This window comes from Cygnus atratus, chromosome 3 (genome assembly GCF_013377495.2).
Source record: "Cygnus atratus isolate AKBS03 ecotype Queensland, Australia chromosome 3, CAtr_DNAZoo_HiC_assembly, whole genome shotgun sequence".
Lineage (NCBI taxonomy): Eukaryota > Metazoa > Chordata > Aves > Anseriformes > Anatidae > Cygnus > Cygnus atratus.
The window spans coordinates 95741226-95813314 of NC_066364.1; the positions used below are offsets into that span (position 1 = coordinate 95741226).

General features: G+C 43.7%; 1 protein-coding gene across 1 annotated transcript; it reads right to left on the reverse strand.

Moving 5' to 3' along the window:
- Positions 1–1054: 1054 nt before the first annotated feature.
- On the reverse strand, positions 1055–34753 carry PKDCC (protein kinase domain containing, cytoplasmic). The gene is made up of 7 exons (XM_035560124.2): positions 34061–34753; positions 21533–21655; positions 18546–18817; positions 15137–15216; positions 14100–14207; positions 4979–5152; positions 1055–2255 (listed from the first exon to the last, which is right to left on the reverse strand). The coding sequence occupies exons 1-7, from the start codon at positions 34751–34753 to the stop codon at positions 2170–2172; spliced, it is 1536 nt and encodes a 511-aa protein (XP_035416017.1). The 3' UTR covers positions 1055–2169.
- Positions 34754–72089: the final 37336 nt, after the last annotated feature.

The following is a 72089-nucleotide window of genomic DNA, read 5'->3' on the forward strand; positions in this document are numbered from 1 at the left end:
ATAAAAAAAAAATCTGACTTCAGAGGTGTTTTTTTCAGGTGTGCAGAAAACAATGAAACTATCCTAAGTTACCTGCCTACAATATTAAGGAATTGCCCCAGATATCTTTTTTCTTTTAACTGTTGATAAATTTTATCTAGGAACATAGCTAAAGGATTTAAGCCATCCACATTGTTTTTAAATGCTGAGTATTTTTGGAATGGTGTACAGCACTTAATGGGAAGGCAATCACAGGAGGTTAAAGACTTTCAAAATACATACCAACACCTCAGTGCCAACAACCCAGATCACTTCAATGAACTGTGCAGTATGTGTTGGCATGATTTATGTAGCAATTTTAGAAGAATCTGTAGTGTTTGTTTATTACCACAGTGTGATTGATGGGTTCCTAAGTGCACTGCGACGCAATCAGCTGAGCTATTAGGGGGGGCAGTTTGATAATTTGTGAGTTACGGCCATTACAGCATGTCACTTCAGTGAATTGCCAGAAGTCATTAGGGTATCAGTGACCTCGGAGAAACCGTGGTGAGACAAGACCTGCTGCCAACCGTGTCACTATCAGACCATCCCTCGTGCGTAATCACTCAGGCTATGAACACTTCTTCCCAGCTTCCCTGCTCTCCTGCCATCCATCCTTCCCTCTCTCTTCTTGGTAAAGCGCAGCAAGAAAAACACCATTTAGCACCACTGCTAATTACTTCAGGTTCTGTTCTCATCCTCTCCCCTTCCCAATGTTAGAAGGCTGGTGCTGACATGACTCAAACCACAAAGAAGAAAGGTTGCTGAGGCGTTGTTTTATAACGGCCACCTGCTTTGTGACAGGCAAGCCCATAGATAAAGCCACTCCAAAACCCATCCTTCATGGAAGACACTGATGCAACCTCAATTTGTTCCTGGAAATAGTATCCCATGCGTAATGTGACTTACAATGCATTATGGCTAAGTCTTCACTGGATTTTGGCATTTATTTGCAACACAAGAAAACTGAGTATGAAAGCGATCATATTTATCTTTTATTTATTTATTTATTTATTTATTTTTTTTACAAAAATAAACAATTTAAGAAACAAAAGCACATTTTTTCCTGGCTGTACAAACTACAAAACAGTATGACATTGGTCACTTTAGCATTTACTTTATTGCTTTCACTGAAAGCAAATTTTCTAGACACACCATGCCTATAAAAAGCATTTTATATAGAATTAAGGCTAGAATTCAATTACCATTATTGAGGTCATTTACTTCATTCACTCTAAGAATTAGCAAGCGGTGCCTTAGAAAACCAAGGATTTGATGATAAAAAAATATGAATAACTGCAAGATATTCAACAAAATAGTCCTGTTCAACCAGATGGATTGCTTTACCAATCTGTCAAAGATGTTGCTTCATGAACAATTCAGACTCGATTCAACAAAAGTCTTAAGCACAGGCTTAATTGTAAGCATATGCTTAGGCCTATCCCTATTCAGCAAAGCACTCAGCACTTGGGTAAGTCCCTAGCCTTTCAGTGGGACCATTCATATGCTTATGTGATTTGCTAGACCTACAAAATGGCTCTTTTAAATTAAAAAAATACGAACCTTTGTGATAACATTGGAAGCAAAAAAGAAAATTAGCTACAGTCTTGCAATTCTAAACATAACCAATTCCTTCATTTTGACAAACATGTTGCTATTGCATATTTGATAACGTTAACACGAATGCTGATTGTCTTCAGTAATGTTTGATACTTAGCTTACAAACTGATATGCTTCAGTTACTCAGTTGTACGTGCCCAAATAAATATCAATGCAGAGGATACAGACTTCTCGTAGAAATGATCAGTTTCCATCCCTGTACACACATGCACAGGTCAGAAAGGTCATGCTAACCTTGGTTAGAAAAGCTAGAGCTGCCAGCTGATTTGTAAGCAAAATTACATCCCAACAGTGTATCGTATTTTGTACTTTGCTTTGTTTTAAAATCACATTTTCAAAGTGTTGTTTTATTGCACATTCATCCTGGTCATGCAGGTTATTTCTTTAAAGTTTTGTTTAGCACTCTATAGATTAGAATGAGTAATAGTGCAATTATCTCCCCGTCCACAGCCATCCTATACATAACAGCTGCCTATATTTATACACAAACAGCTCTTGTCACTCACGCATCAGACCGAGCCACTTTAGCTGTCAGTCTGTCACTTTCACATACGTTATCTTGTCAGGATCAGGCATGATATGATTTGAGGCCGTCTTGAAGAAGACAAGCTGCCGACCTGCACGGAGTAGGAGAGGGGAGGGAGGAAAAAAAGGTAACTAGAAGTGATGAGCAAAAGGTTGCCTGCTTTACAGTACTGACATTTCATATTCACGATCAACCTGTATACCATTTAGGCACCCCAACATTGAACTTCTTAACTTCAACTATTATAAAACTGAAATGATTTCACTTCAAGGTACACTGATCTCTCCTGGGCTCTGTATTTTTATTCTTATGTGATTATGGTCAAGATATGGCTGCATATAGCTAACAAGGTAAAGGAAAGAGAGGTCTGAAGATTTTAATACAAATTTAACATAATCTTTAAAGAAAAAATGTCTTTAAAGACTCTCCCACTGATATAAATGGGCCTGGGTTCAGGGCTTAAATAAAGGGCAGACATTTGGTTGTACAGGAGCGGAATCATCTTTGCATGTTTGAATCTTTGCTGTACTGATCAGCACAAGATACATTAAGCTTTACTTGCTCTGAAATAGCTCTTGTTGATCACTTTGTAGCTCTGGGTTTTTACACATTCTGGAGCAAGGCATTTACTCCTCATACAAAAAATAAAGAAATAAATCCGCATCCATTGAGAACCCCCTGGCAGTGCAAGACACCCTGCCAAGTCCAGCGTGACTGATTTTAGTGAGGTTTCACTCACTGCTGTCCATGGGAGCTGCAGTACAGGTCTTGTACTTGCTTGCTGAACCAGCATCTTATTCACATCCCTATCTACCTGCTCTCCTTCAGACACAGCAGTTCCTTGGAGCAGAGGCCACAGAGGTATTCTCCACAGCTATTCAACCTCTGCCTTCACACTCTAATATTCAGAGGAAACAATTGCTCTTTACTCCCAGCCTGCCTCTCTAGGGGGCTCCCATAACACTATTTTCTTAGAAGTATCACATGGCAAACAGGATGTCTCAATTACTAACCAAATTTCCATGCTGCACATTGCAGGGACTTGTGTGCTTATATGTCAGGGATGGCACAGAAAAGGGAATGAAAAAATAACACTTGAAATATGGCTGCTATGTCTCATTTGCTTTTAATATCAAAATCTGAGACAGGAGCTGCTCTAAACTTCCTAGGAATTTCCATGTGACATAAGAATTATTTTTTAGTATGTGAGTTAACTTCAAAAGTCTGACTACAGATAGTCTGACATGATGACCTAGCAGTCACTGGTTAGCCACAGGCAAGGTTAATATAAACTAAGTTACTCTTGGATCCATGTAAGTCTCTGTTCAAATCTCTCAGAAGCACAAGAAATACAGAAAGCTGTAGCAGTACTGCCTAAAACGCCCTGGTATGTGTAGTTTCTCTTTAATCGTGTTACTTTTGGAGCTGGAGACCTGCACTGAGAAATAGGCACATATACAACCCTGACTTTGGTGTGTATTTATGTTGCTCAGCTAAGTACAACCAAAGCACCCAACTGCACACAGAGTAAATTTTGAGTATGAAGTTAAGACCTGCTGTGATCACAGCTGTACAGACAGAGAGCTGAGTCTTAGAGCCTAAATAACTTGCCGTGCTGAAATCTGTGGAACAGCAAGGCCTTAAATCAGCTTTCCCAAGCCTTGGCTCACATCATCCACCCTTCCTCTCAAACACAGGAGTAGGGTAACCAGCCTGGCTCTAGCCAAAATTGCTTGAGATTGCTCAAGCAGAAGAATAGCACTGTGTGCATGGAGAAGATGCAGAGCAGTCACAGGATGAGAGTCCACAGGACATACGTGCACAACCAGTCATCATGGGAGAAAAACCTCACACTGGCTTCAGTGGGGGCTTTATCTCATGAGATGACGACAGAAGAGCATGGATTTAGTCCAGTCCACCTTATACACACAATCATGTCTCTTTCTAGAAGGCACTTGTAACATTTTCGCTTCTTGGAGTGCTGTGGAGCTCCCTGAAACAAGCCTCGGTCTGGTTCAGCAGCCACGAGCCAGGATCGATGCTCCACTGATGTTAATCAGCACAGACTGGCTGCCTTCAGGGGAACCACACTGAGACTGCCAGGCCCACAAACCTTTTGGAAAGTGTATTTATCTTTTCAAGAAGCATATTCTGGTAGACAAGAAAATGAGTTGTGGTAGCAAATGGGATTTTCCCCTCAAAGTTCCTGTAGTTTCCCAGCTGAAATGCGCTGCGCATTTCCACCTCTAACTGGTGTAAACCCTCCCTCCTCACTGTCCTTCAGCCAAAGCCCTATGGGCAGTATGCTGCTCCCACCAGCACGAGAACATCTCTTACACCAGCTGGGAAGTCCCAGCTAGATGCGTGGGAGAACCTGTTTGGTTTTGTGTCAAAATGCAACAACGATATGGATTGGAAAGGTTTATATAAACCCAGATGTTGCACCACGGCCTGCACATTTAACTGCAGAAACAGGTCACAGATTTCTGTTGTTACCTCTGTCGCTGTACTTCAAAATAAAATTTTGGACTCTACGGTTTGGAAACCTATGGTGCATATCCTAAAGCCCTCTGGTGCCTGCTCCTTTGGGTCTACCAGCAGACTCCTGCTCCCCTGAAGGGAGGCAAGAAAATGTCCCACCAAAGCCCAAAAGACCTCCATTGAACCATCAGAAACTCTTCTCTCTTGTTGCTGTCAGTGGTGGCTCCCACAGTCCAGCACAGCATGCTCCCCAAGTGGTACTGAAACGCTTGAAGCAACCGGCATACATGACTCAGCTCCTGCTGCTCCTCTTCAGCAGCACCCGTGACCTACCTGTCCAAGTCGTCTGGTTAGTCAAGACGAAAGCTTTGCACTGGGAGTAGCTGTCACAGATCTCGATGGCTTCATTGACGTCAAACACGGAGAGGAGGCAGCCTTTGTGATGGTAAGATGGCCAGCATCTGTAGTTCTCATCAGGAATAAAGGCTTCAGGCACCCGCCTGTACTCTGCAAATAACCAGAGTAAAGCAATCGGTCTGAAAGCTCTAGCAAAGTGCTTGTTCTTAGCAGGCAAGGTTATTTTAACAGCTTAGGAGAGGGGTATTTATGATGGAAAAGGTGACTGTACCAGCCTCATTTCACTCCCAAGCGTGTTTATAGCTCTGCACCTTACTTTCCTTTTCCTTTCTTCTCACTTTTTTTTCCCCTTTCCAGAAAGGGTCTGTAAATAAACAGTCTGTGCACAAAATGCTTTCCCCTTCTCCACCGTACCAGCGAGGCTCTGGTCTTACCAGGAGTTTTAGGGGAAGAATGTCCCATTGAACCAAGAGCATCCACTCGAATGAACCGACTGGCTGTCCTACTTCTGCTCAGAGAGCGGGACTGCCGTGGGGAGCCCCACCATGCATCCCCAGCCCTCCCTTGCGCTCACAGCAGCATGCTAGTTTCCTCCAGCCCCTTTAGAGGGGGAAAAAAAAGACAGCCTTTTAATTAAGCAAACTTTTTTGTTTTGCTTGCTCAGATGAGCACAAAAGGGGAGTTGCTTGATGGGCCTCCGGGAGGAGAAGGGAAAAAAAGCTCAGGAAGCATGTCGGCATGGTGGCTGCCCTGGCCTCCGCGCTGCCCGGTGCTTTGCTCGTCCCCTTGGCTGCCGTTCAGTCTCCCCTGCCTTTATGAGCTCCCCTTGTTCTCTGTTCACAGCTCCTCTAGGTTTCCCAGCCACTTATGGGGGTTTCTCTAATGAATGCACCAGCAAATTAAACTAATCATTTAGACACATCTCTATTTAGCTTCCGGACACACAAACGGATGGTTCCCTCCTGTCTCTCTCCCCCACCCATCCTATTCAAAAAATAAATACATTCTATATTTCTTCTCATTGTATCTATTATAGAAACCAGAGATGGCTGCCCTGACTCACAGCCTATTCTTAAGTCACTTTCATTCAGGCATTTTCTTCCTGACATTGCAGATACAGCCTGCAAATATTTCAGACAGCACATTTTACAAACACCACCAAGTCAGAGGCAAGTGTGCCAGTGAGTCTAAACTGCTGGTATTTCAATTGGGAAAAGAATTGCACACCCACAAGTGCTCATTAATACCGCAGTCTGACACAGTGTGAAACAAATGCAGTCAGTACATTCTTTTTTAGGCCTGACTCATTAAAATTATCATAAGACACACACACAAACAGGAAGCAAAATCAGAGCTGATCATGTCCAACTTACACCAAAGGCAAAAATCCCTTTCATTAATTCAGGAAATACAGACACACTCATGAAGAAAAGAAAAAGACTAATTAGTTTCACATTAGAAACATTCATTTCACCATCAAAAATATATATGCAGTCCTTTTGAAGAAAAGTCGCTGCATGCATCAAGCTGCTACTGACTGGCTAGGTAAAGATCCCTTTTTCTTTCTAATTGTTTTTATCAGCCGTAGAGCAATAACCATAACTGAATGTAAGTGAATAATGTTCTCTTATCTCTGTACGGTTACTGCTGAATATTGATCGGTGCCTTACAACCAAGGTCAGTAAAATGATGCGTGCAAATGAGATGCCAAAAAATTGAGCCTGGTGAATCATTTGGGCAGCTTGTAAATGTTAAATGACAGAGGAGGGCCAGCAATGACCGTAATGGTGAAAGCAGGGTCCTGGCTCACATGGCAGGAGGGGATGCAAACCTCCCAGCTGGTACGTAGGGGCCCAAGCAGCCAAGGTGGATGCAGCAGGACCCTCTGGGGAGCATTCTGCTGCAGAGGAGCAGGGGGCAGGACAGGTGAGGGCGTGCAGCCATTCCAACCCAGCCAGGTGCTCCTGCTGCCCCAGGAAGCCAGCATGGGATTCTTTCTGAGATGATCACGGTCAGAAATTACCCAAAACTCAACACAATGCCAGCTGAGTGCAGGTCTGTGGAAACTGCATTTTTCTCCAAAACTCACTTTATCTCGAGTAGGGCAACGTAGCTGCCTTCACCCCCTGCACACCAAAGGCAAACATCCCTGGAATCTCTTGTTTACACAGCCACAAATTAGGAAGCTGACCCCTGAACCCTTACTTGCATGAGTTGAGAAGAAATACACTCTTCTCACATAAGTGCAAGGAGAGAGAGGAAGGGCCCTCCTGAAGCACGTCCCTTGGTGGAGATGTGTCCTGGCAATCACCAGAGCCTCCTGCTGCTCCTTGCCCCCCACCAGCCCCAGCCAGCTGAGAGAACCCACACTGTAACAGGCCTGCATCAGCTCCTCGCATTCAAGTCCAATTTATACCAGAGGGAAATACACTTGTGTATGAGAGACCTAAATGCATAAGGAACCCAAACATCAGTACTCATTGCATCAGTTTAAAGAGCTGTTCCCCTCTTACACAAAACCTGCTCGATAAATCACAAACAGGAACAAAGCTCTCCTGTGCAATCGCTATGCACTACCTTTTGCACCCAAACCCTTTCAGCCCTTTGTTTCTTGTTTTTGAAAGTCAGTAAAGCCTTTGTGGTATGCCATGCGATATATACCAAAACAAAAACATCATGGCACAGAATTGTCTGGTGTTACAAACGCAGGGCAAGTCAGACATCAAGGCCAACCATGCCAGATCCCAGTGATGGAGCTGGGCTTGCCCCACACCTTTAAATGATCACCCTCGTTGCCCCAGTCCAGTTACTCGCTCGATTTAGCGGTTCCCCACTGGGTTAGAGACAGCTCTAGCTCAGGTTTTTGTCCTGCCAAGACCTGAAACTTGCTTAAATGGAGTCCATGGAATTTGAAGGCTCACGGCAGTAAATCACATCATAAAAAGGTCAAAGTTCTGGTCGATTTCCAGACTAATGGTGTTTAAAACCAATAAATACTTGCCTAATACCATAAATGCAGCCATAAATTTACACTTTTGCATACGTATACATAGTTTGACACAGAGTATATAAAGTCTATCAAGGCAAGGAATAGATCAGAGAAATGCATGACACTCCTAATGCTATCACGATAGATGAACAAAAAGCCTTTTTTCCATCTAGTTATTTTGTGAGGGCTGAAGCAAATAAATGTAATGCAGTAAGCCCAATCTCGATGTCACTTATGACAGATTTACTCCAGCTTAACATACGGGAGCTGATTCGCTGCTCTCAGCTAGACAAATAAATCCTACTGGGAAACATTTTTCCTGCCACGTAAACATTTTGATAGTTCAGAATATCTTGCTATGCTGCATCTGGGCAACTCTCAGAAGTTTTGTCTTGCAATATTTTTAATAGTTTTCAAATATTTTTAAAAGCTTGCTCCGGACAATCAAAACATGCTGTTTCAATTGGTCCAAAATCTTCTTAAAATTTTCTTACAGGAATAGCCATCCCCACAACAGCCACAGCAATTTTCAAAACGTGTGCCTTCTCATGACAGGTAAGACAGGCAACTTAAAACACGATCTGTAGCCTCACTGACCAGTGGAAGAGCTCTGAGAGAAAGCCAGCCCTTGAAAATCTCATTCTAACCTCTTTCCATCAAAAATCACCTGTGTTGTCCCAAAGCTGACTATAATCTATAAACATACTCATTTTCACTCTACTAGACTGAGTCATATAAATAACTCCACAAGTATATTATAAACTATGTGAAACCGCCTGTGGTTTCCCCCTTTTAGGTTGTTTGAGTCACCCTAAATCTGACTTTAATCAGTCCTAATGACCGTTTATTTCAGCCACAGCAGCCAGATTGCACTTTTACTACCAACTACAGCTACTCGTTGGAAATTTGCCCAGTTTTCTTTTCTAGTTATCACCTGCCAATACAGCATGGGTCAGTGACATTTATGCAGTAACGTTCATCCTTGAAAAGAAATCAGAAATCATGTTACTCCTTTTCCTCCTTCCTCTGTTCCTCAACAATGGGAAAAAAAAAAAAAACACTGGCAGTCAAATCTGGATTTTCTTTTAATTGCTTTGCTTACAAGTAAGCAGAAAAGAGCCTCATCTTGCCAATCATCTCAGTGATAACAGCACTGAGCAGTATTTTGCTACACAAACTGTCCCACAGATTCCCAGGGAAATTAAGGAATGCAGAATCAGATCCTAAATAGATAATAATGCACTTATGTTTTTAGCATGTTTCGTTTTCTGCTTAAAACTTCCTCATGCCTCAGTACCTCACATTTAAACATTGTTCTGACGAAAAGCTTCACGCAGCCTTACGTACAGTTGTGCTACAGAAAACTAGTTTTTGTGTACCAGAGAAAACAGCCCGCTAGGTGTATCCTGCGTCTCTGTTTTTAATCATTTCTGACAAACCCCAACTGTTTGGAAGGACAGGAAGGCCTGCCAGGACACGGATTTGCTGTAAGACCGGGAGGTAGCACCGCTGCTCTGGCGTGCGTTTTCGTCCTTTGGCTGTTTCATGCATGCAGCCTGCAAACTAATGCTGCCTCTTCACATGCACCTATTGTGCTCACAGGAGCGCCATATTTAAATCGGTACGCGTGGTGTCACCGCAGCACAAGTAAATAAGAATGGCATGTTCTGTGACATTTTATTCCCATTAACGTTACACGGTGGGAGTCATCCCTGCTACAGTGAGGAGCCCTGCTGCCCCCACCGGCCCCTGCAGCGTGCACCGCTCATCCCGGGCAGCTCCTGCAAGCCACATCTGCCCAACCACCTATACATGCAATGAGATTGGTGAATGAGCCTAAAGGTGCATGGGGTCACATACGTAGGGTATCTGAGCTCAAAGCCAGGTGCCAGGCTGCCCACGTGACAGCCCTCTACAAGAGGGAGGCATCCTGCCTGTGCACCGTTCCCCCTCAGCCCACCACAAAGCAGCCTTGACATCCCTGGGGATGAAACGCCAAATGCACAAGTGCAAGATAAAGCAGGAATCCGGGCTGCAAGGACTGCCGTATGTTCCCAGCTGAGCCTGCAAGCACCGTCACCAGAATACTTTTGGTCTCTGCATTTTGGCCTGCCGTAGGATATACGAACGGCCTCCAACAATATTCCAGTGACCTTGCAAAATTTCCCTCTCACACATACACATGTGCACAAACATACACGCCCTGCTTGACTCCAATAATTCTTGGGTAGATTTACAATTTCCTAAGCACGTTGCTATAGTGACCCTGCAGAATATTTTCTCAAAACACTGTTGTACTGTAAATGTTTACATACAGCGTAATCCTGCCAAATTGTCTTAAGACAAAGGAAAACACCAAGTGTCTTTGCTTTATGTCCAGCCTTCCAGCTTTTTTAGCATTGTGAACGTACTTTCAACTAACAACAGAAGCTAATTATGCCTTTCTGTGGACTCGCACACCCTTAGGCCTAATAATGGGTCATCTATTAGCTTTAATGAATAACAAAGCTATTGGATTTACTAGTGTTAGCTGATTTCACGCATTTCTGAGTAAATTCTGAGCTAACTGAAAGGCCAGGGCTTAGCTATAGAGCCAGACACCCAGTTGGTACAAATCAGTGTCACTCGACTGCAGAAATACAAATTTTGATATTGAGACAGGGCTTTGCTGATAAGCATCAGTAGATTTCTTATAGTTTTCTTAATCTTGATAATTAAAGGAACAACTTAATCATTTTAGATAACACGTCAGAGAAAACACATGGTTTCTGTTTTAATTCACGTTCTTCTGGATTCTAGCAGAAGAGACCAAGAGTCGACAGAATATTAAAAAAAGTATTTGCTCACGGCGTTGTTTTAAACACTGTAATGTTCCTGTATCAACATTAACAGTAGTGTGATTTATGATTACAGAACACATACGTAGCTATCGAATGTCTCCCGTGCCTCTACTCTGTTTCTTAGATACTAAAGCAAAGTCCAGAGCATAATATAATTTACAGCACTATAAAATGTTTTACAACTGGAGCACAGTGAAAGCCTAATATCCAAGACCTTCTGTAATATGACTATGTCATCTTGTTAAACTTTCTTTATGGAAGCACTAGAGTTGAGAACTTTCTTCATGTCACTTCCCCACCAATTATCAGTATCACCTTTCTCACTTCATGTTGTTCACTTGGAAGGAAGAGGTCTTCCTTTCAAAAACATAGGTTCAGATAGATAAACTGTTTCCTAAAAGTTTATGTTTTAGTTACAGCCTTAGATCATCTGCCCAAGATCATGAACTCTTCTTTCCTAGTAAGAATTTATAATGACTCATCCAAGACAATGCGTAATTCAAAACATTTAGACCTAAGACAAATTCTGAAGCACCATTACTTGAATCGTCTATGGTTTCTTTTTTAAACAAACAAACAAGTTGTAATTCTTCGATTTGAATTCTCCTCTAAGATTTCAAACTAGATCTTACACCCGGAAGGCCTTCTTTTGTCACAACCCTTCAGATGCCAGTGGAGACTAGCATAGTTAATTTTTATCATGTTTATTACTTGAGAGAGTAAAATCCTCAGGAGACAGTTGCCCTGTGAGATTTTCATCATGTGAAGCAAAATTGATGTGAACTTGTGCCTGCCAGTCTTGGCATACTGGCATACAGATGCAAGGCTCTGACTAACTCCGATTTGGCCTCAGAACCAAACCATAATCTCTAGGTTTTATCTTAACCTGGCACTGGATTGAAAAACACTCTCCTTGAACATTCATTATGTTCCAAAACAAGATGGAAAAGGTTTAAAAAAATCCCGTAACCTCAAAAATATTTTGCTTTGCTTTCAGACAATTATACAGGGTCCTCCTAGACCCCAAACAGGGCCAAAGCACTACCTCAGCTGACAACGTGGGAGATTATCGTGGTTGTCCCTTTTCACCCATCTTCCCCTCCCCTACCCATCAAGAGTTATACAAAATATTCGACCTGTTCCACCGTTCAGCCCTGGTTTTGCTGGTCAGGAAGCCAGCTCAGCTGGGAATGCCTGCCAGTGGGAAGAGGACAACCACTTGGACAGCAGTCCTTTCCAGCACCCCTATCATCCTTTTCTGTAATTCCACTGTACCACAGAAGAATTCCTCATTTACTGAATAATCCCTGGACTGAGGATATTAAAATGAATTCTAGCATGGTATTACAAGTCAAATATTAGTTGAGGGAGGAATGTGCTCGGGATAAAAGGGATACGAACGAGGAGGTAGAGAGGGGTATTTTCACCCTCACAGTATAACTTCTTCATACTTTTCTGGCAAGGAAAAGGAACCTTAAAATAGAAATAAATTACAACTCCTTTTCTGTTTGGTTAAAGTAGCTTTAGAACAAACAAGAAACAGGCCTGCACATCTTAAAGACATGTCAGCTAAGGCTGAAAACATCTCATCTAAATGTAATTTCCACCAAGATATCTGATTTCTCAGGTTTGTCATTGGTTGAGATCTTTTTCGTCTCAAGGAATTCAATATTACACTCATGGTCTTTAATTTAGTGCCCTTTTAGACTGGCCAAATACGATACACAAAGTATCTACGGATTTTCAACATCCTTGCTTATGCTGCAGAGTGCTAAAGGCCATGAGCAGTGTCCTAAAAATAAAAAGGGCTACTTGCACAGAAGGGCATTACTAGCCATGAACAAGGATAGTGGATTCTGCATCATATTATCCAGGACTCTATGGAATTAAACTAACACAAAATATAGTAGCCAAATACACATGGAGTGCTGCTTCATACGAGTAGAAACTTACATTTACTAGTGCTGTCCTAACTTCTCCTCCCTCCTCCCTAAGACACTTTTATAAACATGACAGACCTCTAAAATTCAAAACTTCATATTGTCCTGATATGGCAGTTAAATCTGGAATCAACCAGCATCACAGAAAAACTTCAGCCCTCCTCGCACTTCTTCAACAAAGGACGTGTTTGTACTATCGATTGTACTGCTGAAAATAATTTTGCTGTGTTGACAGGCATCACTCAGCACAGACCATGATGAAAAGCTGAAAATTAGAAAGTTAAATGAACACCTGCAACAATTTTCCTGCCAATTTTACAACAAAATAAATATTGAATTATTCTGATAAGTGGGTCAAATTCATCCCTGGTGTCATGGCCCTTTGAGGTTAACAGCACTAAGACAGGAATGAATTTGGCTCCCGTGTCTCTTTCACAGAGAAAATGCTTCACTGAACTTCTGAAACCCTCTGTGCCAACATTCATCTTCATTTAGAACCCATCTTTCCTTCTTTACTGTGCTTTTGCAGCAAAACAGCAATTTTCCTATCAACTTGCTGTCAATTATGCTGACAGTTTGACATGAATATTGTACATACACAAAAATAATTTGCAAAACAGATTTTTCAATTGTTATATTTAACAGGAATTTCCTTCACACATAATCCTCTTTGACACGTTCAATTCCACAACCTACTCTTCCGGGAAGAACATGCATCCCTACATATCCCAGCTGTTTAAATTGCATCTTATATACCTGTGGTGCTGCAGAGATTTTATTAGGGAAAAAAAAATGCTATATGCAACTTCATTTTGATCCTGTCCTTTTTTTATCTTTTTTTAATTATTATTTTTATTGCAAACAGTGCTTTTCTCTTGTGCAGCAAGCAAGAACTTTACTCTTCCAATCTACAAGTGCTTAAGTCGCAAGAAACTCCCGTAAGTCTCAGGAAATCCACAAAGGGTTAGGGTATCTTTATGGGATTCCTATTTCAGTCTTGGTGTTTGGGTGGGTTCAAATGCTCCAACAGCAGAGAATTGTGTGGGTGTGATGAAACACAATTTCTGCAGACCCACTATGGAGAGCCATGATCTGCTGGGTTTCCTTTTCCCCATATAGCCTGCTTATTCCTATGGATGCCCAACCACCTCATTCAGTGAGAAGGGCTTCAGATGGCACCAAGGAAGCATAAAGTAGACAACTGATTATCATGTGCATGATTTTAAGGGCCTGTAAGCTCCCTGTTTTCTGCACATTTTCCCTTTCCAACCTCAAATACAAGACAAAGCAGAGTCTCTGTTTTCAAGTTTCAAGAAAGAATACTTTACCAGCTTTCGGTATCCGGGTGGTGTTCTGTAGGTACTCTCCACTCTTATACAGATTCAAAACTCTTTCTAACTGAGCAGCTGTTTCATCTATTCCCCAGTGAAGTTCTCCTTTAAAAGCACAGAAAAAGCATGATTCAGATGAGAAGCAGCCTTCACAAGGCTAAAGAGAGGCTGCATTCAAAGAAAGCCCTAAGCATCAGAGCCCAGCAGTGCCCTACTCCGTGACGATGTTGTGATGTGGACACGAAGTCTATTAGCTACTACAAAGTGACCACCAAATTGGATTTCATACCTGACATGAGCTAGGCATGTCAAAGGCTGGCTTGTCCAGATGGGAAGCCCAGGCCTGCGGGCGAAAAAACGCTGTGGTGAGCTCCCAGCATGGGATGAACCTCAGCCAATACAGGGAACTCCAAAGGATTTGCTTGCTAATTAGTTATAGCCTGGTATCATACAATTCCCCGTGGAATACACACAGTGCAAGACACAAAGCCCCTAGAACAATGCACCAAAAGCCCTCACATCAGAGCTGCAGGCGCATGTGGCTACTCTTGTCCCACAGACACTACCTTGGCTATTAGTCAAGGTCTATGGTAATTTCACTTGCCTCTGGCCTCTGAGGTATAAAAGCACCAACAGTACCATTGGCAACCGGGAAGTATCGTGTCTTTATAATTACAATTCCTCTTGCTAGAGGTAGGGACTCCTCCAGATGCCACAAGGAGCTCCTCACTAAGGACCGAGCTCTCCCTGTGGGATGGAAGAAACACAGAAATTGTGTTCTAATGCAATTCACTCCTGTGCAGAGGTGTCAGGAAGAAACACAGACATCTGTGAAGCATAGTTAAAACCTCAAAATTTAGAGTTCTCTGGTATATACAGCCCTTCTTGCCTTCTCTTATGGGGGGAAAGTTACCCTGGATATAAAAAATCTCATTCCCTTACAGGGAACACAAAAACAGCATCTTCTACATCCCCTGTGTGACGCTCACACTGAAAAGAGAAATATTTGGCATTACCCCATTCAGTGTGATTACCTGTGGCATTGACTATCTTATCCAGCAATGGTCTCAGAGAGGATGGCGCACTGTGTGGCAGAAGATATGTGAAAAAAAACCTGCAAAGGAGAAGTAATACATATTGAGAAATAAAGAGATTACAAACATGCAATAACTACCAAACAACATCAGGAATAAAATTATTATTGCTTGTAAGCTGTTGACCTATACAGGAAACATAATCATATTCTATTGTGAAATAAATACATAGCTGAGAGTATTCACACAGCTGTCTGGCATACCTAGACCATGCTGTTATATACAAGGCTGCCTTGTAACTATGTGTAAATTTTCCGTTAATGCAAAAATTTGCTACGAAGGCCCATGGATTGTGATTCTTTGCAAAGCTGTCTGTACCTTGACATGCTACAAGGATGCCATGAATCTCACAAGTCTCGGGGTTTTTTCAAGGCTTAAAAGTGCATAAATCAGATTTCTGCTCATTTCAAATAACTGACTTATTTCCTTTTCTAGTGTTTTTAGACTGTAAAAATTAACAGTCAGGAGAAAACCTGTTGTTTCTGTGCCACTGCAGTTCAGAACGTCTTCTCTGTCCTCACCATTTATCTAAATTCAAGACACATTCATGTGGATAGCCATATCTGGATGTATACTCTCCGTTTTAATATTTTTAATTACAAACGGAAAAACAATATGCCTTTATTTCACATCACTGAAGTATACTTAACTACACATTGTTCCTTTAAATTTCTCTTACTCTTCCAGTATTACTAACCATTGCAAACTCAGTGTCATAGCAACGTAAGATAGAGATGGACAGTTCAGGATCTGACAATATAAACAGAACTATCAGACATAAATATTAGGTAATGAGCAGAACAGTAACACAATTGGGAAATTGCCCTGCTTTACATCTAACCTGTGAAGCAAAGTAAACGTTTTTTCATATACAGAGACCACATTGTCAAACAGAAACCTACAGTGACTCATACTCAGGAGCAAGACTAGCAGATGCCTTACACAAGCACAAATTAAAAAATCGAGTTACTGATAGCAAAAATTGATCGCAGACAGGGGTATTATTGAGCTGACATAGTTCACTTACACAATGAATATTTCCTTGAGATTTTAAATCCCTTTTAATCCCTTACAAAAATAATACTTATGATTTTCACAAGCGGGATTATCCCCAGGTAGGTTTTCCTAGCCATGAGTATGAAACAGCCAATATAAATAGACATGGAACTCTAAAGAGCAACATCACATTTGTAGCGAACAATTTATCTAGCAAATTTAACCTCATTCTTCTGCTTAGAGAGTACTCATAAGCAGAGTCCAATTGATTGTGAACAGCTCTATGCAAAAACTTGGTAGCTGCCATTTATTTTCCTAAATGCCAGATAGATGCAAGTTGTGGAGCTCGTTGTTTTTCTGTGGCTATACATACACCTTGTCCTAATGCAAACACCCACATGTGAAATTCTGAAATGTACAGGCACTGGCACCTGCACAACTTAATTACATGAACATTTGTTATTCATAGATTGTAGGGTCAGTGGCATCACTTGTGATCTGCCTAACAGACCGTCAGATTCCTTTCAATCTGCTCCTACAGCCTTTTCCTCATTTCTTTTTTCTTTGGAGAACTATCTGATCCTAATTTAAGAATTGTCAGTGATGGAGAATTCATCTCAGCTGTTGGTCAATAGTTCAAAATATTAATTATCCTTACTTTTAAAACTATTCAGTGCTTTTAGGATTTTTCCCCTGGACATTTGGAGGAAAACCCATAGAGACATGTTTATGACAGAAGGTAACCATCTGAAAATTAAGATGGGCCAAGGCTTGTAGAGTTTTTTCTTCCCAAAATATTTCCTCTCTTTTAATTATTTATTTAAAGAAATTGAGTAGGTAGCCTAATTACCTTTTCAAGGCTAAGGCCTACTATATTTTAAAATTACAAGGTTTTTATGCATTATTTGACGGACTTCTACTTTTGACTTCTGCCTAACAACAGCTCAAGGAACCCTTTTGCTGAGCATAGGCAAAGAGTACTCTTAATTTCCACCCATACAGCCACAGAGTGCATGAAAATATGGAATCTAGTAGCCTACACCTAATCAATTAAAGATTTTGTCTTCTAATACAAGTGCATAGGGTCTGTAGCCAATGTTTCATCATTGACAGTCACAGCCTCCTATAGCCTGAATCTGCTGTTGAACAAAAAACGATTGTCTCCATCACATGAAGTAAAACGAGGGGCTGAAACCACTGGGATACTTTGTGCTGCATGCTGATGTGCGGTTCAAAGGAAATGTGAAGAGCTGTAATAGGAAAAGACTGCTTCCTTCAGTGAGACCGGCAACCTGCCTCAAGCCCACCACACCGCAGACGTATCTCCATTTAAGTCTGCGATGGATGGATGCCTATTTAAGGTTTCTTAGCCAGACCAGTAAAATGGTCTTAACCAAAAGTTAGCTAGCTAAGCAGGATCTTTAAACCAAGCAAATGGAAACGGAAAATTTTGCAGGACACACTAAAATCCGCGCTGCACAACTGCAGATGGCTGTCATGTGGTGCAGCCCATTTCAGTGTGGTCAGCTAATGCAACACACATGCTGGTAAGCACCCTGGGACCAAAGCAGAAGACTCTCTTTGGAGAAGAGTCTCCTCGCTGTGGTCTGGCAAGGAGTGAATGGCATGATACTTGAAAGGGAAGTCAGTCTAAGAAATGAGCGCACCATTATGGTATTGCTTTGAGATTCTCCATCCTCGTATCTGGATTCCCTTAAACATGGAAGATGGATGCTCCAGCCAAATGCTTTCTTCCACGCAGCTGAGTGGTCCAGCATGAATTGTCACCTCTGCACTCCCATGTTGTAGACACTACGAGCATGTCACGGAGCCCTGCCCAGCATGGTGGCACTGGGGACTGTTATCACCCTACCAAAGGCAGGCTCCTGCAAGGCAGGGGAGCACCGAGACAAAGTGCAAGATGACAGCTGAACTCTCACTCTGCCTCTGAAGCCAGCCCTTTCCTAAACTGGTGGTAAAAAATGTGTGATAACCTTTATTAACTCACACCAGAGAACAACAGTGAGAATTGCCTCACTACAGAGTTAATGGGCCCCCATCTCTACAAGCACCTCGGTTGTACTCATAAAAACCTCTACTTGTACGAAGACCTCAGTGGAATTAAACCAACATAAAATTAGACTAAGTGGTGAACCACACTCAAAGCATGCAAATATATTCCCAGTATAAATGCTATGTTATGGTATTTTCCCAAATGAAATGATTATTCACAGATCTTGGATAACGGATCTGAGACAAAATGTATTTATTGATGTGAATAACCATAGATGCTGCTGCAGGCTTTTTACCCATTTTTAATTCCCTTTTACCTTATAGAAAACTGATCAGGTACCTGTAAGCATTGTAGAGATTCCTCTTTTCATTCATGTTTTGGCACCGACCCTCAACAGAACAAGGCAGAGTGAAGTTTCTTGCTGGGAACTCCATAAAGCAGTCACTGTTACTGGTGCAAGAGCTTTCTTCAATACTGGCATCATCTAGATCTGTCACCTTCAGCTCCCCATCCACGATCACAAACTGTCGAGGGCGAAAATCCAGCAATGTCACAGAGCCAAGAGGAGAGTGAGCCAAATAATGCAAAAGCCGAACTAAGCTGAGACATATCTGAAATACAAAAACATGAGTACCTTGTGTTATTTTCTCAGTACAAAGTATATAAATGAAACTCCTTTAGCTGAAGATAGATTCATAAATACATGACTTAATATGGGCATTATAACTTATCCTCAACACTGAACGTTGCAACTAAGGTATTTTTCATAGGATTAACATAGTTGATTGTAAAGCCCTTGGAGACTTGAAACAAAAATAAGCTTCTTTACCAGTGCTTTCCCACACTATTCATGAAGCATGGCTCATTGTTGCTATTCTTACTTTTAATAGAAATAAAAGCCTTAACTTTTAATAACACATTACATACAGGCCCTGACCATGCAGCCTACAGTTCTGCTCTGTACAAACTCCAGGTCTGGGATTTTGGCCCAAGTGCTCTGCTCCTGCAGCTCAGGCTCAGACTGCAGAGGGTGTCTGTATTGCCTCGCTATTGACCATGCCTTTTGGCTGCCATTGTAATTGTTGTCTCCTGTTTTCCCTTGTGTTTGTCTTTTCCAGGGGGGAATGAAGCAAATACCCAGAACAAGCAGCTCCATGGCTCCTCTGTAGCTCTAAGGGTGAGTGTCTGTCACGGTGGACCCTCACATGCCATTTTGAGGCTGGGGTAGGAGCTCTGCACTGACACTGCACTTTTTAATTGCAAGTTGGGAACTCGAATAACTATTAACAGACAGCAAACTCAATGAATGCTGAACTCAGTTCCCTTACCAAAGTACTGTTTCCAATTCATGCATTCCTTTAAAATCCACTACATAATATATTAATGCAAAAGTAGCATTAACGTGAACACAGTTAAATACTGGAATTTTTATTCTATGTGTTACACTAATAACAGGTCTTATTCGGTCGAGCAAGCTTTTTGTTGTTTATATATAATCTTTGTTTTTGTTAAAATACACTGCCAAGGCCACATATATTGAAGTAGTCAAATCAAAATTTGATCTCAGGGCATAAACGATATGCTCAGGGGAGCACCTAAACACATACTTCATAAGAATGCAGAGGCTGAACATGTCTGAAGTTCCACCTCACAGACCGCATGTCTGTGGGACATTAGGACTACGCCACACTTCCATAATCACCTCCCTGCTTGACCGGACTGGAACGATTTTATCCTACTTAAATGATACCAAAGTTTACATGGCGATGCCTGTAGTATAAATGAATACAAGCGTAGAGATGAGATGCCAGACCTGACCTTCCTTTCCTCCCTCTGGAAGTACACCAAATTCCTGCACATGCTATCCCACAATACGTTGTATATAAAGGCACATCTAGCCAAAACTAACCTATAATACACATAGCTTTGACTGCCAGCAAAGCCAGAACTTAGCTTGAGTATAAATACAGGTTGTTGTCTGAAATTATCACCTTTTCTCAAACACCAAAGAGATGTTGGTCCTGCACTGGCAGGCTCTCTGACCAGGCTCAGCCCCTGTGGACTGATGGCCTGCATACCTATTGGGAGCCTGGAGTGCGAAAACCTCTGTACAACAAGCCTCGAGCAGAGAAGTGAAGTCTGTGCTCTGCATCACACAACTGCTGAGGGGAGCGGTGCTGCCCTGGGGACAAAGCTTGCTTCACAGTCCTCCAATACCAGGAAATTATTTGTAGGGATAAAGTCAAGCCATTTATTTAGCCCTTTTCAGGACCTGACCAATATGTCTCACGTATCAAGAAGATATGATTTTATTTCCTCTTTCTTCTCTGTGTTAGTTGAGACCTAGACAAGCTACTGAGCATGAAATTATCTAAGACAGCACACTTTCACCTACCTTTGCAAATGCTTGCTCAGAAATATCCACGCTAAGGGAAACATTTATTACAGATGTATTTCTTCCAGGAAAAGGGAGCTGAAGTTGAGCTCCCTCGCCTTTCCCAGACATAATTCAGAAGGCAGCATGGCCAAAGACCATGCCTGATAGGTATCTTGCACATAGCCACACACCCTCGAGAGAGCACCAAATTTAATAGTACAGATACAGGCTGCAGCATGCTGGTTAGTCCCCAAGCACAGTCAGGGGCACTTTTCATTTTCTGGTACAGATGTAGCCATACAGCCCAAAGTGTTTTAGATGAAAACTGCTTCTGCCTTGAAACTTCTTGGGAAGTTAACCTCAGCCGATTACACATTTCAGTATACACTGATCAAGACAGCACTGTCTTGATCAAAGCATTGCTGCAGTCTGGCTTCATTTTGGACAAATTAAGTGTGACCTTCGTGCTCCTGGTAAATTGCCAGCGTGGTGGACAACCTGGCTTTCAGATTTGTGTACATTGATTTTACTCTCCCCCAGTAAAAGACGAACAGAACAGGAAGCCGTAGAAAACAATTATAAAATCAACCTAGGATAATGATCAGGATAGAAATGTAACATACTTCTATTGTTTAAATTCCAGTTGCAGAGCATTATGCTCAACGCCAAAACTGCTGAGCCTCAAGCTTTAGAAAGTAAGAAACATTTACAGATATAATATAAAAAGCATATACCAGCTACAAATAGATAACATCAAAGACAAAATAGCACAACATCTTAAATACTAGAGAAAGGGAGTGTTAAATTTTGCTTCTAAACCAAGATGTAATCACAAGCAAAGCAAATGCTTAATAAATGTGAATTATACTGCATCGTACATACCCTCTGTTTCATGCTGGATGTTCATCACTCTCTTAAAAGACCTTTTAAAAGAACAGTTGTTACTTACTCGAAATCTGTCTTCCCAGGAAGTCTGTAAAAGCTGAATCATCTCTAAAGGCGAGCCTAGTTCAGTGATGGTCGTCAGTGTGTCTGGGATGTCATTGCTATCTTGGTAACAATAGCCATAGAGCTGAAAAAAATCACGATGCAGTATAAGTGTAACATATCTTGGCACGCTTTTACATTTCTCAGTGGATGAGGTGCAAAATAAACATTTTTTACAAGGCATTTAATTGCCTTGAAGTCCTCCCCAACAGCTTTTGTATCTTCTCATTTGAGGAACGCTCCCTTGAAACCCCCAAAGGAAGTTCCTGATTAGCTAGCACAGCCTCTGTGGGTATCACACAGCTCAAGGCAAGCAAAGTGGCCCCTGCACACCCTTCCATACAGGATTTTATCCCAACAAATGATTAAGAAAAAAAAAAAAAAAGTCCATTAATGCAGAAACAGAACTTTATGAGAGGAAAATTAGCTTAGCCTATGCAATACCTGGCTAAATAAGATAGGTTCTTAATTTTTCTTTAAATAAGTGCTTAAAAGACATCACAAAATATCTTTTAATTACATTTCTATAGGACTACTATTTGTGCACATAGTGGCAACGTGTATTTCAATGAAACACACCTTGAAAAGCAATTGAAATGCCAAAACTTATCTTTTGCCAGTCAGAAACTGCTTCTTGCAATACTTGATGGACTTTCATATGCAGTACCATTAAAGAAGGGCAAATATTCCAAAACAGTACCTGCCAGCAGATCCTTCAATTTAAAAGGAATTTAAATGGCAATTTCGGCCATGCTCCAGCAGCACCTTCTTGCATTTACTCTCCAAGGGCATCCGAATGATTAATTTTCACTTGCACAAATAATTGCCCAAGAACAACATTTAAAGGTTGTGGGGAAGCAATTTCTTGCTTTATATGGAGTGGGACAGTGTCTCACACAGCTATGGGGACTGGCTGTTATACACTCCTTGCCAATCCCTGGCAGAGAGGCAGTTAAAGGAGACTGATAAGGATCTGATTGCAACTTTCCAGCCAGAACAGAATGCACATGAAATAAAATTAAATGTAATCTCTGCCCCCAGTCAAATATACCTTACAGTAAAAGAGTCTGTGTGGGGAAAAAAGCACTTTAAAGGACGCTTTTAAAAGTGTCCTGGTTCTATTCATCCCTGGCTTTCCCTGAGTAATCTCATTTTTTCCAAACCAAGAAGGTTTGGAAAGGGAAGCTGACAAGGGTCTCCTGTGAGCTGGGGGTATGTGGATATGGCCCCAGAGAAGTCAGGCTCATCCAAACAGCAAACAGAGCAAATCCAGCAGGAAAGCCAAGAGCCAGATGAGTGAGTGCAGCCACTGGATAGAGCAGGCTGAGGCTGGCAGCTGCCACTGCGAGCAGGTTTGAGTATCGAGCACATTCCTACAACTAGTGACCCTCACAGAGGGAAAAGCAAAGAGAGAGGCTAAAGTCAGCAAATACATGATTTGTTAGGAACCACACTGCTAGCTCTGACTATAGCTGTCTGCATTTAAACGAAAAAAAGTGTTCCAAAAATGCAAGTGAAGTAAACAATTTTTCTTTTTGGTGTAAAAATGGCACTGTATTTCAAAACAGCTGCTTAAACACGGACATTAACCTAAACAAAAAAGAGCTAGAAGATTTTATCCTAAAACATGCCAAAAAGATTTTGGCACCGATGCAGAACAGAGGATTTGTGATGGATGCTGATAGGAACATTTGAAATAGGAAAACAGACCTTTCTCTTCACTGCCCCAGCTATGACAACAACTGCAACAGCAATAATTTTTTAAGCTAGAGCCATTCATATGGGACTTGAGTTTGTTCCTTACCATCTGTGACACAATTTTTGTGCAGCTTATATTCAGAAGTTAGAAATGTGTGTGTGTAATCACAGATGATCACAACGGCACAAGTCTGCTTAAACCTTCTGAATAAAAAAAATAAATGGAAATGAAAATATTTAACACACTACATATTGTTTCTCAGAGAATTACAAAATTTTCAGCATGCAGGGATCATGAGCTGGACTCTGCAATTTTTGCTAGGTATTTCTCTTCTCTCATGTGTGAGGGCAGACAAAAATCCCACTTATGAGTGTCAGAATCTAACATTTGTTCCTCTATCATCTGCAGAGATTAGCTCTTGACTGTAGTACACAATACTACCCATTGGGGAAAAAAAGTCACCAGGGAAATGAGGGATACAGACTGGGAAACAACTGTATCTCAATAAATGTTGATTCATGGTAACAGTGAATACAAAAAAGTTACCAGTCTTCCTTAACCATTCTCAATATTTGTGAAAACTACTCCATGAATAGAAATAAGACAAGCAGAAATTATACATTAATTGAACTATTAAAAAAAATATACTGTATATATATACACACGCCCATACAAACAAAATAGAGAAATCAGTCATTATCTATTTATGTGCAGATGATCACAAAAGTAGAAATCAATTACAGTACCTATGTGTATGTATTTTATCTCAATCCATGAATTCCCATAGTTATAAAAATTTAGACTCGTTCTCAGGGAGCTGGAACTTTGCTTTAAAGTCTTTCTTTCATTTGGGTAATCAATTTGTACCTTGGCAAAAGTCCTCACTGTCTGAGTATCTGAGTGTTTGGGGGTATATTTTACTATATTATTGCCCACTTAATCATTTCAGTCACTGTGGAAGCTTGAACGAGCTGGTCCAGTTTGGGTTCTTTATTCTCAGAAAAAAAAATTTCTTGCGCGAGTACTGCTGAACTTCATCAATCTTACAGCTAAAAACACAGCGCTGAGTAAGTTCACGTAGGTCTAATTCAAAAAATATATAATCTAACCTGAGCTCTTTATTGCTTTTACTTAAGTGAAACCTCTCCAGATTCAGTGTTATTATATAATTATACAGAGTTATAAAAGCACAGAAGTTTGAGATATAAAGGATTTATTGGGCCACATTTATACTTTTTCAAAATGAAGTCCTGAAACTAAATGCAAAAATGCACATGTAATTACATGGTCACATTTGTATGTGCAATTATCATGATTACAAACTGGGCATGTCCCAACAGCCAATTAAGCATCTAAAATGGTTACATTCATCCCCTCCTGATGAACCCCCACCCAGAACACAGACGCTACAACATACAGAATATATATAGATGCAAAATGCTCCAGTACTTCTTAGGCCATTCATTTCAGAAGTTGGCTTATTAGCACACAGACACAACATGTAGAGAGGTATTACCCAAAACCCTTTTTTTTTTTTTTCCTTTTTCTTTTTTGTCCAATCCATTTTAAGGTCTGAAATGAGACAAAATGGCTTGTGTTCCAGACAGTGAAGTAAGAAACAGAGAGCCAGATGCATAGAATAACAAGAAAAATAACCACATGGGGAAGCTGAATATAGTTGGAAGCAGAAGATGATCCAAAATATCTCCTCTATCTGAAATCCCGTTAGGCCGGACGTCAGTCTCAGTGTCGCAAAGCTACACTTTAGATATATTAGAGTGATGGCTTTCATACGCCTTTGCAGCATGGTTCCAATTAAACGAGTGGAAAGAAATACAATCCCACATCTTTTTGACATATCAACTCACTGCATTTAAACACCACCCCAATATATTTTTGTGTAGAATCTAATAGCAAACAGTCACAATATCGGGACGCCTTGCTTTCTGTTTAGAAAAATGGAAGCCAGATATGAAATGTTTAACTGTTCTCACATCACATGCCGTAACTCATTTAGGGCAGTCCTATTCACCGCATTCTTCCCGAACTGTTTGGGTTTCCTCAGCCACACAGGCCCAATCCCGCACGCCTCCATGCACCCGGTGCTGCCACAGGCCTCAGTGGCTGCAGCCATATGGGGACAGCCCCCAGGAAGCTATAGGGCCCCCGGGTAGGAGCCCACGGCCACCCGGATCGGGCTCACCTCCCTCCATAGCCCGACATGGGACAGGGACAGAGGTGCCCCTCTCAGGCGAGCCGGGGGGAAGGCAAAAGCAGAGGTCAGGCCCCGCACAAAAGCCGACAAGCTTACTGAATAAAAACACAAAATAAAGGAGCTTATTAAGCTGTCATCAGTGGGGTAAGTACAGGCAAACAACAGACCCTCCTGCATCAGTGTAGACACCCTCACTGGGCTTTCAGAAAAATAAACACCAGGGCAAAGCCTCGGCCAGAGCGCTATGCGTCACGAACCGAAGGTGCTCAGCCAGGACAGATGCCACCCATGACCTCCCAGCAAGGTCCCTGCTGGCTCCACTCTTCCCAGGTCAGGATGCATAGCTCCTCCTATGCCTTCCTAGTTTTCAGCCCTTTGTGATCACAGTTTTTAGATTGTTTTCTACAAAAAAAAAAAAAAAATCCCTGCTTTCCCACATCAAACACAAGCTCTTCCCCACTGCAGGAGCCATAACCTGGAGGCCACCTCTGCCAGCAGTAATACAAGTGACAGGCTCAACTGCATTACACCAGAAGCAATTTCCAGAGACTTAGTTCTCATCTCTTTCAAGAAGGACTTGCCCAAACTCACAATAGAAAAGTGCAAAAACAAAAAAAAAATCTCACTTTTATGAAGAGCAACAGCAGCCAGCACTTTCCACAGCCTCTGTTTTCCAAAACAAAGAGATGCATGGTTACCTAATGATGCTGGTTGCATCAAGATTACATTTTGCAGTGACTTGGGGCCCTGGGGAAATCAAAACTCCCACTGACACTGGTAGCCATTCGACGAGCTGTTTCTTTGGGCTGCTACATGTCAAAACGAGAAAGGCAGATTTTAGAAGCTCTTGCCACTTCACTGCTATCAAAATGAACATAATCCTTTTGATTCAACCAATTCCTGTATTCACCTTTCCTTCCTGGAGCACTGGGACAATCCCTGAAGAGCACAACACAGGATTTACCCATACATGATTTGAGACGTTTATGTCACTCTTAAGACCTAGTGATCGCTCAAGGTTTTAAATGTTTCTATCTATTGCTGATTGTACACACACATATAAAAATATATAATTTTTGTGTGTACATATATAGACATTTTTTTCTATATAATATATATGCATGCTATTTGCATTTTTATATTTACATTTATCTATATTTACATAAATACATATTTGCTACTCCTGCTCAGCCCAAAAGCATCTACAAACCTGTAACATGCCTCTCCCTAAAAAAAGGATAAGTTCCCTTAAAGTCTTAACCTTTACATTCAATTTTAATCTAATGCCAACCTTGCTGTTACAGGATACATAGAGATGCATGAGAAATTAATTCCTTTTCCTCATTGAAATCTAGAAATCAAGTCCTAATGAGCTTCTCTTGAAAAAGACGTTTATACTGAGAATGCTCAACATCACTCAGGACCATTGCACACTGGGACAAAAACTGTATGCTAAAAGCTGAGAGGCAGAATTTCTGCTGCTGCTGGACACTGAAACTGACAGCAAGCATGGGCAAATTTTAAATATTAACTCTAAATTCACAGCTCTGCCTAGGCTTTTATTTATAAATGTGTTATTATTAATAGCACTGAACTCAGAAGAGTTAGAAGGTACAGGAATTCCATACCTGGTTCTGTTACTAAACATGGAAGTACATTAATAGAAAAACTGGAATGCATTATTTAGAAATACACACATTTGTATATCTGACCGTATCTACTGGTATATCCACAGATACCTCTATATATTTTGTAAGTATGTGTGTGTATACATATCTATATATACCTGCTCATCTGACATATATTATACTGGTTATAATCTTAGGATTTAGTAACGTTATCTCCCTTTTACTCTCCCTGCTTTCCTTATAGCCTGAAGTGGAAAATTCTTCTACTAAAAACATTTATAGCACTTTGAATTTGCATTGCACTGCATAAGCTCAAGGCCTAACCCTGCAAATATTTAGTCACACAAGTAGTCTACTCTTGTAAAGCCTTCCAGTGAAGACAAATAGATCACTCATACAACCACAATTTCAATGGGAAGGCGCTGATATCACTGGAGGCGCAGTTCATTATCTTGTAAATAGCCAGACCAGAATCTACCCTGACCTCCATCCACAGCAGCTGCATTCAGTTCCACTGCCCCAGAAGTTTAACCCTTAATTATGACATTATTTTGCATTACAAAACTATCAAACAATCTCTGTGCACTGTGTTTTCAGAAAAGCTTGACTTGCCAGCATATTCATTAGACCTGCCTGTGCAATTCTTCCTTCTTAGGTGTCTGAGGCATATCACTGTGTACTTTGCCACGGTGAGTTTTAAAATTAGCTTAGGGTCTATCTGTAGCTACACAGTCCAGGAAAAATCAACTCTGTCCAAAATCCATTGTTCCAAATGTGGCCAAAAATGATACAGAGCATGCACGTTCAGCATCTACTACCTAACTTAACTGGTTCAGCTGAGCATGATGAAAAATAACAGCTCCTTCAAAATTAGTCCAGAGTCAATATTAGTATTAGCACAGCGCTCATGAGAACCAGTTCTTGTCAAGCTTTGCATGCCCATCACAGAAAAGAAAAATTGCAATGGGAGTTAGATGCCACAGGGCACCCATATGAGCTAGCAGATGACTGCATGTGTGTAAAAACCCATGAAAGAGACCTTGGAGGGGGAAAAAAAAAAAAAAAACAGCATGCATATCTGACACAGGTACTTCATAAACCAGGGATGCAGCACTTTGAGGCACGGGTCCACCAACACTCTCTATGCCCTTGCAGCAAGCAAAGGGCTGGCAAGCACAGGTTTTTCCAGGAATCTGGGGTGGTCTAAGTCTTTAGCTCAGACAGATTCCATATGTTACCTTGAGCAAGTTATTTATACTTCCTACATCTTGCACTCACTGTCTATAGTAGAAAAGGAACATGAATACTTAGCTTAGCTAGCTACCCCGTATTTGGGGTGGGGATAGACAAAAACTGCAAAAACTACACGCTTTGCTTTGCAATTCAGGTGGCACCACCCCTGTCAGAACTGATTTCTAGGGCAGGTTATTCTAAGGGTAGAGTGGCCTTGTTGACTCCCTGCCACTCGGAAAAAGGCGAGCAGCCAGGGAGAACCTGGCCACATCCAGAAAGCCCAGCAGTGGCCACCCATCTCCCCACACCACCACGCTGAAGGAGCGGTGCTGGGCTCCCCCAAAGGAAACCGGATGAGGTTGCAAGTCATCAGCTCCCATAAAGGAGGCAGAAATTCAAACCAGAGTCTTCTGGAATGATTTACATGGCACATAAAACAGAGAGGCAATCATAGACATCATTCAACAAATGATTGGGATTAGTTTTATGAATGCCGTCTTCAAAAGTGAGTGAGGAGGATGTAGTCCTTTTAACTAATTTGGCGGCATGTGCTCTTGCCTTATGGAAATCCCTTCCTGCCAACAGCTTTTGCAAGTTGAACAACCTCTGCCATCCCATGCAATTCAATGGGAAAAGATGGTTTTGGCGACTCAAGTGTCAAGATGTACAGCTTGCCTTACAGTGACACGAACGGTTAGAGTTGGTCTGCAATTGTATCGGCTCTGTGCTTCCAGCAGCTCTGGTGTTCTTGTTAACAGATCCTTTCTTCACTCTTAAAAGTGCAGGATAACATCTGGGCCTTTTGGGAAGCAGTCTTGCAATAAAGAAGCACTTTGTGTAATTCTTCTTTCCTCGCCAAACCGCATCTGTCTGCTCCCTCTGCCCTTCTCCACTCCACCCCGAGCTCCTTGGGGCTGTGGGGACACGTGTTAGCAGCAGCCAGCTGTCTCCACCGAGCCATCAGTAGGTGGCACTGCCTGCTTTTCTCTCTCCACCCATACAAATGTCCAGTGCTGACATCCCAAATCGACCAACACCAACGACTTCAAAAGACGCCCAAGTGACTTAGAGGCCTCGTCTCCTGCCAAGCACGCCTTGGAAACGGCAAGCAGAGACATTGAGAGGACAGGGCATGATGCAGCTCCATCCCTGCTGGGATGAAGCAGTGGCAGCGGCTTTCCAAGGAGAAGGAGGTGGTGAGCAGCAGTGGGAACCTCCCAGCCACCTCACCAGGATTCGGCCTGCCCAGGGCCTGAAGATCCTCCGATCCTACTGTAGTTAAATGGATGGCGTCAGGCTGGTCTGCCATTGTGTGCAGTGGCCTCACTTTAGTCAATATGTCCTAAGAGCAGCTCAAAGGAGCTGCTTTAAAAAAGCATTAGAGGAAAAATCTCAGCCCCAGACTGGAAGGTTAATTCCCATTAGGTATGCTGCCAGCAACTGAGACACTCTGCAGCCTCACCCCAAACTGAGAAAGCCCCAGTCAGTCACCCACCACTTGGTAGCAGCAGCCAGGCCAGCCATCCCCAGATCTCCCACGGTTAAGTTCCAGTCAGCTGCAAATAAAGGCCAGTGGCTGGGCATCCTGCACCATGGCAGCAAGGTTTGTCATCCGGCTTCCTGCACCATTGGCACCACAAAGGGGACGTGGTGCCCACCCGCAGGTGACAGGGAAGAGGTCCCTGAGCAGCTGTTTTCACCATGGCTTCATGGCTCGATGTCCCCTTCCCCCTGCATTTTGTGAAAACAACAACGGAGTCATGCAAGAAGGACAACGAAGGACCAGACCCTTCAAGAGTCTTTCCTATGCAAACGTGTTTGCTCTGGAAATTAATTGTATATTGACTTTCTTCACACTTGGAAAGACTGTCTACTTCCACCTGGAATAAGCAAACTTCATACAAAGCTTCACCACTTGAATTCTCATGCTAAAAATAAGACTGTGCCCTATCCCACTGACTATGCATATGTATAGGGAAGCCATCAGGGTAAAAAGTTTGTTAATTATCACTTGTAAGGAGAAGAAAATCAGATTTTAAATTAGGTATTTAAAAATATGATCAGCTAGCACGTCTTAAGTGCTACTGAGCTTGTCAACAGCGAGTGGCGTGTTATTTTTAGTACTATTTTATTCAGTGAATTTTCTAGGGCGATAAATATTCTCTCTGTAATCAGGGCCGTTCAAAATCAATCAGTAACAAATGCACTAGTCTGAACGGAATCAATTCGTATAGGCACTGCTTTGACATCGGAAGCCAGCTGGTGACTTAGCGTTGATGCCATCTCAGTATTCCACTGCTCGTGTTAACCTTAAAGGAGAGCTAAATAAGCCAAACGAAACGGCCCTGTCTGCGCAGGCAGCAAACTGCAGGATGTGTTAGCAGCTGTTTTCTCCCATTGTCTTCAGACAAAGCCAGCACTTTCCGTTGAGCTTTTGTGTTTGTTTTTAAGAAAGTGGTAGCTCCTTCTTAAATGAATCATTGTGAGCCTACGCGAGAAGTGCTGATAAATAGCTGTCAAAAAAATAAGCTTGCACTTTTCCAAACGTCTGCAGTTTCAAACCTTCCTTCCCTGCTCTTCTGCTTCAGCAATGCAAAGGAGGAAAGAATTCCTCCAAAGAACAGCTTCTGCCCATGAATGGCAGCACCCTTAATTCTGATACTCCGGGGCTATAATTACATTATTACAGCAAATCAAACATTGCCTTTGTGTCTTTACAATCGCGCCCATTGTTTGAAATTAACTGCAAATGGTTTGATTTTCTTGCCTTCCTCCAATACGGGCAGGGAGGAATTAAAGCGCACTAAATCATCTTTTGCACTAAACGCACGGAAAAGCTGCTCCAGGCAGCAGCATTTGAACTTTGCGAGAAAAGAAACCGCAGCACGGGGGGAAAGGAAGAGCTCAGGCACCGCGTTTGACACGGAGCGACTGCAAAGCAATTAGCGGGCCGCTAAATCCTCTGGTACAATAAATCAGTGACCCGCTTCCCCCTCTTCCCCAATGCCCTTCGTTAGAAAATCAACTTAACGAACACCCCTCCCTTCCCTGCTCCCCAGTAAATGCATTTCCACCGCAGCCTGCACCTGCGCTTCCCAGCGGCTGCAGCGGGGCACGGATGCTTCAGCGGGAGGGGAGAGGGATTTTGGGGAAGAGCAGAGCACGTAGAAGCAGAGAGGAAGGCAAGCTGCCCCTGCATCGGCACTGCCCGGTGCGAAACCACTCTCCCTCTCGCCGTTTTTTCTTTGGATGGACTTGATTCACCACATCTGCTGGGGCTGACACATCTGGCTCCATCCCCAGGCGGAGGGCACGGTGGATATGTCAACATGTTGTCTGGAGGCAGTGGTACATTCTGGAAAGCGCTCTTCCCCCCCCCTCTATCATATATCGTACAATAATCAAGTGTTTTAAAAGGATGGCTAAAGGAAAGGAAAAAAAAAAAAAAAGCTGATTTTGACAAGAGACAGGCCAGAATGGGAACTGCTGAGACAGTAAAGAACAAGTCTGTTATCTTACAAACTACACTTCAGGCTGTCAGCTGCCAGAGATTTACAGGAAAAGCCCCTTTCCTCGGACAGAACCTACACGAAACTTCCCTTCCAGCACGAGAAACTCACCGACATATTCCCCCAATTAGTCCTGGCCCCCAAGCAGGTGGCAGCGGGCAGGCAGGGAGCAGTCCCCATCCTGCCCTCAGCCAAGCCAAACCGGGCTGGCTTGGGGGTGGCAGCCCCCTGCCAGCTGTTGGGAACATCTGGCTGGTACCTGGGGATGCGGGGAGCGGCTCGCAGGGGTAGGGGTGAAGGCAGTGAACTCCCGGGCTGCGCTTGCCTGGTCAAAAGCCAGAAGAGAGGGGATGAGATGGTTTTGGCTTCTGAACCCATTTTCTTTCCCTCAGCCGCAGACCCCGACAGTGATTTCTAACCCCAAACAGGGCCCTGGGCCGGCTGAAAACAAGGAGAGTTTCAGCCTTGAGGCCAGCAGGTCGCGTCGCCTTTCAGATTTGAACACAGCCGTCATCAACTGATTTCCCGTTGCTCGTCAGTGCCCATTTTCCTCCCCTTCTACCTCTCCAGGATGACACCAGAGACCTATTCCCGGCCCAGAAGGCTGCCCCACCGTGCCCAGATCCCGCCTGAGTTTTTTTTTTTAGTGTCCTTCCAAGGTAACATCTTCTCAAACAGCCAGCCCCCGCTCACACCGCAGCAACCTCGGGCTGCCCTACAGCGAGATATGGCCAGAGGAAAGGTCGGTGATTTAGGGGGCTCCCCGCTCACCCCTGCCACGCTGCCTCGCTGCTCAGGCTGATGGAGCCGGGGGGGGGGGGGGGGGGGGGGGGGGGGACAGAAAAAGAAAACGACAAAATCGCAACGAAAGCGAAAAAAAAAAACGTGTTTCTGATTTAAGAGTAATCTATTTTTAAACGGGGTGGCATGTAAGTATGAAGCCCTAATTAACGAGCACGCGGGATTGCTGCCCGCTGCAGTGTTTTCCCAGCACGGAGCCCGGGCGCACTTCTCTCCCCGGTGCCTCCAGCGGCCCCGCTCCGAGCCCACCTGCGGCAGGGCCCGGCCACCCCTTTTCGGGTCCCCGCACCTCACCTTCCGTCCATCTGGCGAGGAGCAGCAGGTAGTTATAAATTAGTCTCTCCAGAACGGAGATTTACCCCCGAGGAGGACGCAGAAAAAAACGCAGTGTGGCCACGGGTGCCTACCCAAATGACCTGCGAGTTTCAAAGCGCACACAGCTCGACCCCAATCGCTTGGCACTGAGCAAGGAGAACAATTTCGGGGAAAAATCCCCTCGGTTTTACAACAATGGGGCGTACCGCCTGCCGCCAGCTCAGTCCATAAGGATGGCTGCACCCGACAAAACTCATCACAGCAACAGAGGAGCACACCACATCCTCACTGGGAGCACAGCTTTTTGTAGAGGGTCTTATTGTCTTTATGCACTGGTTAGAGCTGGCACCGCAGGGGAAAGCATATGGAAATGGAACGAAGGAAGGCAGGAAGGAAGGAAGGAAAAGGAAGGAAGGAAGCAAGCCTAATATCTATTTTCTTGTCGTGGGTAAATCACGACTCCCCTCTCTTTGAGCAGTATGTGAAACTCGAGAGCTTTGATCGCTGGGATCTGAAGTTCTCGTGGGGGAGCTGGTACCCCTGCTGCTGCTGAAAAAGAAACACAGAACTCCTTTCCTCGATTCAGTTCAAAAAGCGCCTACTGCGAGACCGCCTGCTCCAACGCTCATTTTCTGTCCTACTGCAGCCTTCGCGCTACGCGGAACGCAACGAGGAATTTCCATGGCAGCATTTACATCCGAATGGACCCGCGGAGCTCCACGCCGACTCCTACCAGCCCAACTACGCGGCGTTTGGGGCAAGGGGAGCGGTGTCAGCCGGGAACCCAAGGACCCGTCCGGGCGCCGTCGGGGTATCCCCTCCCGGAGGCAGTGGGCTTGCCTCCCCGGCGGCCTTTTTATTCCCACGTCCAGCCAGCGCTTTTCCACCTCCCCGTCCTTCCGAAGCCCTCACCCACCGGAGAGGATAGTCACGGGGAAGAGCGAGAGGGAGGAAAGCCGGCGGCGGGTCGGCCCTGCACCCGTCGGTGGGGTGGGACCGCGCCGGTCCCTGCGCCCTGCCCCGGCTCGGGGGCGCCCCGTCGGGGGTCGATCGCCCCCGGGGAAGGAGCGGGGGGCCGCGGGCGCCCTACCTGCAGGACGTTGGCGTGGCGCAGCCGCTGCAGCAGGATCATCTCCTTGACGATCTTGTAGGCGGCCAGGCGGTAGCAGTCCCCCAGCGCCGAGAACTGCCGCACGCAGTGGGCGACGTCGTGCCCGCCGAAATCCACCGCCTTCAGCGCCACGGCCAGCGAGCGGTTGAGCACCGCCTTGTACACGGCTTTGGTGTAGCCGGAGCCCAGGTACTGCACGCCGCTCACGTCGCGGATGTCGCGACAGCCCAGCAGCGGCGGCTCCAGCGACAGCTCGCCCGAAGCTCGGCCCCGGGGTTGCCCCGCCGCCGCCGCCGCCCGGCTCCGAGGCGCCCCCGGCCGCGGCTGCTCCGCCGAGGAGCGCGGCGGGGCCAGGTCCATCAGGCGCCGCTCCCGGGGCCGCAGCGCCCGGCGCCCCCCCGCCGCCGCCGCCGCCGCCCCCCGGTGCTGCCGGTAGCGCAGCACCTCCTCGTAGCGCTCCTGGAGCTGCCGAGCCAGGGCAGCGGCGGCAGCGGCCTCCTCCTCCTCCTCCGGGGGCTCCGGGGGGGGGCCCGGCGGGGAAGGGGGCGCCCCGTCGCGGGGCGGCGGCGGGGGGGGGTGCTCGGAGCCGGGGATGAAGAGCACGTTGAGCAGGGTGCCCAGCAGGAAGGCGAGGCAGCAGCCGGCAGCCACCGCGATCTTCCTGCGCCTCATCGCCACCTCGCTGCCGGCTTCTCCAGCCTCTCGGGTCTCTCTCCTCTCGCCCCTTCCCCGCGAACCGGCTCCGGGGGTTGTTATTATTATTTTTTTTTCCGCCCCCCCCCCCCCCCTCCCCGGTTTTGCCGGGGCGCTCAGCCGGACCTCACCCCCTTACGGCGCTCCTGCATGACACTTGCCTCCCTGCTTTTAAGCCTCCCAAGCACTTATTATTAGCGGGACCGGAGGAGGGCGGGGGGGCGGGGGGGGATCCCCGGCTCGCTCCCCCCGCTGACGCTCCCTGATTGACAGCCCGGCCCCTTCCAGCCGCCCGGCCGAGCTGCACGGGGGCCTGGGAATCGTAGTCCCCCGGAGAAGCCCCGCCGGCCTCCGGCTAGCCCGGGAGCCGGGACTACATCTCCCAGGCTCGGCCGAGCCCCCCGGCGGGGAAGGAGCGGGGCGGGCCGCCGGGGGGAGCGGGGCGGAGCGGGGCGGAGCGGGCGGGCGGCACCCCCCGACGGGAGCCGCGGCTCCGGCCCCGCTTCTCGGGCTGGGGTTGGGGTTTTGGGGGGCTGCAGGTCCTTCCCACGCGTGCCGTGGCGCCGAGCATCGCGCCGGGACGCGGGGGATGCTCCTGCTGCGCCCCGCCGTGGCTGCGCGGGGCCCCCCCGCACCAGGGGCCGCCCGTTTCCCACCTCTTCCCCCCCTAAAATAAAGGGGCCGCGGCTCCCTCCCGGCACCTCCGGCAGCAAAAGGGCCCGGCACACGGCCGGGGCTGCAGCTACAAATCACGGCCTCGCCGGGGGGTAGCCCCTTCCCCGCTGGAAATGTGAATTGCAGGGCTGAGCGCTAATGACACGGTTATCCATCAAGCCCACATTACGATGCTGTTAGCAACTAATTAACAAATACAATCAGCCCGAGAAACTTCCACAAAGGCAAGTCCATCAGCAAGAGAAAAGCCGTAAAAGAGTCAGGCGAGGCAAAGTTCGCCACAATAGGAGCGGTAAATCATTTCCAAGAAGGGAAAGGGCCAAGCCATTTAGGTAATACACATCGGGGGGACACACACACAATCCAAAAAAAAAAAAGAAAAAAGAAAAATCGGCCCGGAGGCTCAGCCTCCGCTCCGCGCTGCTCCGCGACCGCTGCGCACCGCCCCCGGCCTCGCTCCGCCCGTCGGGGCGGTGCCACCTGCAGCCCCCGGGGAGCCGCCGGCCGGGCTGCCGTTATTTTTTTTTCGTTTTTTTTCCCTTTTTTCCCCTTTCTCTAATGGTTTCTGCTCTTATCTAACGGGAGCAGCGCTTTGCCGATCAGCCGTGCCGGGGCGGCTTCTTCGCAGCTTTCCGCAGCCCTGCGGTCAGTGAGATTTCACGGGTACAGAGGGGGACGGGTGGATTTTATTTTATTTTTTTTTTGCCAAGTAAGCGGGTTCGTAACGCCGTTAAACGCGCTTGCAGAGAAGCCGGGCCACCTGCAGCCCTCCCGGTGTTGATCGGGACCCCCCCAACACGCCCGCAGGCGGCGGGAGACTCGGGTTGCCTCGCCGTGGCCTCGGACGTGCGGCGGACCTCCCCGGTGCGGAGGCCGCCCGGCCTCTCCGGAGGGGCCACCGGGCTCCCCCGGGGCCACCGAGCACCCCTGAGGCCACCGGGCTCCCCCGGGCACCCCGAGGCCACCGGACGATAGCATCCAGCCGGCCATCGCCGTCCTCCCCGTCGAGGCCAGCTTGGGGAGAGGGGAGGCTCGGCCGTCCTCCTGCACCCCCGGGTGGTTTGGGGGTGAGCCCCCCCCGTCCTGCTGTGCCCGCGGGACGGAAGGAGAGGGTTTGTCGGCTCCCTGAGGAGGTTTTGAAGGAGCCTTCCCCTGCCCTCGGCCTCTCCCGGCAGCGCCTGGCGACGCGGAGGCTGCGCGCCCGCCGCCGGCCGGCCGTGCTTGCGCGGGTTACGGCAGCAAAAGCCGACTGCAAACCAGCTGCCCCCGGCGCACATTAAAGCGGGCCACCTGTTTTCCACATCATGCCTCATCTCAAAGCCGGTTTTCTTCATTATATCGCTCCCGACAGATACCATGAAATACATCGCTCATTTAGATATGGGAGCCGACCTCTGGAGGACGACTTGCGCCGAGCGCTTTGATGTCGGGAGCCGGATTTCAAAAGACAGAAAAAAGCCGCTTCCATGGTTCTAATTACCCCGCGCCCGGGCCTGCCGCTGATTAGGGCGGCACGGCTCGGCACGGCCCGGTTAAAACGCGCCGCCCGAAAAGAGCTCGGCAAACAGCCCCTGTGGGCCCGGCACCAGCCGGCTGCTCGGAGCAGGGCGGGCAGGAGGTGTGGGAGCGGGTGCCCCCTGCTCCTGCCCCCAGGCTTTCGCAGGATGCTGCCCCAAAAGCGTTTCAGGGCTCGGCACCACTCGGGCGCACATGCGAGCCTCTTATCTGGGCAGCGGGGTTGGGAAAGCTGAGTCACTGCGGAGGGAGTGGGGACGAAGGGGCTTTTTTGTTCAGTGTGCAACAGGCTGTGCTTGATTTGATCCTCACAGCCCCTATTTCAATCGATATTCCTAAAGCCAAGGGATCAAACGCAGAGAAATTAAAACCATGCTACCACGCTAAATAAGATTAAGGTCGTGGCAATATATTGACTGCTCCCAGAGGAAATCATTCTGCTGCTGCAGCAGCCAGAGCCCTCCCGGAGGCCAATCTTGTGCTTCAGGATGGTCAAGAGCCTGCGTCGAAACCCTGCAGGGGGTCACCTTTAGTGCCTGTGCTCCTGTCCCCCTGGGCTCCCAGCCTGGCTGGCTGATGGAGGCCATGAACTTGGCCAGGCGAAGCCCAGCCATCTTTGTTTTCAGGCTCCCAAGCTGGTATTTGCAAGCAGGTCTCACTGTTCATCTTGAGAGATCATAGAATCATAGAATATCCCGAGCTGGAAGGGACCCACAAGGATCATCGAGTCCAACTCCTGGCACCACACAGGTCAACCCAAAAATTCAGACCATGTGACTAAGCGCACAGTCCAAACGCTTCTTAAACTCCAACAGATGTTGACTCCAGGCCCAAAAAATAGGAGTGCCATATTTTCAAGCATGGGTAGCTTCGGGATCTCAGTTGAAAAACAAGACTGGAAACATGTTTGTGGGAGCTGGGATCTGTCGGAGCTTCTGCTGGGGAAGTTTGTTCTTCCTGAAGTGCTACATAGTCACACTGCTCCCCTTCAACGCTTTGGAGTTAATTTTGTTTTTTGAAAGGATTTCATAACCTTTTGAATTCCTGGCCACCTGTTCTGGCTGTTTATGTGGAAGTGGAGCTTTTTTTGGAAAGCCCAGCCTCAGCCATGAGGCCCGAAGTCCCTCAAAAACACAAGCCCATGTCCTCATGCCTATTCAGTGAGGGCCCTTCCATGTCCAAACACTGCGTCATTCCCTGCTCTGCCAGGGTCTTGTCAGCCTTCAGCTCAGGGTGGAAAGCCTCTCATTCCTCAGGGATACAGGGCCAGAGGCAGGCCTTTGCACATACATATTTTGTAGTCTTTAGTAAGTGTTCTTACATGGCAAAATCTTTATAATGCTCTTTACTTTAAACAAGATCTCCCCCTCTCTCTCTCTCTCTCTCTTTTTAAATGCTGTTTCTTCCTTTCCTCTCAGGAAACCCACCCCTTGTATATTTGAAGCAAGCTGAGATGCAGCCAATTGTATTAGTTCTGGCTGGAACAAAAATGCATAATGAAACATTGAATGTGTGGTGTGAGTCCAAAATAAATGGTCACTAGCAGAGCCAGCAAAAACCTGCAAGTACAGACAGTCTGAGAAAAGGAAAAGCTTGGACTCTACCTACAGTGCTCTACAGTTTTTCCAAAGGGAAAAATGAGCTCTGGCTTTAGAGAGCTTGGGGAGAGATGCTGGGGCACTGTGCCTTTTTTGATTGCATTTATCAATGGTGACGATTCTTGCATTTTTTATTTTTATTTTTATTTTTTGTGTGAATACAGCATCTGTAAGTGGGTAAAGGTGTTTTATCTCTTATCCTGTATTCTCAAAGTACAGCAGCTTGGTTTTTATGTGCCAGATGTCAGTGTGCCCTGATTCTTCACCAGTCAGTCAGGATTAAAGCTGCCCTGTATCAGAGAGGTGTTACGAGGATAACTCTATTAATGCATGTGGAAATCTGGTACTGCAGCAATAAAGGCCCTGTAAATATTTACACAGACAGAGCGAGCTCATGGAAATTTTACATTATTAGCTTAACTTCATTACAAGGAAGTAGTTTAGAAAGTCACTGGTATATGACATGCACTTTTATTTTTAATTAAACATTGACAACATACTCAGTGCTGTTTCAAGCCACAGGACTCGGAGAGCTGCTTGCTGTTCTAAATATTTTACAATCTGCGGGGAAATATCAAGTCTCAAGCAAAGGAAAGAAGTAACATAGCTGCCTTAAGAATAAATCTTCCCAGTCAGACCTTTTACACTTCTAAGAGTTAATAAAATAGCAGGTACAGGACAACCAGAGGATATAATTTATTTGGACATTCAAAAGCCTTTTGATAAACACCCATACAAGAAACTGTTAAGGAAACTTGGTAACCACAAAGTGAGAGGTAAAGTCCTGTCATGGATAAAAATCTGGTTATAAATGGGTATGGAATAAATGGCCAATTCTAGTAGGGAAAGAGATTAATAATGAGGTGCCCCAGAGATCAGGACTCAGAACAATATTGTTTAATGCTGCATTAATAACCTGGGGGTGAACAGTGGAGTGGCAAAAGTTGATGTCAATAGAAAAGCAATTAGCTTAGGTCAGGAGCAACATCAGAAGAATTTAATAAAATCACAGGACCATGTGCAGAAGTATGAAGGCAGCTTGGAAAGTACCTTCAAAACTTACAACAGCACTACCATTCCTCGCGGTACACTGGCACCATCCCCCATCCGTACAAGGGTAAGGGTAGGTAAGCTGGGGACAGGCAGGTGTTTGCAAGTCTCCAAGTCTGCTTTTTCACTCCTCTCAGTGGCTGCCCAGCTCTCATAGTTTGTAACGCCAGAGGAACACCTGAGCTGCTGTATGGCAAGCCCCTCTACCAGTCTGTGAATAACGTCCCTGTGAGCTTCTCCAGCAACTGTTTAAGAAAGGTCACATGAGTTCCCATGGCTGATTCTTCCCTGAGGACATGCCAATGGCTCTAGGTCACTTCTCACTGGCATTTTAAGAATTACGTGTTTGGTCCGATGAAAGTGGCACGGGAACAAGCTTCAAGTCCGCTAGGTCTACAGACATCAGCTCCTGGATGCTGCCTGGCAGCAAGGAAAACGAAACCCAGCAGCACAGCTGGGGTGCAGCTATCTGTGTGCAAACAGCAGGCCCATCCTCTAGAGCTACGCAGGGTAAACGCACAGGCAGCTGTCTGAACTTAGAGCCCGTGGGCTTTCGGGTGGGTTGTTTACTATGTGGCTTTTTCTTCCCACTGGTTTCGCTCTTGCGGTGTGGCTGTGCTGTGCTACCCCTCGTTGCTGCAAACTGCAGCGTCCCAGCCTAGCAAAGGCCTGAAGTCTCACTGCAAGCTGTTTGTTTTGAGTCTGGTGCACAGACAGATGTACTTACCAGCAGTCTGGACAACATTTGATGGTATCTTTGTGTATCCTGATTGCTGCCAGTCCTCTCTTCCAACTGCTCTGTCTTCTCTGCAGTGCTGCCCAGACACAGCGCAGGCTCTGATGGCTTTTGAAGGCAATGACATTCATGGAAACTCAAACTGCTGTTCTTCACAGGGCTTTATTATTGTTTTGTTTTTAACCAGTGGGTCATTTCCAAGGATACTATTCTGGAAAAGAAAGCAACTCATAAAGAAAGATTTTTAAAAATCCTCTTGATATGACTTGTAAAGTGTTTTGAAGTACCAGCCACAAAATAAATTGTTTTTAAATCCCCTCTTTCAGCTGATGATTTACATTACATTAGAACCGCCCCACACCCCATCATCAGGACCCCGCTGTAGTTGGTGGGGCGTAAACGCAGCTCACCGGGGGCTCTGCTCCCAAAGGGAACTAGAAGGCATCGCACCCCAGGGGAGAAGCGGAAAGTCCATGTGCCGGTGAGAAGAGCCTTGTCTATGACCCTGCAGCACCGAGGAGGCAACCCAGGGCCCATTCCTCTCAGTTCTTGTCCCTGCCAGTGATTCCCACAGCCTTGCTTTGTGCAATCCAAGCTCAACATGGCTTGAGTGCACTCTTGGGTTTCTTACTTTTACTTTTTTTTTTTTTTCATAATCTAAAATAATAAATAATAATAAAAACATACACATAATATCCATTCAGCCTAATTAACAATAACCCCCTAGTTCAATGCAGGGGAATTGGCTCCAGTTGTGAGTAGGCTTCATTTATGGAGCTTTATGAACTGGCATCAGCTGAGGACCTGCTCAGAAGTGAAGGAACAGCTTCAGCAGCCCTGGGGCTAACAACCCAGCATGTGTGACCAGTGATGCTGCCAAGGATGAGGTAGGAAAGGAGCTATGTGCCAGGGTTGTGTGTTGTAGTTGCTGCCAGTCCTGGGTCATATTTCTCTCTGACCACATATCACTGTGTTGAGTTATTATGGGAAACAAGATGTTCAGGCCACAGTGTGATAAGTACGGTGCTACACGAGCAGTAATGCAAGCATGAAGGTCACTGAATATGTTGGGATTGCTGGTTTAAAATTGGTGTATTTTACCATTTGCACCATCAGTTTTCTCCATAAGTAAGATCCAAAGAGAAGCTTTGAGAACTTGTTTGGAGGAATCCAAATAGTCCAGAGTCTGGGGCAACTCATTGTTCTAGGTATGCTGCAGCCTTAAAGTAAGAAAACAAGTATTTGACCTCAAAACACCGAGGCAGAGCCCTGGTGTTTCCCTGGAAGTGGCTGCCCTCTGCCTGCCTCGCTGCCCCGGTGCAGTGGGAGGAACTGCTGCCTCGGCTCTGCTTTTGTTGCTGACCTCCCCAGGCTCCTGGCTGGCCCAGCTGATACCTGCCCTTCACACAGGCTTTGAAACCCTTTCTCGCCCAGCTCCTCCATTGCAGCCTGCCTGGAGGTGCGGGGTTCCCCTGCCATGCCCGTCCCACAGTTCGCCACAGCCATCCATCAGGGGCACTGCCAGCCACCACTGCTGCTCCTTCCTCCTGCCAGCTGAGAAAATAGGAACCATTTTCAACCCCAGCCTCATTCTCCGGGCTTTGAGGACCACGGTGGCCTGAGCCACTTCCAGCAGGGCAGTACTGATTCATTTCCTCCTGACCCCCAGGACAATTATCAAAAGCTGGCATTTTGTTAATCCAGGCATGATTAATCACCACCAGTGTTTTGATTTTAATTACTCTGTTTCCATAGTCTTTAAGAGCTTTAGGATCTGTGAGTTTTTATATGTGGTTTTAGAAGATACCAATGCTGATATTTTGCCAGGCCATAAAATCCTTTGCAGCAGTAGTAGTTTTTTAGAGGGCCTAAAATGTTTTGGATTAAAATCAGGACAAAAATGCAAGGGCCAGACTGAAGAGGTACAGAAGGAGGTTGTCTGACTCTCGGTTGTTTCAGCAACACAGAGCAATAGAAAGGATTAGGAGCAGAGTATTTTGTGCAGAGAAAATGATTTCTTGCCATCTACCAGTTTGCAAAAACATGGCAAAAAAAAAAAAAAAAAAAGACCTGAATCTGTAATTTCTTCCTTTGCCTTTGATATCAAGCAACCCCCAAGGATGCTGGAAGGACAATCACAGTAGATTTTGTCAGAGATTTGAGTGTCATTATGTGGTACTTTCTATGAGAATACCCAAAACTGCACCCAGGAAAGATGTCAGGTCATTTCACAGCCTCTCATTTGAATAAACAAGACATTTGAATTGTTTCTCAGAGTCACTTAAAAAAAAAAAAAAAAAAGCATGTGAAAATGTCAGAGAATTTCCTCTTTTTGTTTCCCACCCAAATACAAAATCAAATAAAAGCAAACACATGGGACACAAATATAGGAGCAGCCTCCTCTGCACATATTCTCTGTGATACACAAGCTGTTTCCAGATGTACGGATTACAACTCAACCAACTGCTGCTTAAAGATCAGCCTTAGGATATTGATAGAATGCCTCACCAAGTCAGAAACTGCTGTGAAAACTGATGTGCTTGGTGGTCAGGCTCCCCCCTCCTGCAGTGATGCTGCTGGCTGCACCCGTTTGGTGACCTGTTGCCATATCTTCACTCCAGCGAGGTGATTTTCAGGCCTCCCAAAGTATGGATTTAAAGTCCCTGGAATGTAATTACACATTAACAATTAAATATGGGAATTTTTCTTTCAGTTTTCAGTCTGAATATTTTTAAACCAACTGTTGCTATAATGTAGGAAATGTATAACCCTGACAGTAAGAGCAATGAAGGATACTCATGATAGAAAAAAAACACAGCATCAACTCTACAAAAAGTGTAAAAACCAACTGCCTGCTAAAGGCAGAGTACTTAAAAACATTTCAGGATTTGCACACAAAAACAGGTCAGGATTTTCACACATCATGTGGCTGCACATCTCTCATAACAAATTTTGCTAATTGGACATTTCTGTGTGCAACTGGATGAGACTTTTCAGACATAAATACTCATGCAGTAACACTGATTACATGTGCACTACAGCATCACTGTGCTTGTACAGGGCTCCTGCCCTAGGCTGTAGTTGTTCTTACTGACTTAACACAGTGCTTAATATTTCTGGAATATGCTTCAGTGCTGGTCCCATATTTTTGAGTGATATTGATCTGAACAAGACTAGAATGAGGTTCTTGGGGCTGTACAAGAGGCCCTTTGGCGTTGCAACAGCCAGCCGCACAATGTACTATCACTTGCAGGGTTTGCATCTTCATGTCATGCACAAGGGGAGGCTGGGTATCCTAGGAACAAGAATTGCCTACCGAATGGGCTCAGGACAACCACTAGGCTGAGAAAAGAGCTGCTTAAGGTCATCAGCGAGAACAGAGAGCAATATAGAGTTAGGTGCCCTGTTCATGGTTAAAAAGAGATGTCTCTGCACTTGGGATTCAGACCCTGAGACACCCCTGAGCAGGTGGCTCCTGTGAAAAATCAGAAATCAAGGCTCTGGACTGTGACTTTATCATGTCACCTGCAATGCAGGAGACCCACATACCTAAATCCCTCTGCTGCCTGACCAGGGTCTGTCCCTCGTCCATCTCCTTTTGCTGCAGTGCTCTGCAGGAGAGTAACTACTCACACATGGGATTCCCCCCATCATGGCTACTCAGATTGGGCCCTATATTAAAACTTATTACAGAAATTATTCTGTACTGCAGTGTTTTTTATCAGCTGCTGCATAAGGGAATTTGGAATTGGTCCCTGGTCCAACAAAACGTTGAGCAGAAGAGAAGACACAGAGACACGCAGCACATGCATTTTCAGCAGCTGTGGCACGTCCACGTCTAAGAACACAAAAGGTGGATTTGAAAGACAGTTTGCTGATGTCGGCTTTGGGAAACTAAGTGCACTGACTCATGGACCCAGGGGCAACACGGCACTTCGTGTGAGGCCGGCTGAGCCCTGAGGACGGTTGCAGAGCGAGGCCCTCTCCACAACACAGAGAGGCAGAGGGATGACAGAGCGAGGCAGCAATGCCGGGTGCTCCCACCTGCATGGGTCTGCACACGTTTGGCTGATAGAGGCTGATGTGCCACAGGGTTTAGGCACCCCTGGGTTAAGGTTCAAAAGGATTTCTGAGGAATTTTCAGACTCTAAAGACCATTAAACAGCTGAATTTGGGGAACTAGTGCTTAGAGAGAGGGGTTAATGACTACATCCCTCTATGGAGGTGTTTTTGTCAGAGCATTTTGCAGATGCCTTGTGGGTGTATCCTCAGTCAAATGCAAACTTTGCAGGGTGCTTTTTATGGCAGTCTTTCTCTAAATCATAATAACTACCAGCCAATAAAGTCAACAGTGTTGTTTTGCAAGTAGAAAAGCTGTCTACTTGTTTAACAAAACACTTCATCTTTTCTTCATAAAATATTCCTTGATAATTTGTTTCTATCTGTCCTGAGATTTTTTTTTATTTATTTTTTAATACTGTTATTAGGGAAAAAGAACTTAAAAAATATTTTAGTCCTCAAATGTAGGTCAAAGTCTGGAGCCACATTTGAATCTAGCACAGTCATGTTGATCTCAACTGTTTTTCCAGAAACGCTGAGCATTTTGTATTCTCTGAGCACCCCAATGGGCTGAAAATATTCCTGAGAGATTAGTAGGCTCTCAGCTACTGCTCCAATTCACAGAAATTAAACCTTCCATCATCTGGTTTTTATATTTGGAAAATGTCAGCTATACTTCCTATCACGTATATTGTTGCTTCAATGCACTGAGCCTTCTGTGAATTTCAAAACACATAACTCAGCTCTCAAGCATTTCTTTTGTAAATATTGATAATGGTTTCAAGTTCTTTATTAAATAACTTTTTAATGAGTTTGAGGACAAAGAACTATTTTTTCACAGTCTCATGAAGATAAGAATCATAACATATCTTTCTGTACCACGGAACACATGGTTCTCAATACCTCATTGTATAGCATAGGTTTCCTCACTTTAAAAAAGCTTACTTTAAGAGAGAAAAAAAAAAAAAGGTCCAGAATTATAAGAAATAAAATCTGACCAGGTCATTCTAAAATGTCTGAAATCACATGCAAATTCTATGTGACACCTTTGCAGGTCAGTGTGTGCTGCCATTTGGAGCAGCATTGGAAGGTCCCTTTACCCTTTAAATCCACCAGTAAGAACAACTACAAAATGCCACAGTCACTCCTAATGTGGTTCAGTGCATAGACCTCTCTTGCTGAGCATTATTTATTGCCTGCATTTTCACCAGCAAAGATCCCTGTGCATACACACAGGATCGAAGACAATAAAATATTATGGAGAGGTTCAGCAGGGGAGGTTTCCAGGGAGAGGTTTTTTATCAGTTTACAGGCATGGCCAAAGTACTGCAGGGGAGTTCCTCTTCAGAACAGGCTGTAAACAATTTACATTGGGTAGGTAATAGGAAGTCTTTAGAGTGCCTTGAAAAATATTAACTTATAGGAGTTCTGACCTCTGTCTTCTAGACCTGGTCCAGAGGACTCCAGAGGACTGGTGTTTACTAGTAAGCATTCGGCTTTCTAGGAAAATGCATGCTGTCAGGGAAAGTAAGGTTATTATTTTAATACATTTCAATTAAAAGTTGGACTACGCAGAGGTATCTTAAATCAAATATGCTGTACAACTAATTTTCTTTCAAAAAAAAAAAGTTTACCTTTGAACTTAAAATGTTGCCTTCAGGCATATAATATTCCAGCCAGCTGTAGTTTAAATGCATGGTGCGGGTTCCATAGCTTGCTTCTTCATTCAACACTCAAAACCATTCATGTTTCCTAAGCAGAATTAAAAGCCAGCTAGGAACAGATTACCGGTCCCCTGATATTAGCCATTCTTCTCACACGTTCCCTTGAAGACTTTCAGGTCTAATAATAACATTTTCCTGTACTGGTCCTATTGACAGCTTGAAACCTTAATGATGATCCATTTGAAATGTAAAATACTTGATCTTGTTTGTACATTTATTCAAGGGAATTTGTATTGAATTATATTGCTGTGACTACAAAGAGAGACGAAGAGACAAACAAGGAATCTTAGGTGATTTTAGAGGGCTGTCTTAGGCCTGGCCCACAGCTGGAGATGTTGTCAAAGTTGTACTTTCCTAGAAGACTGAGAGACATCTCAGTCTTTCCATTCTCCTTAGTTTCCACCTGGGGAATTCTTGTTCAAATGAAGTACACATGGCATGCATTGGTACTGTTGGTTTTGTTTGTGTGTTTCTGCAGTTGGGATGGTACCAAAGCCACAGGACATCTATTAAACATGTAACCCAAAGATAAGGGTTGGAAAGGAACTGTTGTTTACTGGCTAGCAGGTTCTTATTTGCATCTATTATTTTAATAATGCTGAGGCTTGGCTGCAGTGTTTAGGATGTGTTTGGGCACTGCATGCATTCCACAGGTATCTTTTCAGCCATTTCCAGTTAAGCAGTATATATTACTGGTTTGTGAATTAGAAGAACCATTCCAACTTCCATCTTTGTCGTTGTGCCAACACATGGGAAATGACCTTGTCCTAAGAGCTGAGCACCTGCAACTCTCGTTAAGATCCTCTTAAAGTCACCCATTGCTTTTCAGAATCCTAAATGGGCCTCTTACAATCTACCTGCTTCAAATTCCCTGATGATTTATTGGCTCAGTACAGAGATTACTTGTCTTGGTATCGGGGATTTCCTTTCTTTTTAACAGGAACATAAAAACACAAAGAAAGCCTAAACTCAAGTAATGTGAAAATGTGTTTGATTCCAACCCATACATCCAAAGTTACAGCTAAATGTCTGACTTTAACTTGAAATGTGATGCCTTAACTCTGCATATGATCTTATGCCATATAAAATGTTTGAAAGCCTTTGAAAAAATGGAGATATTCTTGGCTTTGGTTCACTCTTATTATGCTTTAATACATTTATATATTGCTCAATAGATCTTTACATTTATCAAGCCTGGGCAGCAAGTTTCAGGACTCATGAAATCTGTGTCATTACTGATTGCAATGGTCATGCACTGTCAGAAGTCTGATGTGCACTTTGCAGATGCTGTGTCTTTAGATGAGAGGATCCTGCACAAAAAAAATGCTATAGTCCAAAAGCTTTATCCAAATCTTCCTGAAACCCTTCTGTTCTGTTTTGGTGACATGCAGCACTGAAATTTATTTCAGTGACACCGAGCTGTTCTTGGTGAGCAGTAAAGTGCAGGCACCTGCAACTTTGCACTGGCCTGACGTTGCCCTACTTTTGCCCTTTTAAATTCAGACAAAGCAATAAAATTTAATGCACACATGCATTTACTGAATTAAAATTAATGGTTTCATTTCCAGACTTATTACTGACCATGAGCTTAAATGAAATTAGTTCTCCTAGAAGAAGTCTAAGTACCTGTAGAAGTGAATACTGTTTTTTAGACATAGTAAAAATGTAACAGAGAACAATGAAATTTTTCTGCTCAACATGCTTAATTGCCTTAGTGATCTCAGGCTTTTTTAATAGATCCTGGCCAGAAACAATCTCTAAGCTACATTCAACTGACACAAGCTTGAACTAAAAGAAAAACATCAGTCTTCTTGAAAGGTTTAGATGTAATCCTTTCTAATGAAGGATGTCTTTCCATTGCTCTACATTCCCCTTTAATTCTACCAGAAGTCTTCTCTAAGAACACTTAAGCAACTTTATACATATCTTCTTTTAAAGAAGAAGAGATCACATGTTCATCAAGCATTTTCAGAAATGTTCTCCTAGGGGTGACTTGTGCATTATGAGAGTAAAACTTTAAACCATGTAATTAATTAGTGGTAAGAGCTAGTTGGATGTAAATGGAATTAGAGAGCTTGCAATCAGACCTAATTAATGTACTCATGTAGTTAGCAGAGGCTGCAAGCTTATGCTTCCATTCAGCCAGATGCTGTGTGACTCCTGGAAGGAGACAGTCCCTATCCTACAAGCCTGTTAATTAAAAGAAACCCCTTTTCATTCTGCAAAGCTATCTTCAAGCATTTTAAACAATCCAAAAGCTGATATTATAACCTTTTTACTGATCGCTCTTTAATCAGTCTACTTGAAATACATGGAATTCCTTCAAGGCTAAAGTGGCATGACTGTGTTCTCAGGTAAGACTTTAATCATTAGGAAAAAGCATCTGAACTACAAAGTGACTGGAAAACAGTGTCAAATAACCTTAAACCGTAGTTTCACTGAGATCCCATAAACTCGGAAGTCAAAGCTAGTTCCACTGAATGCTCCCTTTGCTTACAGGCCTATTCCAAAGTTGTCAAAGTATTGTTGTTACAACTAGTCATAGTGAACAGTTAAAGTGTGACTGCATACTTCATATACATAGTTCATCTGTAGACTGTTTATTCCACTTGCAGCAATTTCTAGAGCAGCAATCTTTCCTCAATTTGCACTCATTATATGTGCTAATAATAGATGAGCAAAGTTGCAAAATATGAGTTGTGTATCGATCTCCCCAGAAACATAAAGAATACATAGGCTCTCCCTGTGCATCTTCTGTCTAACATGTCGATAGACATACAAGCAGACTACATCCTTAGCAATCAACATCTAGCAGCCTTAGCAAGTTCAGCAAACAACATCTGGAAAGTTGGCTCGGGATACGGATTACAGCTTTTTTGTTTTTTCACAAGGTGTGCAATTGTCCTAGGCAAATAAAGCCCTTAAGCCCCATAAGGAGCTCTAGAGTATGCAATTACTTTAAAGGACAATTTAAAGGACACTGAAAGCCTCACAAAGTTTTACAGCCTGTATGGCAAAATCTTCTGGCTCTTAACTGCCAAACTCAAACAAATGATAACTGTTTGTCTCTTGGGAAAAAAAAAATATCCTGATGAGTGTTCCTAATCCTACATGTAGTTCAGCACTTGCAGATCTCTGGATAGAAGAGTAGAGGTATTTTTCTGTACTTCCTTCTATTAGTTACCTGTCAGGGGAAAAAGAGTGGTACAGCTAACCTATTTTCCCTCTTATTTTCTCCCTGAATATAAGTTCCACAGTGGTGCTGGAAAACAGAAGTGTCTCTATTTTGTAACACTACAATGAACTGCAGGACATGTTCCTGAACCTAATCACCACATATGTGTAAGAAAGGCAGCATTTTAGCTAGGACCCAGAGGAAAGAAGCCCACAGTTATTTTATAAGCTGTTTTTGTGTGGAAAAGATTCAAAAACAATGCTGCTGAGCAGCTAATGCCTTATTTACTTTCCTGTTTTTGTTTTAACCCAGACTGTCTTACATAAAAGAAGACTCCGACACACTCATCCAGCATTTCTTGCCTGAGGCAACGAACCTAGCAATTTCATCTATCAGTTATACCAAACCACAGCACACTTTTCTAAGCTTAGCTTGTTATTGTCTTTCGGGCTGCAGAATAACCCAGGGCAATGGAACAGTTACTGGCTCTATAAATGTTTTCAGACACTGAAGCTAGTAATATGCAACCTTATTTGAATTAAATTACCTCTTTAAGAGAGTCTGAAACCGGATGACTTCATATAATTCATTATGTTTAAGAAGGTGGTTTAGTGTGGCAAGTTAAAACCCATTAAATTGCTCTGTAGTTTTCTTGGCTGTGGTTGTTTTTCTTAAGTGAAAGTAATTAAACATAAATATTTACTAATATCCCAGGCTGTGAAACTCTATAGCCAGTAACAAGAACAAGGAGAACCGACCCAGCATTGGCTTCCTACATTAATATCCCACACCGGCTGAAACATTCCTGCTGACTTTTCAACAAATAGGGCCAGCTGATGTGGATTCCTCTGATGGGGAATTCAGAAGCGGGGCAGTTAAATTTACTTAAACGAGGGGAGGAAACCACTACTGGGATGCAATTTATAGATAGAGAGATACATATACAGGATTAATGCAATGGGCTGTAAGACACCACAAGTAAATTAGTTTTTTCCCCATTGATCCTGTGTAAAGACCTGCTCCCAAAATCTGTTGATGTCAATGGAAAAAGTCCCACTGAGTTGCATGGGTTCTTCATCACAGCCTCACTGTAAGCGAGCCCAACCACAGAAGCAACATTGCTTTCTCCTGCCCTGGCCACCCAATCTCACTGTTGCTAAACCATCTGCCTCCAACCAGCACAAGTGATGGTGTAGCCACACAAGGAACCAGACCATAGAACCAATACCAGCAAATAGTGGCCAGAGGTGGTGCTGCCAGGTTAACCGAAGGTTTCTGTTGCTATAAAACAAAAACTTCCCCTAGCTAAGCTACTGGTAAGCTGGTGATATAGCAGACACTGGCAAAGGCAGCAAACCACATCGGTCTAAATAGTATAAATATGCAAACAGGTATGTTTTTGAAGGGCCTGCCAGGATGCCAAAAAATGGTGCAGACAGGCCCGAAGTGCCCAGTAAGTGTCTCGGCTGAGGCTGGTCCAGATGTGATTTTCAGAAACAGGTATATAGGACTTAGCCTTGCAATAGTACTCTGTATTTTCTCTTTGCACTCCGTTGGAAACCAAGCAGCCTCTTGTAACTATTCATGACTCAAAGTTAGCAGAATTAAATTATTTAGATGCTGTGGTACCTCACTGAGTTGATTTATGGACAGATTTTACCATTAGTATGCATACCGGGTCTGGTTCATGCTTATAACAAGACTTTTCTTCCCCAACATCTGATGAAAGGACTGATAAAAGACCTAAGCTCTCCAATGTTGCCAGAAGAATGCAAACCTGCTAGGTGTGAGGAAAGTATCAATGGTGGGCCAGGGCCCTACTCCCAGAGTGAGACACCATGCACTATGAAAAAGAGCAACAAACCCTTAAAACAGATGGCCCAACGTGACTAGGGATGGATATATGCCTGATCCTAACTGGGGTCATATATGGGGGAACAAGGGGCATGCAGGGCTGGGTGGCTCGTGCTGGCCACGTGCAGGAGGGTGCCTCAGGCCTGAGGGTGGGTGCTGAGCTCCAACTTCTCCCATAAACCATGCCCTGCCTGTGGAGGAAAGGCAGCACGAGCAGTAAAGTTGCAGTCCTCCCCCCAACGGCCCCTTCACAGAGGCACTGCAAAGGTCCACGTCAACCCTGGCCCAGCATTTCTTTGCATCTCCTGCCAAGCGGGGTGCCAGTTCATGCAAAGTATGCTGCTGAGACACATGGTGTGTTTCAGCCATCGTTAATTCCAAAACCTTTTGCCAAGAAAGAGCTTGTTAAAAGCTGCTTTAGTCAGAAAGATGAAATGCTAAGCTGCCTGCCTTTGCAAGACAATAGCTCATGTGAGAGGCCTGCATTACTGAAATGCAGACATTTTCCTTTGGAATAAGCTGGCTGGATCATTTCAGTCTTTTGGGGGTCTAAAGCGCAAAGGAACTGCCAAAACGATTAAAACCTGAGTTATATACGTGGCTGAGAAGCAATCTGTGTGTTCTGCTGGAGCAGATCAACTCGCATGTGCTCCCAGCCCTGCCCGGATGGCCGCCAGGCCTCGCATCAGGCCCTCACAGCTGCTCAGCCCCCAGCAGCCATGCACAACTTGTCTCAGGCAACACTGCGGCAAGGGGCTAACTTTTCTGCCAATTAATATTGATAGCAAATAAAACATCAGACATTTGCTGACTCTGTTGGGTTATAAGAAAAAAGTTAAAGCTGCATTTATTGAATGAGCAGGCCCTTTGCTAATTTATAAATTAGTCAGTCAGCAACCTTCAGCCATACTACCCCAGACTGGATTTGTCAGACTTTTGTCATCAATTCAGTAGAATTTGATCAAATTAATATCTGGAAGTCCAATTGCCAACAAAAATTCAGGTCTGAAAGTGGTAATTCAGTAGATGGCATGTTTCTGTCTCAATTAATACTAAGCAAATGAATACCCAGAGTCAGGCTTAGTTTTTTTGTTTGAACTCTGGAGGCAGCCTTCCAGAATCTGACAATGTAGTCATCTACATTGAGTATGCAGAGGGCCCCGGCACGTGAGATGCTTCACTTAGGACTATACTTAAATTTTAACCATTCCTTTTCATACAGGATAAAGATACAGGTAGAATAACCTCTGGCCAGCTCCCAGACCCATGGAGCAAGCCTGCAGCTGCCCTAAAGCCTTCAGCAAGTGTCAGGACAGAGAAGACTTGCATTGAGCTGAGCGCCTCAAAGAAGTCTCTGTAAAAGCATGGCATAGCTGAACCACCTTGCAGGGCCACCTGCAAGCATAGCTGCCACCTTGTCAAGGAAACTGATATCAGGGGGCCCATCCATGTCCCATTTAAAGCACTGTGGTATTTCTGGACAGAACAAAGACAAAAGTCTCTTCGATGTCTGAGAAGACTTCCTTGCACTAATGTACCAGGCAAATATGGTTCCTAATGCTGTAGAGAGAAGCTGCTTGTTTTGCTCATATTATCATCCAAAGGCTCTAGCAAACTCTTGCTAGATGTTGTAGCGGTTCTGATGACAGCAAATGATTTCTATACCTTCAGGGATTCTTCTACTTTTTTATCCTTTTCTTGTGTTTTACTTGCTCTGAGTGTTTTGGTTCCCCATATATTTCAGCTAAGCAAAGCAGTGAGAAAGATAGGGAGGATACACATTTATTTCCATTGCACTTAATTAGGAGTTTCCCCACAACCTGTGTGGCAAGTAATAGGCTTAGTCTTATTTGTACAGTAACACTTGATTTACTTGTTACTCCCCTTCTGCCTTTCTCTTACCATGGTGGCACATTATTGTTTCAAACCACTGATCTTTGCTGTGGTCTCGTTTCCCACAACTTGCATTGCTGGGATGTTTACTTCCTGGATTTAATTCTAATTTAGCTACTACACTAATCCTTAAATAAATCTTTTTCAGTTCAACTCTTTCCCTTAACCCCATACACCAATGTTTACTCTGATTTAAATAGGCAGGATATTAGATTAAAGTTAATTGAGGGAGTCAACATGCTAGTTCAGTTTCTACAGGTTTACACGCCTGAAGAAAATATTAAGAGCAACCATATAGATTAGCTTTTCTCATAGGATGAGGGAGAATAAGTTTGGAGAGTGTCTTACTATTAGGTTTTAGAAATCCAAGTAATTTGTATCACATGTTTCTCAAACCATCAAACCTAGGATAATAAAAGACAGCACATGCAACTAAGCTAATTGTCACTTTTTTTTCCACATTTCAAGGCTGACAGTTCAGGAAAGCATTTTGAGTAAAGCTTGAGGAACTACAAGTTTCTGTGAGAGCAAATGACAGCAAATTATCAAAAAAACAACAATCCATATAGAATTTCCAAGCAGTACAACTAAAATGGGGAGGGAGAGGAAAAAGAAGAAAAGAAAAAAATTGAATGACGTGCATCAAATATTATATTTTCTTAAAGATGCAAAACTGAATTTTAAAACAGTTCATCTAGTATTTCAGTTTCCAACTTACAAAATATTTATACCAATATTTGTTGGTGCCAGTTTTTACCCATAATGATATGCAAGTGTAATCTAACGTATATAAATATCTAAAAGCTAGAACAATAACATCTAAGTGATTAAAATATTATCATAGTTAATACAAATAAATAACTAAAATCCAAAGCCCACTATCCCAAACTTTAAAAATTCTGTCCATAGCTTTTTAGCTTTTTTTTTTTTTTTTTTTTTTGGAGCCGGGGAGGAGGGTGTGTCTAAAGATAAGTTTACTCATCTTTCGGCTGTGCTACAAGCTCTAGTTATTTTCTTTCATTGTGAGGGAATGAAAAGCTGTGATGGTAACATTTTTGCTAGTTATTTTTTGTGATTTAACATTGGCTCTGAGATAGCTACTTCAAGTAATAACTTCCCTGTGTTCTGTATTGCACAGGCATATAAGAAAATGGCCAAGTATCACTGCAGCTGTGTATTTTGTTTCTATCTATACAAGATTTATCAAAATGTGTAGAAATTGAGAGGCTGCAGAGCTACACATAAAATATAGTCAATTCTACTCTATAAATAAACATGGAAGAAATTTCTCCTTTTGAAAAACCAAAATTTACTTTTGACTACTACAGCATGGAGTAGTTCTGGGTTCCTAGAGCTGAAAGCCACACAGAGTTACACTGCTCTCCTTTTAAATTCCAGATGTCTACCTTTCTTTCATGATCTCTCATAGCAAGCTGGGTGCTGACTTAGACCCATTAATAACAAGATCCAGGGCGAAAATCAGCTTCGAAGGGCAGCAAATCTGTTCTGAACTCCTTGTATCAATTGCTTGTCCATAGCCCATGCACAGATTTATGCAATAAATTCAGTCACTGTACTATGCTGAATTCTGTTAAACTCCCAGTGCTCTGGGGCAGAAGTTGTAGCTTTTCCCTGCCAGGTAGGTGTTTACGAGCCTGGTAGCACCAGAAGCGTTTCTGGAGCCCACAAACATAATTTAGCTGCAGTAATGTGAAATTACTGAGTCTGTCTCGTGCCGACATGTGTTACATGCAATTGTAAAAAGGAAAAAAGTTTAACAGCTTAGCCACAAAGGAATGTTTATATCTGATTACGCTAACTGCTAATTTAATGGTAGTTAATCAGTGGCATGTAATACAAGCCAAGCAGCCCAATGGATTTATTGATGAACGGCTTTTAAAGTTGTTAGAAAACTGGTGCATTTGTTACATTAAACAAGCAAGTAAAGAGCCCAATGAAACAGTAGTATATTTGCTAAGGGCAAATTTCTGCTTCAGTTACTATGGTTCAAATCCCAGGTTACTCCAAATTCACATTGAACCAAAAGGCCAGTATATGAGCTGCAGGCCCAATCCTGCCCAACACAGAAGAAATTCCTTGAGGGTGATATCAGGGGGTGCCACCTCACTGGGACACACTCTGAATTTTCAGGCAAAACCAGGAACCATCCTGGAACCTGTGTTTTGCTCTTTACCTAAATTCAGCTATTTAGAGGAGGGAAGAGAAAAAAAAAAACAAAACAAAAAAAAAACACTGGGACTACAACTCGAGGTTTAAATACTGGAGTGGGATTTTTATTCTGTCTGGTATTGGTGTGTCTGTGCCCTTGCACACCAGCTACAGGCCTATAAGCTGCAAGGAGCATGTTTCCTTCCCCCTGAAGTCAGCAGGCACTGAGAAATGGATGCAGCACTAGCAGCTGCACAAAAACATCGTCTCACAATGTGTGAGACAGCGTACATATGGGCTGAGGGGGGCCGATTTAGGGGAAAGGAAAAGAAAGGTACGGCCGCCTTATCCCCTCTGGCAAGTATTGATTTGCCTGGATGCACACCTCACCTCCCCAAATCTGACCCACACAGCTGCCACTACCACACAGCTTGTTTTTCTTAGAATGAAATATGAGCGAAGAGAGTCAGCAAAGCAGAGCTGGAAGCAGATCCCTGCAGAGTGCATCCATGCCTGAGATTAAAAAACTGAGCAAAAGCTTTTAAAGAAGATCAGGCTGAACCTTCTCACTCACGGGGACTTCTCTGAGTGGCTGCTGCTCTCTGCTCCCCCCCCGAGAGCACTGCAGCATCCTGCCTCAGCCTCCTGACCCTTAGGCCAGCTGTAATCATTGGGAGTTTTTACTCCTGACTTGGCTGGGAAGAGGCCAGCTGCCAAGTGAGAGGCATCTGTAAAGGAGTAAAAAGTTTAAAATTATGTCAGTTATTTATTAATGTGAGACAGTTTACTGAATGCTGCCAAAATTTAAGAGCTTCTGTTTCTCTGAGAGCTTCAGTTCCTTCTTGTGTAACTGTCAGGAGCGCGTCCAACATTGCCTATTTCATGAATAACTTTCTTTTATAATTTAACTGGTGGATTTCAAAGGCAGGCAAAGAAAAAAATAACTACTACATTTGGGCAGACCTGGCAAATGAGGTGCCTCATGACCCAGTGTTGTAACTCTGGGGTATTCAAGTAAGGTTCAAGTGAAACATAAAACCCAGCCAAAACTTTGATACCATATTAAATTCACCCCAATGATATTATTGCAGGGAAAACAGACTAACTAGCATGGCAGTAATTTCTTGTTCAGACTTAAGTGTGAGCCAACCCTTAGAGGAGGCAGTTCATTAAACCACCTCTCAGCTTGATGGCAAGCATGGGGAGCCCCAGCAGGCCTCCAGTTCCTGATGAAAATAGTATCAGCTATGCTAAACCAGTTGCTCTATTAATAAAATCTGTCATTAACATTATGATTCATTTGATCCTGCATGACACAGGTATAGAAATGCACATCTGGAAGCAACAAACAAGATACAGGAGGCAAAGGGGAATTAAATCTTTCAGGCATGGGAACATTGCCATACAGTTTCCAAGTGGCCCTCTCCTGGTGGCAGGGTTGGGCACAAGAAGTAGTCCATTTCTGTGCTGAATTGAAAAAAAAAAAACAAAAAACAAACAAACAAAAAAAAACAAACACACCCACAGGAGATACCTATTCTCTTCACCAGCTCTTAAGAAGGCATAGGTGACTAGGCTCCAGCTAGCTTAGCTGACCAGCAGTAGGGGCAATAATCCTTTTTTGGGTGGGTATTGCTCAACCCCATGTCTTTTCCCTCTGCACTCCTTCCTAGGGCCACAGCCAGGAAAGCACAGGCAGCTGAGGCCCAGAACTGAAAGAAAGTCAAAATTCATTTGGAATTAAAAGTCAAACACATACAGAACTGATGAGGTGAGTGACAGATATATAGAACTGAAGATTTAAGTATCAAGACTGCATTTTCCAGAAACAGTAAGAGATTTCTGATTTCCCAGAATCACTTAGAAGAGAAACACTCAAGCATAGACGTCTCTCCATTTAGCTAGGGATCTGGAGCCAGCTACACCCTGAGTTAAACACACTGCAAATCTGTATTTGCAGCTGAAATAGACTAGTTAAGTGCTTACCAACATGTCCTTTGCGTCCCCTGTAGATGGAGACAAACATCAGCTTGGACTGCACGCTTTCTCCTCCACCCTTTCCCATCATTTACCATTCACGATGTGCCAGGCTAATTCCCCATGCTGTGTATTTTTGAACATACCATTAAAAAGTTATGGTGCTGGTCATTTCTCAGGCAAGAGGGAATACTCCACACATAGGAGGGTTTGCTGCTTGTTTATTTCCAGAGCTGAGTTTTTATTTCTTTCCAGCTCTGCACATATAAAGGAGCAGCAGTGGTAGACACAGACCATGCTGTGGAATTTGTTGCTGGTCTGGTATAAACAGCCCGTCCTGTGTATTGACCTAATGTAAACAGCCAGTAGCCTGTATAAACAACCAGCAGTTGAGCTCAGGCTAAACGAAGCCCTAAAGTATGTTTGGGCAGCAAGAAATCAAACATCAATACATGTATTTCCATCTTGTAAACTGTTGTTTCTTGGCTTGCCAGAAAACTTTTTGCAAATTTCTTGGAAGTCTGCATGTCAAGTAGTTTGCAGTTTTGCTAAAGGGTAAGGGCGCCAGGGGGACATTACCAGTGTCTCACAGCCTTGTTGTGCACTCAGCTGAGCATCTCCCAAAATTAGGCTGCTGGAAGGAGGAGGAGCCCAGAGGCAGGGGCTGAAGGAGCCTTGGTAAGGGAGGATGGGACAGGTTCAGCCCCAACATCCTAAAGAGGGTTCTGTGAGTTTCAGATCTTCCCACTGGAAAAAAAAAAAAAAAAAAAAAGTCGTCAAACTGATTTTCCAGAAAGCATTTACATTTATTATTATCCATAGAGTCATCATCTTTAAAGAACTGGACTGTTCTGAGAAGTTGTCTAATTTGTTAGAAGACTAACAAATAGCCTTAGGGTCTAACAAATAGGGGTAGGAGTCTGAGAAAACAGCAGTCTCTGAAATGCATTTTTTCCTCCTTTTGTGAGACGGGCAGCTCTCAGTTTCAAAATCCCCATCATTCTTAAAGAAATGTATTAAACAGCCTTTAAAAATTCAGTTCATAGGTCAAGATTAATCTTTACTGCAGATTTGACTACTTAGCTATTTCTCTGTCTTACTCACGGGCCAATTCTGAACTGAGCTGGAATTAAATGGAAATGGTGAAAGAGGTGAGAGGTGCAAAGGGCAGAGTTTTAGAAAAGAGGACTAGGAGGAAGACCCTCACATAGCTATACTTAGTAACACTAGGGAAGAAAATAAATAGTTATTTTGGGTGGCTGAGAGAAACTACAGAAAGAAAAACCTTTTATCTTGAGATACTCCATCTGACTTCAGCCCACCTTGGCAGATAGCTGTTTGCTCTCTAGGAGAAAGGAACCAGATGGTTCTCATATTTCTAATGGCTGCATATCTATATGACAAACACCATCACGAGGTTAGCAGTAACTGCTGGAAGCTCCATTGGTGTGTGTGGGGGCAAATGATTAAAAGAATTAACATTTCCCTCTTCCCCTCCCCCTTTTTTCCCCATTTTCTTCTCTTCTTTTTGTCTTTTCTTTTTTCCACCAAGGCAGGCTGGGATGGGAAACACCCTCCCAACAGGGGCTGGGCATCAAACACGCAGGCTGCATCCTTCCCCTGGCAGAGTGGATGGAAGACTCCAGTCTGGCATCATTTTAGCACTTTTCACTACCATTGAATTCATCGCAAGGATACAGGGGTGGTCCACAGACAAGCAGTCTAGTGTAACTATGCCTCTTGCAAGACTCTTGAGTTTTCACAGACATAAGAGTGAAAATCTTGCAGATTTCAGCCTGAGGTGAACCCTACTGGGGCATAATGCATTATGTTTCTGTACTGCTGAACCATGTAATGAATCCCAGGGTCAGCGCTAATGCAAAACTAGTGGTGATGTGCTAAATGGTTTAACTGCTCATAAAATGGTGGCTAACCACCTGTCCAGTTATTATCGGGCAGAGGAAATTTAGCTGTAGTAATAAAAGCGTACTATATTGAATTACAGCTTTGCTTAAAAGTGGCTAGCTATACTAAACAAAAGAAGAAAGTTAAAATAGTTAATTAAAATAACTATGTTACAAATAAAGACTCAGAGAAAGTAGACTGAAGTCTTCCCCTTATTATCCTGAAGGGGACAGGTTCTCATTCAAGAGAGGGTGTCCACAGTAAAAATGACACTTCACACTATTTTAAAGCTACCTTGAACTCTGCTTAACTATTCATAGGAGGAGATTGGAGTAAGTGGAGTGAATGTTAAGAATTCAGTTACCCTCAGGACTGTCCAGACAGCTGCATACTTCAACCCTACTTGGGGTAGTAACTGTATTTTCATTACACAAAAATAAATAAATAATGCAAAACACACAAGATTTTGCCTTAGATTGCTGTGCAATCTGAAAGGAGTGCTCTGGTGGCTTTCAGAAGTGGAAACCCATGACCATCCCACTTTAGTTACATTTTCTTAAAACGATAAAAGAATGCACTGTTAAAATAAGCTTACTAGAATATTAAACAACTGGGAGGGGAGGGGGGAGAGGAGAAAGAAGGATGTCTTAACAAATATGAAGGCTCACAAGAAGGATAGTTACTGCCACAGTAAGTCTCAGAACTAATAAAGTAAGTTTGAATCTTTAGGACAGAATGAAAATTAAGGTGTCCACCATACGTAGTAGTAATGTTTCTTTCTAGCACTTCCCATACCAGCACCCAGTAAGTACATTCCCCAAGGTATACAAGAGAGAAAGCTGCATTTGTTTATGAGACTCTGATTTCCTGGAACACTTCAGATACACTAAGTTACTTTTGTGTTGTAAGAAGCATCAGATACTGAACTGCAAGGTCATTAATAGAAATTCACTTAATTTCATTGCTCAACACTTCACCCTGGTGTTTCTTAAACCGCAGGTCAGGATCCCCAACAGACTCAAACATACCCACAAAGCTTCAGAAACATCTTACAGTTCATGTAGCGTTACACTTTTGTACAAATACTAGCTATTGTTAGGATCATTTATTATCATAAAATTTAAAAAGGAAAAAGAAATTATTTGAACTCTTACTGCCAACAGCTCAGTTCCTCAAGGTCAGAGAAGTGAAATACCAGCTGCAGGTACTTCTGTAAATACCTACACTAACCAAGGAGCAACCACACTGCTCTAACTGCTGGTAAAGTCTAGCCCTTCAAGGCCAGTGCAGCAAGTATATAAATGCAGATCTATTAATTACAGCTGCTTCCTGTTTCCTCTACATGAAAAGATATCTAAAAATAGCAAGCTCCCAGCAGACTAATAATAAGGGTCACCTAAGAAGAGATACACTCCAAAGAGGTCACGTTTGCAAAAAATTTAAAAAACATCAGCAACAACAAAACTATCAACAAAATCTGAATCTGAAAACCTGCATGCTTTTTCTAGTCAGTCTACTAAAATAATATATATATTGTAGTATTAAATAATCCTTCAAGGATTTCTTTGCCAAAGATTAGAAATCTCAACCAGGACACATACCCATACCCACACCATTCTTGAGCAGGATGCAAGAAAATGACATTTCACTCTTCTCTTTCTATGGGGCACTGTGGCCAGTGTCACCTCTATGCCCATGTTGTCCTCCCTTACAGGACAAAGCACTGTTCTCTGCACCTATGGTAGGGTTGAGCTGCTCCAGTGCCAGCCAGGTCAGGATCTTGGGCACCAACCTCTCTGACCAGACTGGTACCACAAGTAATTTCCCCTAAGTATAGCAGAAGTGCTATAAATTGCTTTTATTGGAGCAAAATATCACAGTGGCAGGGGCAGGAGTTTGACCCCAGATGTCTTAGCAGCGCAGGCATGGCCATCTGGGTCCCTGACCATGGGAATAAGCTAGCACAAGCAAGAAATTACCGTGTGTAAAGATAGTGTTGAAATTTGCTGCTTCTAAGTTGCTGGGGTCCATGGGTTACTAAATTCCAATGCTCACCTCAAGGTCAGTAATTTGGCATTACCAGAGGTGCCAAAGCTTCTTTCAAGCTGAGCTGCTGGCTGTGATGGTGGTAGCTTTCAAGCGTCCTCGGGATCTGACCACTCACACACCATCATACCCGTCCTCATTAATACCCACTGTTTTCATAAATTCAGAAACTAAAAATATTGCAATGGTTAAGGAATGCTTCCCATCAGCAGCATAGGGGGTTTGAAGGTCTCCTTCTCCATTTTTAGGAATCGGTGTTGTGTTACCATGATTCCGACAGCTTTATAGTGATGGACATACAACAAAATATAATTTAGAAGGAGAAGCTAAGTGGTGTGAGACCAGGAATAACTGAAATTGAAGTTCCAGTTTCACTAGAAAAGCAAAACTTTTATAATTAAACTCCTTTCAGTATGATGGATGTTTTTGATTTGCATAGACAGCTCTATGAGCGTACATCTGGGTAATACCAAACTACTGTCCAGAAAACATGTCAGATGCTTTAGATTAGGGATTATATTTTTAGTCTTTCCGTAGGTCCCTTGTTATACATATCATTTCGCAACAGTTGATTTGCCAGTTGCCATAAAACCTGTTTAAATATTCTGCATGTCTAACAATATCACCAAAGGAAAGCTGAGCACTGAAAACCGCACTGGTCCAGCATGACCTTTTTGCTCTGGAGAGCCAGCAAATGCAGCTCTCGTGGTAGCAGCACCTTGCCCTGCTGTGGACTTTACAGAACTGTTGTACCTCTAACAGTTCAGATGGTTCAGATCTGGTCGTGTATGCATCATTTCAGAGGTTTAAATGACAGATCCAAATCTCAAAACTCTATACTGAACATGATGCTTATCATATGGCAAAGGAGTAGAGACTATGTTTATTATTAATAGTAGCCCATATAAATACAAGTCAAGTACAGTCAGAGATGCTGCTCCCCACCCAGCATTTCTGTAGATTACATTTGCCTGCTGCTTTTTCCATTACCATTATTCATAGCCCTCCGTTTTGTTCAGCTATGAATGATGGACAGAAATGGACAATGCACGACAGTTTAGAGTGTGGATTTTAAAACACGTGGGAAGAATAGAAATGATATATGTACGGACAGACTCTCAGAGGGTCTCAGCTCTAACACCACAAAAGAGGGACTCCAAGCAGTGAGTTCTTTCTGGCAAGGAGGCTGAGGGAAGCAGAAATTAGAGTTACACTCTTGGAGACTCGGCAGATTTTCACTTGGCAGACACATGGGGCATTAATGCAAGTCTGGCCAATGTTATCTGCCTAGCTGTGTCTTCCACCTTCACTGCAAGGAAATAAAGATATATTTTGATCCAAAGATATATATGCACATGTCTTTATACATACACATACATACAATTAACCCATTGTTTTCCTTATGGATAAAATACTGGTTTTCAAGCCTAAGCTTGACCCCTTTTACTAGGCACTCTACTTCATCCTTTCAGGAGCCCACAGTTTCCTCTGAAATATTTTTTCTTCAAAGGACATCACCTGAATTTATACATATTTATGTCTCTAAAAATGTATCTTTTTTTTTCTCTCTACATATATATATACACCCACATATATTTAAATGGTCTTAAGTACTTATTGTTAGCTCCTTAGTTTATATGCACCACCAGCACAAGCAGTGGAAATGAATTCTCAGTATCTCATGAAGATCAGACCTTTAAGTATGTAGCTACAAATTCAATTCACCTTACTGAATTTTTATAGGACTCCTATCACCTAATGATGATATATCTGAATAGATATAATGCTTTGAGATAATAAGGCTAAGCTACCACAGTGAGGAATGCAGTACAAATCTAGATGGGCAGAAGAAACAGAATGGGTTTAATGATGTTTTAAAGCTCATGGAAGACAGGAAAATGTACATCAGTAGCTTCCAAAATAGTTGTAAAAACTTCCAGGTTCAAAAAGAAATGGTGTTCTTGCTTAGTGGCCTGTCTCCTTTCAGCCTTTCTGTTTGTAAATGTTATTGTTGTGTGTGTCTTCATTAGTCTCTTTTGAGAATAACCTTTAAGCAGTCAGTGTGTTCATATGATATTAATACAGTATGCCTAAAACATTTGATATTCTGTTACTTATAGGAATGGTCGTTCTGATGGGTAAACATTTTAGGCAAAACACATAAACTGGATTTTGTTGAGCTAGCAAGATGCATCCAAAAAAGAGGATGCTTTGGGAGACAGGCTCAATGAAGAATTCATACCTTAAAATTCCTTTTATTTATAGCCTGTGATTTGATTACACCGTTGGATACCAATTATTCCAGAAATTAACGAGCTGTGTAATTTCCCATAAAAGAACAATCTCACGTAAAATATGTCAGTAAAGGAAACACTGTAATTTGGGGGAATACGCTGTGTTTGTTTTGTTGTTGTTTCATAAAATAAACAAAATAATTTCAAAGCACTATTTTGAAATTACGTATAATTAACAATTAACTATGCAAAGCCTCTCAGCATGAGATAGACTCTCTAAGGAATGGGAGCATGAGGAGGAAAAATCCTCAATTAAACAGAGAGGGAATTACATCCAGCAAATGTTGTGGCCCAGACTCCAAGGACTCTCCCAGGAAGAGTGGGATGCCGTGTAAAAATGCTTTCTGTCTTCTCCCATGACCTTTTAGGCAGCAGGTCTCCAACAACTGCAGTTCCTTCCTTTCTCTGAAAAGGAGCTACCATCTTCTCTACATGACAAACCCACACTGGAATCCATCTGTTTGCTACAAGACATGCTTTTGCTGTGCCCAAGGTGAAATAAAGTACACCTGGGACTACTTTTGTCCAAAATTCCTCCCACCGTGGGCAGCTGTGCACCTGCTGCCTGGCACTGTTGCATATGTACCCTGAAAGGTGCCTGCACCCCAGTCCACCAGCACTGGAAACAGATCACTCAGCATTGGTTCAGAATACCTTACCATGTATCTGGACATTTTTAAGGTAGTAAATTACATCCATAATTGCTGTAGAGAAAAATCACCGGCTTTCTTCTTTGGATAACTTATGGGAAGGGGGTTGAGCCAAAGATGCTCGGATGAACAGAATGCCCAGAGTACAGAGAAGATAATTTTTCCCATTCAAGTGGCACAGACCAAAATATTCTCTCAAGCACCTCATTATTCCTATTAAGGTAACATTTTGATTTGAAACATCTGCAGGTTCTTGAGGCCTGAGTGAACCTGACATTCTCAACCTTTGGCAACTGTATTACGCATGGCATGTATTTCTGCATACGTGTGCCTTAAGGGAAACATAGGGAAGGACTGGAATCACTCTCCAAACTGCTTCTGAATGTAGGGTAGCAGCAATATTCCAGTCCATGGTCTACAGCAAGTTTGAGGAACACAAGCTGTACCTCCAAAAGGATAGCCATAGAAATCCTTTCTGTCTTTTCACCCAAAACAGGCTACTACCCTTCCTTTACCACTGCGAGATGACAGATCCAGGCTGAAGCCCATCTGGCTGCTGCTGAAAAAAAAAACACAGATTCCTGCATTTCTTTCCCAATTATAGCAGGTATCTAATATTATCCTCCTTTTCCAAGATAACAAAGATTTTAGCTGCAAGCAGGAAAAAAAGAATAACAGGGAAAAAAACTTCTTTCTTACATAGTTATAATTTAAAGCCCTGCAAAATGCAGGCATTTCTGAATAACTAACTAGACTTGTCTCTGGTTAGCATAAAGGCATGCCTACTGCAAAGTCTTTGTATAGAAATCCTTGAGGAGGAAAAGATATATTCTCAGCAAAATAAAATGTTGTCAGCTGTTTAAGCCTTAGTGGAAACTGAAAATGTCAAGCTTATACCTGTTAGGCATCATTTAAATTGAAATATGGACCTTCTTCAGTCTTCAAAGTAATGCACTTCAGGTGATAATGATGGATTAACGTTGAGAGAAAATGACCTAGCAGCCTGTTAGTTACTTTTTTCAATTGAGTGGGAGCACACCAAATTTTTCATCGATCTGCCAATTGGAGACAGCTGAGAAATGACGACTGTGCTTACTACAGGGTTCATACATAAATATTCACTGATGAGCACATTAAAATATGGGAAAGCAGAGGAACAGTTTGTTCAAATTCTGCTGCGTTTAGACTCGTGTTCAAACAGCTATATATTTCTAAACAGCGAGGGTTTACAAGTTCAAAGAGCTGCCCCCTTCACAGTCAAGTTTCTTATAAGTTTCTTACAACATCACACAAATGCATTTTACGAGGCAACTCTGTTACTCACAAGATTAATTCAGTGCCCTTTAAACTGTGGGAGTTGTATTCAAACGTGGTTTAGATTAAAGTGATTTAGCATTATTCCAACATCCAACAACATGAATGTATGTTTTCAATGGATGAATCTGAAATCAGCTGTTCTGCATTGTTAAGCCTCTTACAACAAGCTATTTGGATTTCTGGCTGTTCAGCACCCCAAAGGGACAGATTAATCTCTGAACCCTGTGGCTGACTCCTATTTCGGTTTCTCAAGCGTCTGCTGTTCATCTGGGCAGCGCTCAGACAAATAGGACAATTTACAGGAATCAATAACAAGCAATCCCAGGCAGCGGTGAATTGGAGATAACTCAGCCTAGGCAGATGCAGATGATAGCTGCACCCTTTGCTTCGTAAAAACCTTTGCTGAGATTGTTGGGCCTGGCTGCTACCTTGTGGTGCTACTCCAACCAAGGTAATCCTCTGTGAGCAGGGAAGAGGCATCTGGAGTTCTGAGGATGCACAGCCTCAGAGAAGTGATGAGGATTTTGTCCAAAATACGGCACGTGCCACACAGCCCACAGCAACACTGTGAAGAGCACGTTTGCTTGGGAATGTAGCATCAAGTCCATGAATGCACGCTGTGATACACCCCCAGCAGCAGCAAGGACAGAAACACAACAGCAAAGCCCTTCATAATGTCGTTAGTCATAAGTAATAAAGTAGGAACAAAAGGGGTTTTCTTTCTGAAGGGAACAGTTAGCTTTTCCACTTCAGAGACCAGAGAGAGATGACTTCTGTTACCGAAAGCCCTGAAACAGGCAGGAAATGGAGCTCCATGGATCACTCAGGCGTGAAGGCTGTGAATCTGAGATCTTTTCCAGAGAGAGAAAGAGATGAGAAAAAAGCACAAGAAAAGAAATGTAATTCAATAACAGCTTAGAAGAGAAAATCTTTGCCTCTCCTTGTCAGTGAAACATAACAGTAATAGCAGGTGCATGGAAAGTAAATCCACCACACAAATGTGAAGCAGATAGACCTTACCAATGTATTTGAAGGAGCTGGAGAAGGAGCTGTTTAGATTATTAGAAAACAAGTTCACCAATGTGTTGATAAATCACTAGCTTGAATTTAAGTTGGTTGTTGTTTGGAGGAGTCCAGTTACCTACTATCATCTTCCAGCACTGCACAAATCAATCTTGAGGAGTCCTGCCAGTATTCACGGTCCTCTGGGTGCCTCTGTTCAGCTTTCTGAGGGCTCTGAAAAATGAAAGGAAAAGGTAAATCACTAAAAAAAAAATAGCTAGGAGTGGCTACAATGGTTCGAAAAAACACTGCGGTTACAGGAAAAATAACCAGTTACTCTTTTTTGAATATCTATTAGCACAGATAACATTAAAAGTGACTGGCAAGAAATATTTGGATAGTGAAAGTAAGGGGTCTCCACTGGCTCAGAGATGGCACTACTTTTCCATCTGGTCCTTCTCCTGGTGTGTGTCATGGGTTTGCAGACACCAAAGATGGGTGCAGGGCTGCAGCAGCCAGGCAAAGGTGCTGGTGCTCTGATGGAGCACACGGTGAGGTTCAGAGGAGAGGTACCCAGTCCACGGAGGCACATGGGGATATGCTGCATGATCCAGAGCAAGGGCTCTCTGCATAGACACAGTTTGGCCTTTTCATGCTCTGGTTAAAAATTAATGGCAAACAAGCTTCTAGTGAGTAACACAGACTGAATAAAACAAAAACAAGCTGTAGTGTAACAACAAATATAATTTATTATCAGAGAAGGAAGTTTTGTACTCTGTACTTTACAGCTTTTTTTCCCCCAAATGCTATTTTTTCTGTGTAATGCATGATCTCAAATCAAGCTAAGTACTCAAACCATGTACAAGGTTCCCAAGATCTCTTTTTGGTTTCTTGCAAGGGTCCTTTGAAATAGTGATTTGAATTCTAATAACCCATTATTTGTAGGAGAGTCAGGATATGGAACTGGCAGGATCTTTTTGCAAATTATGGAATTTCTTTATGATGATGAAAACCTTATCTCACAGCTCTGGAGATTTGCACAGAACATCCTAATCACCTAGTCCTTTAAGCTGTCTTGTCCCCATGCTAAGATTTCTGCTATATCCAGTTATGGCAAGGAGACCCTAGATGGCAAGTTGTTATGCTGACACTGCTTAACATCTGGGTAACCTCACTGCTGTTTTGGTATCAGGAGTCTGACCAGGGTCTCTCTGGAGAATAAGGACTCTTTTTACTCAGTGGCTGAAACCCAGATTTTGCTGTCCACACAGGAGGTCCCGAAAACCCCAGTAGTACTGTAGGGATACCATACCAGAAGACAACCAGCATGTTAGCAGGGCAAAGCCAGTGTCAAAGGGCCAGTGGAGGCGAGAGCCTACAGGAGAGATGTGTGTCAGGCAGGAGCACAAATGATGGGCTTCATCTGAGAGGTCTCATTGTGGCGATGAAAACATGAGTGCCTGAGGTATGAGATGTGCTTTTTCTGGGAGTTGCACCAGTTTCGAGGGCACTCCCAGTGCTCTGCACATGCTGCTGGCTGCCTTGACAGGGAAATGCTCCTGGGTCTGCCTCAGTGCCATGAGATAAGTGAGGTTGCTGTGATGCTTTGGGCTCCTTCCCTGAGTGGCATGCCTGGCTCGGAGGGCTTTCACCTTTGCTTTGGGGTGCTTCTCCCAGGGGGAGACTACTGAGCTCCAGCTGTGGTCCTGTGGCTCACTTTGGTTACCAGCTGTCATACCTGCAGTGTCAGTGCCAGCCTCGGTGCCTGACCTCAGCAGAGGTCAGATGAATGCAGCTGTGAAAACCACAGCCTGCTCTGGGGAGTGCGAGGCAGCCTGATGCTTCATGGTTTCAGAGAAGGGAGGTAATAGTACAAGGCAGTCAAGTCAAATATGGGCTTTTCCAGGCAGGCATGCCATGTTTCCCGAAACCAGTCTCCCACCACAAAGAGGATCCTGCAAGTTGTCCGTCACTAAATTGCCACCTGTGACTCCACACTTTCCTGAGAGCATCGGCAGCACTTTAATTACTTTTTCTATCCATGGATCTAAAGACCACCACAATATTAAGTCACGTCCATTCAAAGGTTTGCCATCTAACCTCTCCCAGCATTACGGATTAGTTATTAATTCAGCTCTGCACTCAGTGCGCCACCTGCCTTCCTCAAAGAGATGGAATGGTGGAAGGGCAGGGAGAGACAAAGGAAACAACCACAGAGCTACATTAAAAACTGTGAATGTGAAAGAAAGGCAACAGCCCAGTTGAATGCTAAAGACAACAAAAGGTAAATGCAGAGCAGGGTTGAGCATTGCAGAGGGGAGCGAGAACCACAGACACAGCCCATGGTTTTGCCCCCACCATGTCCAGCCTCAGCTCTTGAGGCAAAACTGCCCCGTAGATGTCAGCACACTTCTTCGGGACTTGCCTGTGACAGTCCCAAGGGCCAGGAAAGGAGAGGAGCTGAGCTCCAACTGTGATTGAAGCATTAGTTTCTCCAGGAATAGCAGTGGGAATCAAGACTACAGTTATTCTCTCCTATCAAGGATTTTCTTCAGATTTGATACAGTGACTTAATGCTGCTCTCATACTTTCATTCCCACCACAGGCACCAGACGAGAGCTTCTGAGGCTGATCAGATGTTGAACTTTCACTGCAGATATCCCCGGAAGAGTGTAGGATGGTAATTTTGATACGCTGGAAAAAGTCACAGTCTTGAACAGTGATAAAACATGCTTTGTTGGCTGGGCTTGTGTTTGCATTTTTGTTCACATTTCTTACCGTGGCTTCACCCTCACCCCGGGTCACTTTGCTAGTGGTTGCAACAGCAGGAGAATTTCTGTAGACCACTGAGCTGTTCACAGCTGCTGCCTTATCACATTGGTGTTTTTCCCACTTTTCTCACTGCTATCTTTAATGTAGCTTATGTGTACAATTGGGTACCTTCAGGATATTGGGCTCTACCTAGTTTTGTAGCTCCCATGTTTTTAACTCTCTGGCTTCTTTATGAAACTACCACTTTTGAAAACCTTTGATCCAAAAGTAATGCGAAATATGGCTGGCACAAATGTTGCCCTGAAACAATAAGTAAAACCTGTGCAGTAAGGACAGTCTTGCTCTTTCCTGCTGTGTGGATATCCCCATGGGATTCAAGCAGGCATAAGCTAGAATAGCCTTAAGACAGCTGTAATATACACCTAGGAGAAGGTGAGTCTAAGGGCTAGCTTAGGAAGAGAGGAATTTGAGGACTGTCATAGTTAGTGTTTACTCACCACTTCTGGCCCTACACAAAGGACAGATCATATGGAACTAAGGGTGAAAGCCAGAAAATTTAATATAGCTTTAAAATTATGGCTAGCAAGGAACACACATCAGAAGTCTGGCAATTACTTCAGTTTACATAATCTCCACAAAATCCAGCTGCTTAGCAGAATTATCCAAAGTAAACTACCATTGGCATTCCTTTTTTTTCTTAATAAAAATATATTATTATTTTTTAATAACTAAAAATAATCCCAGTATGCCAAATTTGTGCCTAATTGAACATACCTGTTTCTTTTTACCCAAAACTTCTTCAGTGAGAGGCTTGTCTTGGACACATTCACAAGTATCATGTGAATTTCTGTGATATGTTTTAATTTACATCATTACGGCACCCATTAAAAGATGGACATTTGTCCCGTACCTAAGACATGTCAAGACCCAGTGCAATAAAATGATCAATATACTCTATTCAATAGAGGACACACAAAAGAGGAAGAGAAATATACAGAGTAAACAAAATTTGTTAAAGGCAAGTGCATCCAAAAGCAATGAGACAAGACTTTGATTCACGTTATTTCCACTGACAGTTTCAAATTGGCTTAGGCTAGCATGTGTCTGAGTCCCGGGCTGACAAGAGGCTGGTGAACCTTGGAAGACCCGGGACTTCTTTTGGCTTTGAATTTCAGTTTGGAAGTGAAACCTGATGCTGGGCAAGTTTCACCTGGTTTCAGGTTTCACTGGAAAAGGGGGAAACAGATGAGTAAATCCAGGTAGCTGTCAGAAGGCAATTACAGCAAGACATGGGTTGTGAGCTGCGGCAGCACAGGGAGCACGTTCCTATTGCAAATGGGAAAGCATCGTCAGGTCAGGAGCTTCTGTTTTCCCCGCATCTATGAAGCTGCTGCATCTAATAGAGATGCACAGAACCTGGTCCCAACAAAGTGTTGATGTTTTTGATGGTCTTTGGCCAAACTCCTGTCTGTGTGTGACCTGTCTAAGCTATGGGGAAACAAACCTGCAACATACCAGAAGGCACAGCCAGACTCTGTGGATTTTCCCACAAATATAGTCTGCCCCACAGCCCCCTTCCCCAAAAGCTATGGGATGGTAAAGTATTCGTACGATAGTAAGATAAATGCACAACAGCTGGAATGCGAGACCTGGCACCAGAGGGCTTTTGCCAACAGGCCAAGGAAAAGTGTGCAAAGCGAGCAGGAATGAAATTACATGCCTCGTCTGTCTGCACCACGTAAGAGCACGAGAGCAACTAACCCAGAGTGATAGATCAGTAATTCATCATTGTAAGGGAAGCAGTTTACAAAGAGCACACAATCCTTGAAAGATGTGTAACACATTGATTGAATTCCCTGCATAATATTTTACCAGTAAGAAAAGCCCAAAAGAGATTTAATTATAAACCCCGCAAAAAAATCATTAAGCATTACAGCTGCTTCATTCCACCCTTCCCAATCGCTGATTTTTATCAGCAGATTAAAATGCTTCCAGCTGAAAGACCAATTAGCTGATTCCATGTTTTCTGCCTGTCCTGATCACAGGAAAAGTCTGCAGTCTGAGGGAAGCACAGCTCTAAGTGACTGGTAGGATTACTACCTACGCTGTGTGGTTCACAATAACAGAGAAGGTGCTGGCCTGCAGCTCCCCATCTGGCTCTGTTACACTCACAGGCCATGGTGCCTGTCTTCTGGCTGATAGTGCTCCTTTGTCACCAGTGTCCCTCCTGCCTGTCACACACACACGTGCTCTGCATGCATGGATTGTTCACAGAAGAATTTAGTGGTAAACATGCAAAAGAGCACAAAAATTTATGAACGTAGCAGGGTACACTGCAGCCTCTCAGGGAGCAAAACTGTGCTTACGACTACAGCACTGCAGACATAGGATCAAGCCCTAGGGTCCCTTTCTGCACCTGAAAATTTTTCCTACCAGCTTTTATTAGGCGCTTTATATTTTCCAACCATTCTCCAAGTCTGACCACGTGAAAATCTTTGTCACTGAAAGTTTCACAGAAAAATTGGAAAAATTGCTGGTGAGGATGCCTTGCAGAGCTCTCTGAGGTAAAACATGCCAGTATTACGCAAACAATACTCACATAAACTGTAATATGAAAGAAGAGGAAGGAACAACCCAAGCCCTGGTTGAGAGGCTGAGAAAATGAAATGGCAGTCTTGTCACTCTCTTTAGTGGGGGCAGAATTACAACCGTGGCCCCATCCAGCTCTGCAGGAAACAGTAAAAACTTTCTCATTCCAGCTGCAGTGCTTGGATAAACAGACTGTATTGATTTCTTACTGGAACAATGTAATGCTTGCCATCTTCTAATGCCCACCAAATAGGCAACTTTCCCTGCACATAGCCAACATTACACTGCTGCGTCTTTCCTGAAAAAAACTATGAA

Excerpts from the sequence above, each read along its gene's own strand:
- PKDCC (XM_035560124.2), bottom strand. The coding sequence starts at position 34,753 with ATGAGGCGCAGGAAGATCGCGGTGGCTGCCGGCTGCTGCCTCGCCTTC. Across the intron at positions 5,153-14,099 it reads CACCCGGATACCGAAAGCTG|AGTACAGGCGGGTGCCTGAA; the intron begins GTAAAGTATTCT and ends GGTTATTTGCAG. Across the intron at positions 2,256-4,978 it reads TAACCAGACGACTTGGACAG|GTCGGCAGCTTGTCTTCTTC; the intron begins GTAGGTCACGGG and ends TACTCCGTGCAG.